Source organism: Oncorhynchus kisutch, linkage group LG20 (assembly GCF_002021735.2).
Source record: "Oncorhynchus kisutch isolate 150728-3 linkage group LG20, Okis_V2, whole genome shotgun sequence".
Lineage (NCBI taxonomy): Eukaryota > Metazoa > Chordata > Actinopteri > Salmoniformes > Salmonidae > Oncorhynchus > Oncorhynchus kisutch.
Window position 1 is genome coordinate 42,099,676 of NC_034193.2, and position 72,089 is coordinate 42,171,764.

The window sequence follows — 72,089 nt, forward strand, 5'->3', positions numbered from 1 at the left end:
GTTTCACAGGAGAACAAAGGAACCTCTTCCACATCACAGAACTTGAGAACTGAACAATGTCCATGTTTTGGAGAATGTGTACATGGTCAGTGGAAAATCTAGCTATGACTGGTCCATTTAGTTTAATGTTTGTGAAACTCATGAGAGACAATACAGCCACATTACCATAACTCTGTTTATACAAGAGTCTCAGTTGTAAGGCTTGCATCTAATTGTTGTATAAAATGAATGAGTAAAGATGAAACTATTTGTGAAATTATGTAATGTGATTTTAAACTGTTTAACCTTTCTGGGATATGTGTAAAATACAAGTATTTTACAACATTTTAAAGATTTCAAATAGGCTTTACGGCGAAAGCACACCAAACGATTATGTTAGGTCAGCACCTAGTCACATAAAGCCATTTTCCAGCCAAGGAGAGCCCTCACAAAAGTCAGAAATAGCGATTAAATTAATCACTAACCTTTGATGATCTTCATCAGATGGCACTCACAGCACTTCATGTTACACAATGAATGTGTGTTTGTTCGATAAAGTTAATCTTTATGTCCAAAAACCTCATTTGAAATTGGTGTGTTATGGTCAGAAATGCATTGTCTCAACAAACATCCAGTGAAAGTGCAGAGAGAAACATCAAATTACAGAAATACTCATAATAAACATCGATAAAAGATACAAGTGTTATGCATGGAAATATAGATAAACTTCTCTTTAATGCAACCGCTGTGTCAGATTTCAAAAAGGTTTTATGGCAAAAGCACACCTTGCAATTATATTAGGTCGGCACCTAGCCACAGAAAAACATACAGCCATTTTCCAAAGAAGGAGAGGTGTCACAAAAGTCAGAAATAGCATTATAAATATTCACTTGTCTTTGATGATCTTCATCAGAATGCACTCCCAGGAATCCCAGTTCCACAATAAATGTTTATTTTTTTTGATAAAGTCCATAATTTATGTCCAAATACCTCCTTTTTGTTCGCGCGTTTAGTTCACAAATCCAAACTCACTTGGCGCGGGCAACTCCAGGCAGAAGTTCAGAAAGTGTTATTACAGTTCGTAGAAACATGTCAAACGATGTATAGAATCAATCTTTAGGATTTTATCATAAATCTTCAATAATGTTTCAACCGGACAATTCCTTTGTCTTTAGAAATGCAATGGAATGCAGCTAACTCTCACGGGCTCGTGCAAGACTGAGCTCATTGCACTCTCCCAGACACCTGGTTGAAACAGCTCTCATTCTCTCCCCCTTCACAGTAGAAGTCTCAAACAAGGTTCTAAAGACTGTTGACATCTAGTGGAAAGCTTAGGAAGTGCAATAGGACCCCATAGACACTGTATATTCGATAGGCAATGACTTGAAAAACTACAAAACTTAGATTTCCCACTTCCTGGTTGGATTTCTTTCTCAGGTTTTTGCCTGCCATTTGAGTTCTGTTGTACTCACAGACATCATTCAAACATTTTAGAAACTTCAGAGTGTTTTCTATCCAAATCTACTAAGTATATGCATATTCTAGCTTTTGGGCCTGAGTAGCAGGCAGTTTACTCTGGGCACCTTATTATCCAAGCTACTCAATACTGCCCCCCCGTCCCAAAGAAGTTAATGAAGGAAACTCCAATTCCCTTTGGAGTTTAACTAAGTCATAGGCCCACCCCATGAGCACAGACATTGATCTGGCGTCATGTGACAACCCTTTCATACTGTTCTGGATATAACCCCCACATTGGGAATTTCCTAGCAGACCAGTACCTCGATCACAGAGAGAGCTATAAGGTTTGAGTAGAGACCATGCGTACTTCGAACATCGACGGAGCTAAGATTGTAATGGTTGCAGAATCTTTTAACCATACCACGTGGTTAAACTCTGAGACTATCGATCCGACAGAATAAGAGCTACTATTTGATACTAATTACTAGTCTGCAGCTAGAAATTATGTACCCGTGAATGCGAGGACCGACAACCACCGAAACATCTAGTCTATAAGAACATTTCTGAATGTAACATCTAACCACGGAAGAGAGAGAGAGGGCGGACAAACTTTCCAACAGAAAGATGGACGATTCCAACAGAGATCAATACGAGACACGTATTGCGTAAATATATATATATATTGATTGCAATTATTCCCGAATGAGTGATCGTTCATGTGCAAAGGATTAGCATTTCAATTAATATAGTTATCAAGTGTGTAGTGACTCATTTGCGTAATTCCTGCCTTTCTCAGTCTACACCCATTTCCCTTTTGTTCACCAAGCCATAATATCGGTTTATCCCTCTAGGGTACCTCCCCTATAATTTCCTTGTAACCATGTGTACTACTGTTTGTTTAAGCATTTCTGGGATTATTTAGTTAGTTAATAAATAAACGATTTAGACAATTGATGTATGGATGATTCATAGTGAAGACTGGGTTCGTGCCAACAATGAATGAGATTAACGTGAGGTAAAGAGTAATTCATTAATTAGAAGACTAATTAATCAGATATTAAAATATCTGCAAGATATATTAGGAAAAATATAACTTTGTAATCTGAATATTTTCCTTGGTGACCCAACTTCCTAGTTAATTACATTTACGTGATTAGGTTAATCATGTAATAATAATTACAGAGAATTGATTTGATAAAATAAGTCTTCAGTTTAATGATGCCAAAGACCCGACAACTGCGACCTGTATGCTCTCGTTAGCTGGCCCTCGCTTCATACTCATCGCCAAACCCACTGGCTCCAGGTCATCTCCAAGTCTCTGCTAGGTAAAGCCCCGCATTATCTCAGCTCACTGATCACCGTAGCACGCGCTCCAGCAGGTATACCTCACTGGTCACCCCCAAAGCCAATTCTTCCTTTGGCCGCCTCTCCTTCCAGTTCTCTGCTGCCAATGACTGGAACAAACTGCAAAAATCACACAAAGCTGGAGACTCTTACCTCCCTCACGAGCTTTAAGCACCAGCTGTCAGAGCAGCTCACAGATCACTGCACCTGTACATAGCTCATCTGTAATTAGCCCATCCAATCTACCTCATCCCCATACTGTATTTATTTATTTATCTTGTGCCTTTGCACCCCAGTATCTCCACTTGCACATTCATCTTCTGCACATTCTACCATTCCAGTGTTTAATTACTATATTGTAATTACTGTCACGACTTCCGCCGGAGTCGGTCCCTCTCCTTGTTCAGGCTACGTTCGGCGGTCGACGTCACCGGCCTTCTAGCCATCGCCGATCCACCTTTCCTTTTTCATTTGTTTTGTCTTTGTCTTACACACCTGGTTTAAATCCCCCAATTACCTGTTCATTATTTAACCCTCTGTTCCCCCATGTTTGTTTGTGAGTGATTGTTTCTATGTAGGAAGGTCCGTTTTTGTGGGCTCTGTTTTTGTATTGCATTTATTATATGTTGAGTAAATACATTTATTTACTCATATCTGCTGTCCTGCGCCTGACTCCTATACACCAGCTACACATAGACCTCCTGACAATTACTTCACCACCATGGCCTATTTATTGCCTTACCTCTCTTATCCTACCTCATTTGCACATTCTGTATATAGATTTTTCTACAATATTATTGATTGTATATTTATTTATTCCATGTGCAACTCTGTGTTGTTGTGTGTGTCAAACTGCTTTGCTTTATCTTGGCCAGGTCGCAGTTGCAAATGAGAACTTGTTCTCAACTAACCTACCTGGTTAAATAAAGGTGAAATATATATTTTTTTAAACTCACACACCCCTATCCACCCACCACCACTGTGCATTTTCTAAAACATCAGTCACATTTGACTGCTGAGCTGAACGTCAACTGTCAATAAAACTCAATAGTGAGCACTGCTGAGATCTCGCTTAAAAAATGCTGAAAGAACAGGTTGTTATTGCTACGATCTTTTGAGTGTGCTCTCCTATCCGATGCCTTTCTCTAATTCAATCTGATTGCTTCAAACTATTTTGAGGAAGAGGAGCGGGGTGCTGATTGATTGATTGTGCCTAAAACGTTTTTGAAGGCGGTTATTGCAACCCAATAACCAGAAAACCCCTCAGCTGTCCTTTAGCTGTCCTTAGCTGTCGCCCAACCTGCAGGCTGAATGTTCCCAATGGCACTGTATGTCCTTATTTGTTCAAATCAATTGGGGCTTGTTGCGTTGAGTCCTTTTAGGACATTGATGGTCCTAAATGGCATCCTATTCCCTATGGGCCCTGGTCAACAGTAGTGCACTATACAGGGAATAGGGTGCCACTTGAAAAACACCCAATGTGTCTAATGCAGGATTAAGCAGTCTTTCATTTTCCTGACTGTGTGCTTACGTTTTAACTTCCAGTACAATGCCCGTTACTGTAGTTCAGATGATTAATTAACAAGCTAAGTTATAGCTACTCAACCCGTGGTACTAATATTATCAACATCCACTATCTATTATATCTGTTTTAATCCAGTTTATGCTCAGCCATCAATTATATATTTTCACACCTTTTGGACAAACATATTTATTGATTTATAAATGGGACTTTTGCTGTACAATGCTTATGCATACTTATTCTCAGTCAGCACATGAGAGAACAAAATAACACTGGAACTGAACAACAGTGGAGACAAAGGCTTGAGATACAGACCGTCAGCTGTTCTCTCAGCTGTTCACTCTTTCCATGGATCAAACGAGGACTCATGACTGATGTTTTTTCACCTTCTCTCTAAAGCCATGTATTATCTCATACCCGGACCAATATTACCTCATGTCAACGTTTGATATTTGATCATGAGGAAGTCGATTTGCATTGACACTGTGCCCGGTCGTGTACATATTTGCAACAGGAGACAACAACCGAAATGATGAATCAATATTTAGATTGGTTCTCAATGGTCCGGTGGGAATATTGATTTAACCAGATTTGGGTTCCTGGCGCCTTGCTGGCTCGTGTTGTCTCTCTTTCCAAACGCATTGTGCGTTTCTAGTCTGTGTTTGCAGACAGTCGGAAGGCTTAATGTGCCTGTGTTTCCACAAATCCAGTGTCAAAAGGAACAGACGGTGTGTCCCTGTTCTGGGTACATAGCAGGCAGTTGCTTCCAATGGGCGCGCAGTAGCCTGAGACTGCCAAGCAACTCTGCACAGAGCACAGAAGAACTATCAGACCACTGAGAGAGTCACGAGATTGAACTTCCCTCAACTTTCTAGAGTTTTCCCTGTTAGTTAACACTAACAACGTTTCCCTTTACTGTGGCAAATGTGATCGAATCAACACAATATTAGCACATTTCAATGCAACGTACCAAAACCAAACATACTAAGAGATTTTGTTGTGGGCAGAACGCATCGGACTACGATTCTATTGTGCATAACTCAGCCCCTACTCTACACAGACCTGTGCTGCAAAACCAATCAGAGCTGCAGTAGGCTTATATGCAAATAGACCACTGCCAGATATGGATCTGTGCCATTTACTTTGAACTGGACTGTGTTTACAGCTGTGGTCTTGAATAGATGCGTGCACATTTTGTTCATATCCTTTGCTAGTTAGTGAGTTATTATCCCAGTTATAGATCATTTGTAGTCAGCAATACGGGAGTGATTGCTTCCTAGACAAATTTGAAAAGTAAGTCAAGTAAAGAGCTTTTTTTGTCTTAAAGGGGCAGTGTTGTATTTTGAGACAGGCTTGAATAAGCTAAGTAGCCAATAGGCAGAGGTTTGCATAATTTGTCAGATTCTCTGTAATAATGGTATGCGAATAATAATGCATTTTATTTTGTAAAGTGTTTTTTTTTTGCATCAAACAACACAAAAACATTTTCAGTCACCTCCTTATCTGAAGGACAAGTGGATAAACAGGTTAATGTCAAGTCCTGCATATTATTTTCAAAATCTCATGGAATTTAGGCCTACATTGAACACCACACATTGACTGCTAGTGTAGGCTATACTACTCAACTAATCTTCAAGCCTTTGATTAATTGAATCATGTGCATTGGTGCTGGACTGGATCAAAATTATGCAACCATTGGAGCACTCAGAGGTTGAGAAACTCTAAGTGACTGTTACTGCCTCTCTGTTACTGCCTCTTACTAAACTGGCTGAAGTCTATCTATCTAGGCCTGTCCCACTTACTCTTTATAATAGTGACTGGCACAGTCCTTTCTCTCTCTCTCTCTCCAATTAAATTCAGGGCTTTATTGTCATGGGATACATATGTTTTACATTTCCAAAGCAAGTGAAATAGATAATTTACCAAAGTGAAGTAAACAATCAAAAATGAACAGTAAACTCTTCATCTCTCTCTATCTCTCTCTCTCTCTCTCTTGCATACCCTATCTCCCCTCAAAGTCCTATGTTGTGCTGCAGCGCACTCAGGCCTAATGGAGGAGAGTCTGGAGTATAAATACAACAATACCAGAGGCATATGCTCTCAGTGCTCGCAAGACAACCTAGAATGTGAGGAGGGGGAGGAGGGCTGGGTTGCCAGGTGTTACATAAAAATCATCCTTCGATGAGGAGGAAATGGCCGAAGCAGTGGTGCATTGGAAAGGTGTGGGGGTCTCCCCTAACGAGATCCATCTGCAGCCCTATTCTCTGTGTACTCTGTGTATACATTGACCACATGTCCCCATTCAAGCCAGCACCGGCAGGACTATTGACTCATCTGCCCACATGAAGAGGACTTTGATTAGAAGGAGCAGAAAGCCACAGACATACATGACTGTAGATTCGTCATAGTTTGCTCAATTATTCTTGGATCCTGGAATTGTTGAGGCAAGATGAATCTAGAAGTTTGCTCTTCAATGGAGCGGTAGAGAGATGCTGTTTGATATGAGCTCATTAATTGTCTATCTTGCTGTGAAGAGCGCGTGCGCCCGTGTTCTCAAGGGTCTGTGTGTTAGTGTGCAGCAACAGTTAGTGTGCAGAGCAGGTGTATCGATTCATACGGGATCAATGCAGCCTAAGTATTGGATTTGGATGGTGCTTGGTTCAGCCTCGGTTAATGCATACGTAGAGATTGTAACCATGAGGCTTGCTGTTTACTGGACTCAGTCATTGCCATGCGCGTTCTGCACAATTACGCAATAAGCTTCATCGTTATTCATATTAAATCGTATATCTGCACCAGTGGAGGCTGCTGAGGGGAGAGCGTCTCATAATGATGGATTTGATAGCCTTCCACTGATTCTTCTCCAGTCACTACCACGAGCCCGTCCTCCCCAGTTTAGGTGCCACCAACCTCCAGTGATCTGTATCACATGGATCAAAACAGTTTGAGAGACAACAGAAAAGACCTGATCGTTCAGTGCATTAGCAGGTGGAGGTACACGTGGAATGCTACAGCTGGACTTGTAAACAAGAGATTTGGATATGATTCGTAGAAGGTTTGAGCATATGACAATTTGGTCTGTATCCAAGGACAACAGATTTCTTTTAGAAATACATATTTCCTTACACAAGATAACTATTTATTTATTTATTGAACTAAAAACAGATTTGAATGATGACTTGCTCCCATTGTCATATGTTTATGACCCAGAATAGCAGAGAGGCATCCACACTGGACAGCTGTCAACCCATCCAATATCAACCCAGTAAACTGCAGTGGATTCTGTGCTTCTGTGTTCCAGTGTGTTACTGTGTAAGTAGGTTAGTGTTAGTGTAACCGTTAGTGATGTTAGTGGTAGTGTCCATGTGGACACTGTGTATACTGGTGTTGCTCTACTTGTTCTCATGGGAGTGTTACTGTGTTGGTGCGCTTGTGTTATTGTGGACACAGTGTTTAGTCTACTTTGTCCGTGTTTTAGTGTGTGGCCAGTGTGGATACTACTGGTGTTGACCTCCTGGTATGATGGGCATCCTTCAGCCTGGCACCATGTGTGCCCAGCTGCTGCAGAAATGAATCATAACATGTTGCAAGGCAGGCTGTGGCGGTGACACGTTAGTCACCGTAGATAAGAAACTCCAATATAATAACACAATCATAGAACTATACTGGAGCTAATGCACTACATTGTCAATAGTCAGACAATTCATTGGCGTTATCTCAATTGCGTCATTCTTAAAGGGGCAATTCAGTTCAAATTTGATTTATCTGGTTAAAAAATATATATATATTTCCACACTATGAGGTCGAAATAACACTCTGAAATTGTGATAATGAGGATAATGTCCTTTTTGCGTGAGAGCTGTCCTCACACCACAAAGTGATCTGATTATAATAGATGAAGGATTGTTCATCTGGGTAAGGGGGTGGGCTCTAGATCATCCTATCAGCCAATCAGGGCTACATATGTAAATATCTTCACATTTGTTTCCTAACACCCACACGATCAGACAAAGCATTTCAATGGCCAAAGGAAGCTCAGGGAAATAAATGATTCAAAATATGTTTTTGCGTAATTTTCATTAAATTAACACACAGTGGTTTATTAGACATACAATGATTTAAAAATACAATTACAAAGACTGCATGGGGGCTTTAAACCCCTCACATGACAAATAATGCTTATAGAAGGATATGCATGTTACATATCAGATGAAAAATGCAGACAGAGCAGTATCATCAACCCTGCATTACAGTTTGGCCAACCGTGTGTTGTCTCCCGTGGCAACAAAGCACACATGTACATGCTGTGCATGTACTGTACTACCTGACAGCTCACTCACACCACGGAACTCCAGTTCTAATTCTATCGCCTAACACTCTGATCCAAATGATGTAGATGGGTTAAAATGGTCGTGGCAACCAGACTAGGACAAACATCTCTGTTCCAATGAGGGAACGAGAAGATGGACAATCTCAGAAAGCTTGGTGTGAATGGGGGTTTGAGGTACATCCACTTATTCTGGGAGTTGAGTTGAGGTGACATTCAGGATTTTGAACAGCTTGTGCCAAATGTTGTCGACAGTCACTCTGGGTGGTATTCATTAGGCAGGCCTCCTGTTTCTGGCCCTATGGTACAGCTTCATGGTGCTCTGACATTGTCGTGCCTGATGGGTCTTCTGTAAAAATGAACCACTGTCCCATCAGAAATAAGGATTTGAAAGAGAATTGCATTCGTGTGCTGCTCATGGGGATTCGAGGACAGAGCACGCCTCTCATCTGTCCTCACTCTGGAAGCTGGGAGATGTAGCCATCTGTGTCTGTTATACAATTGTGTTGCTCTTGTTTCTGTATCTTCAAATGACTTTTGCCTTTGCGATCTTGCTCGTCCTGAATTATGTCAAACGGTACGAAGGAGGATGGTGTCAACAGAGCACGGAGGGTTCAGTACAATGAAGCTTTTTGGTTCGATGGAAGATGTTCTTCCCTATTCTTACACTGCAACCTCCGGTGTCAAGCAGAGCTAGAGTCTCAACGCCTTGCTGTTCACATCAAAGTAGCTCCAGCACGACTCCGTTCTGCGATGTTATTCACATTATTGATTTCCAGAGCTATAGCGTTATACAAGCACAGAATATATGAATTCTCCTTCGGTCTGCATAGAGTACACATAATAAAGTCTATCTATCCCTATGAGGTTCACAACATAAAACCTTCCCCATTTCCATTATGCCCTTTCATTGAACTTATTTTTCTTTGCTCTTTGAAGGCCATAATAATCTGGAGAGAAACTGTGTCATGATAATTGTAGGCCCATTTACAATAACAAATCAATGTCACTTCTCTCTTTTATTTATTCCCAAAGCAATTAGTCCCAAAGCCAACTGCCATTTTAGCGTTAGGTAACCCACTTACCTGTTCTTTACATAAATCCCAGGCCTGTGTTGACAGAATGGCCGTCCTCACCATGTTGATATGGCCAGCTGTGGATAGGACAGCTCACCTGACCATCGGCCAGCAGGCTGTCAAGGCTGTAATGTAAACCACTCTGAGGGGAGATAACAGTGGCTAGACTAATTGGCCAGGGAGAGGAACACACGGGCCCTCTCTGTGTGTGTGTGCGTGTGGCAGAGAGCCATCAGAGGGCTTCTGGTCCCCATGGCAACGGGGCTGCATTCCCCACTGTGTTCCCTGGGTTGGGTGTGTGTGGGATGGAGATAAAGCGCGTGTGTGTTTTGAGACAGAGTTCCTATGGCTAACCACTTCACTTCTGAACTCTCTCACTCCACCTTTTTTTCTGCTGGCTTGGGTTTGTAGCGTTTTCAAGAGAGGGATCCGGAACATCTTCAAACAAACGCTAGTGTGGTGATGTAAGACATTTCAGATAGTGAGGACGGGGGTTATCCAATGTCAAATCACACAGTGAGTGGTTTCCATACGTTTGATGTGTTTGACACCGTTCCAATAATTCCATTCCAGCCATTGCAATGAGCCTGTCCTCCTTTTAGCTCCCCCCACCAGCCACCACTGGTGAGGGGCCCATTATGTGGGTGTGTGACACGCTGCCTGAAATGATTCCTCTGTGGTATGTTCGTTTCCATCTCTCCTTGCACTCCTGAGGCATTTTCTAATCACGGCTAAGAGATGATATGGTGAATATTCACTAGTGCACTACATAGGGAATAGGTGCCATTACGCACACTATATGTAAGAGGATTGCAGCCCTGGTACACTGTGTGGTTGAATTTTCTCCGGCAAACCGATACTCACGATCTCTCATAGTTGGTGTGTCACTCTCCCCCTCTTGTGGTGGAAAGGGGAAGTGGTGGTAATGCTGCTCTTACTCTGAACAGAAATGAACCACAAAGAAACATTTCAGTAGTAGTGGACTGAACTCCACTCCATGGTGAAGGAAGTTTGTGAACATCACCAACGGTGTGGAGCCGAGACCAGGCTTTGTGGAATCTAGCTCTGAATATCGATTCGCACAAGGTCAATACTTAAATGACGCAACGCACATCAAATACAGCCACTGACTGTTTGCACATTGCTTTTGCTCTGAGATGGCAACTCAGGGCAAATGCATGTGCCAATTGAATCTCAACAAGGAAACAGTTGGTGGTATTTGGTAACGTTTATCGAAAAAGTATAGATTTCAGCAACCAAAGAAGACAAACATAGGTGCGAGGTTTTGAAGTATTGACGGAGCTGGATTCCACAAAGCCTGGTCTCAGCTCCACGCCGGAGTTTAGTCAGCAGTAATAAATCATCATTTATCATGATGATGATTGTGATGATGATAGTGTCTTGATTTGAATAGCTTAGTTTTTTTTTTTTGCATGTAGAACATTGAATTCGATAGCACCAAGTCTTTCCGACAGTTGAGAATGAAAACACACAGACATTAAATGTACATTGATAACATCGCTTACTAATGGAATTGGATGATGATTGATGTTATTTATGGGGCTCCCGTGTGGCGCAGGCTAAGGCACTTCCTCTCAGTGCTAGAGGCGTCACGACAGAAACCCTGGTTTGAATCCACAATTGGCCCAGTGTCGCCTGGGTTTGGCCGGTATAGGCCGTCATTGTAAATAATAATTTGTTCTTAACTGACTTGCCTAGTTAAATATTTTTTTTTTAAATGACTGTACATTTTTAAATCAAGTGGACTTTCAAATATTAACCACATACAGGAACCACTTAAGCCTTTAGCATGCAGTGTTAATGTCTATATGAGAATTACACTGACAGCTGACATGTACTTCAGACTGAGTCAGACTGGGCCAAGTGTCGCCCTACGGGACTCCCAATCACGGCCACTCAGGAGCCCCAATTATAACCAAGTACACCTGTCATGAGGAACTATTAGGTTCCTCAGTGACTATAAGGTGTGGTGTGTGTAATATTCCAGTCTTGACAGAGGGCATTTTTAACCTGTCTCACTAAAAGCACAGACCCTGTCTAGCGCTGACTTTAACTGGACCATTTGAGCAAAGTGGGCAGACTGGAAAAGCCTCCCAAAAAACCTTGTTTAAAATGTTTGGCTCCAAAGGTTAGGAGAAACAATGCACTTAGCCCAAGAGGGTGAGATGGGTCACTGTGTGTAGATAACTTTTGGACCCCATACTAATGGCACGTTCACAGACATTTTCAACATGCTAACTGGATGATCGAGGCACTTGTATAAATCCAACCCGTTACCAATTTGACATTTTTTTGTTTCCTAGTTCCGACTAGCACGTGAACGTGGCATAAGGGCCAGATGAGATATGGAGAGAGGTTCTTATTTAGGGGTATATCCCAGACCATCTATTTCCCTTCTTACAGTAAACTCTTATTTGGTCAGCGTATTTTGAGCACACATACTGAGAGTGAGGTTGGCCACAATTGCAGCAGCAGACAAACTCCAGCAGAGGGCAGCATTTGGCAACAAGAGACAGATCAACATTCAACACAGTTGTCTGGTTTGCCCAGGGGTATTCCCTGTATTTCTTTGATTATAAAATATTTTACATTCTGTATCTCCTAAACATTATTGTGTTTTAGATCTAAGATGCAAACAAGGTAATTTATCATATGCACGCACAGCCAGCCTTGCTCAGATATTAGCCGTGCAGTATACTGTGTACAAAACATTAGGAACAGCTTCCTAATATTGAGTAGCACTCCCTTTTCGGCCCTCAGAGCAGTCTCAGTTCATCAGGGCATGGACTCAACAAGGTGTCAGAAACATTCCGCAGTTGTGTCAAGTTGGCTGGATGTCCTGGTGGGTGGTGGACCATTCTTGATACACACGGGAAACTGCTAAGCATGAGAAAACCCTGCAGTGTTGCACTTCTTGACACAAACCGGTGCGACAGGCACCTAACTACCATACCCTATTCAAAGATGCTTAAATATGTTGTCTTGCCCATTCACCCTCTGAATGGCACACATTCCCAATCCATGGGTCAAGGCTTCAACACCCTTTAACCCGTCTCCTTCCCTTCACCTACACTGATTGAAGTGGATGTAACAAGTGACATCGATACATGTGTACAGCTTTCACCTGTTCAGTCCATGGCATGGAAAGAGCAGGTGCTCCTAATGTTTAGTACACCCAGTGTATATTGAACACATGCTGACTAGGGATACCTAAAAATGGCACAACTACCAGACTAAAGTTCCTGTTAATGAGGGGGAATTGTTCAATAGGTGGCCTGTCACAAATGTAATGGACCGTTTGAAGATAGTTTTTGTTTACCAGTATAAATAGCAATAAATACCCGGATGGTGACTTGTGCACTACAAGACAATTATAATACCTAGGTCTACAATCACATTACTGTCTATTTAAGAGCAAGAGGTTACATAATTTCATCCTCATAAAAGGAATCTATCTGGAGAGGGAGTGGCCCTACTAGCAAAAAAAAGATAGCCGACAACAATGAATGCAGGGCAAACTATGTTCAGGATGGACTCCACTGTGAGCTAGCTTCAGACATTGTACTAAAGCGGAATCTTGTACCCTCTGCTCTCCACACTGCCAGACGTGCTTGCCACTGAACACAGGTGCACCACAGGTTATAAAAGGAGGCAAAGGGCGTGAACTGCAATGAAAGAGCCTAGTAAAGGGACGCTCCAATCACAGGAAGGGTGGTTAAAAAGTTGATACAATTAAGTACAGCAAATTCCCAAGTCACAGCACACACACCCAATCAATAAAGGGCAATTAGTAATCCATTAAGGCAAGGTATTTGTGAGAGCATGCAAAGATCAGTGAGAAATCAATTCATAGAAGAGCTAAAATCCCCCCTATGACATCATTGGAGCTCCCGTGACTAATGTTTTAAAAGCAGTAATACCCAAACATTCTAAAATGTCTACTTAACGTGCGATGGTCCTGGTGCACCTTGCCCCCCGTTGGAACCATCTTGGGCTCTTGCACTCCAGCAACGGCTGAGAACCTGGGACCTCCTTGCCAGCAGAACACAGGGGATACACAAAAGAGAAACGGCCCTCTTGCACATTGTAACAGCGCAACCGCTGAACAGGTAGAGCCATGTCCATCGCTGCAGACTATCCGCCGAGATGTAACACCTCCCAAATAGGGATACCGGACTACGCCACATGTAGTGCGGGAGAGTTTACACAAATGTTCAATTCCTGTAGCAGTCCTACATCGCTTTTTTTTTTGTTATTGGCGAGAGGAGGTCCTCAGGACTAAATCTAAAATACACCGGTTCTTTGTATCAAGGAGTGGAGCACGGGACTCAGACAATAATCAGGACGCAGCCATTTATTTACATCCATCCTAAGCAGGAATATCACCTCACAGACATCATTACTAACAATAAGTTTCTCGCACAACTCACATTCAATCAAACGTAGAAAATCAACCCAATTAAACCACCGCTCCTGTCCGCCCAAAGCACGCCGAACAGTAAGGGGATCTCTGATTAACGCAAACAGGAAGGCTTCTACAAAAGGTCACGCCCTTAAAAGGTGCAAACAGTAGTTGTTACATAATTTTTTTAATGTTATATATGTACACATTCATTCTTGAAGAATATAACTTATAAATGCCTCATGAGCTTAGTGCAACTGTCTTACCCCATCAGAAGCTTGTTTAACTCCAATTTAATAAAACACTATATAGCCACAAAACATTGTTAAAACTAATTATTTTGATATCATCGATGGTCAGGCCATGCATCCAAAGCACTGTCTATGAATTTGAGAGTGGTTACATTTCTCCGGCCCCATCCCTCAGCTTTTCACCGAAACGGGAAGGAAGTAAGCTTTGTTATTGTTTCTACTGCCGTTTGCTGTTTTTAATTAACAATCTAATTAACATCTGGCACTGGCAGACCAACAAGGGTGCGTTCACAATAGGTTGATTTGCACCAGGTTACCAGCCTCAGGTTATCATTTCCTTGTTCTACGCAGCCAAGGAAACCTTTGGACCATGAAAGGAACCTCACACAATGGCTCTTCCATATTCTTATTAAATGATCCACTTGCTTGTCAATGTTTGTTTTCAAGACATCACACCAGGAAGAGAGTACTCAGGAGGAATAGAAAAGGCTTCCACAAAGGACCAATGGACCCTGCCCCACTGGCATTGGGCTGCACAACCTTGGCTTTACTATGCTCTGGTACCACTAAGCTGCTGGTCAGGTAGGCTCCGGTACTGGGGATCCACAGGGAGCAGTTGTAGGCCCCTTCCCCAGAGACGGTCTTTCTTTTCAGCGAACTAGTTATAGTCAATGACGTTCCATCTTCCACTTGTTTAGTGTTGATTGTAGAGTCCCCAGTCACGTTGTTGGGTCCCTGGAACCAGTGCACCTCTCCATCAGGGTAGACCCCAGTGAAGGTGCAGGTTGGGCCCTCATCACTGACACTGGGCTGGGCCTTCCTGTAGCACTCTGAATGGGAACAAATTTTTAAAAATGTAAACACAAAGAATATGGCTGAGGTTGGAGAGTTCTTGAAATGGTGCAATACAGTTCCGTAAGCCCCCTGACACCATTAGTCATACATTTTGCTCAGTTGAGGCACAGTAACGTCCCTTGTACTTCCTGGTGGTTAGGCAATGTCCATTAGCTATGTCCACTATAGGAGGACTGGCTCATTGTAACGTAATGGCTGGAATGGAATTAATGGAACAGAATCAAACATGACCACCGTTCCATTTATCCCATTCCAGCCATTACAATGAGCCAGTCTTCCTATAGCTCCTCCCACCATCCTCTGGTCAATGGCATTGGACTACATGCATGAGATGTCTAGGTTATGACAGTATTACACGAGTGAGAATGGGCTAGGACACTCGCCTTTCAGCTCCACCGTTGTAGTGGCCTCCTTTACTCCGTGATTGGAGCGTAGCTTGCACAAGTACTTTCCCCGCTCCAGTGGCTGTACCTGCAGCAGAGTCAGGGTCAGCTGTGTCTGTGGGGTATAACTACACTCCATGGTACTAGGTGTGCTCCCTGAGTGGGTCCCGGTCACTCCAGTTCCGTTAACGTCACACAGGTGCTTGCCGTCCTGGCGGACCCAGGCCAGATGTTTGATCGACAGCCCCTCCTGGAAGGTGGTGATGTCACATCGGAGGGTTACACGCTGGTGACATGGCACAATGACAGAGTCAACAGTGCTTAGCTTCACCAGCTCTGTGGATTAAGGAGATATTGGAGTTAGTTTCTTCACTAAGCTCTCTTGGAATGACTGTGCTCAACTAATGCTCGTTCCTGACTCGAGCCATTCCATTTTGTGTTATGAGCCCACTAGTGTGGGGGCCCAAGCTACATTGTTGTATTGGCAAGTACCAAAGACCCATCCACATGAAATACAAATCATCTACAGTATATAATTTCAGAAACTGTGTAGTTATGGTCAGCTGTGTATTAGTACTGCAAGTCACAAACTTCAGCTTGTAAAGATAACTTGTTGATTGACTGGTTGTGCTGGTCCAGGGCTACAATGAGAATGTGTACTGTTGGGGGTACTCGAGGACCAGGGTGCCTAAAAAAAGTCAAGTTTCAACTTGATTTGCTTACCTGCTGTTGTGAGTGTGCGAGCAACAGAGAGCCAAAGCATCACCGTTTGCTGGGTGAGCAGGTTCATCTTGTTTCTCTTGACTTGATCTCCTATAGACGCACACAAGTTACACATTGGTCATGTTCCACTAGTATGTCACTCTCACTCAGTCTACCTGATTATTCACCTTCACCTGTTGCAAAACACAGTGCACTTATTCATTTAACTGATTGATCCTTACAAGAGACGTACAGATGTAGGATCCTGTTGCAGGATAAATTTCCTGCATTGCAAGAAATGTAAAACATAGTGTATTTGATCATTTCCTGCTGTAGCAAACTGGTTCAAATTAAGATCCAATACCTGTACATTGTATCATTATGCTTCTGTCCTACGGAGTCTTAAATCGTTCTTATAAGTGGAGTGCACTGTGTAATACTTTGCTTCACAGACCGATATTTGTTCCTTAAAAGGTCCAATGCAGCCCATGTTTCTCAGTATCGCTCGGGTCTGTGGGACCCATTTTCAATGTCTACTAAGCTGTCATCAAGGCAAAGGGTGGCTACTTTGAATAATCTCAAATATAAAATCTGTTTTGATTTGTTTAACACTTTTTCTGGCAACTACATGATTCCATGTGTGTTATTTCATTGTTTTAATGTCTTCACTATTATTACAATGTAAAAAATAGCAAAAAAAAGAAACCCTGAAATGAGTAGGTGTGTCCAAACTTTTGACTGGTAGTGTATATTACATATGTGGTGTTTGGGACCACTGGACCCGAGGGTAATAAAAGTGTGTGTAGGTGTGCTGTTTCAACATAGGCAGGGAGAGAGATAGCACCAATAACCTGTCTCCCACTTGTCCCACACTCTTTACCCTTTGTAGCGTGTGCAACTACAATGTCTTGTGGGAACATGCACAGTGCTATTACAATACATTTCATTACATTGTAAAAATTCTGTATTTTCCCACAATCTACCCCAGCCAGGTGCAAATTGGGGAAGGGACACAAATAAATAGCTTTGCATGTGGGGCTCCTTACCACAATCAATCAGTATGGCAGAGGGCCTTAGACCGTCTTCCACTTTGGAAGATGAAGAATTCACTTCGGAATCTGACAGTGAGTTGGAAGAAGAGGATGAGATTGACCCTCAGCCAGCCCCAGGACCAGCCCGTCAGCTACCAGCTCATCAACAGCCTGCAGGAGGAGAAATATGGATGAAGTTGGATGCTCTTCTTGCCCAAGGAATGAGCCACCCCGCACGGCTGCAAATGGATGCGACCAGGGCCGACACGGATGGCTGTTACTCATGTACAGGATATAAAGTCTTCTTTTGAACTGTTCATCCCAGACACCATCCAGGAAATCATTCTGGACTGCACTAATTTGAAGGGAAGGCGTGTTTGTTGAGAGATGGAAGATGAACCAAACTAATTTACATGCATACTTTGGGTTTCTTAACATTGCTGGTGTTTTCAGATCCAATGGAGAAATCCACAGAATCCCTGTGGGATGCAGAAACTGCCGGAGAACTTTTCCGTGCAACAATGTCTCCGGAAAACTTCCACATTAATTCCAGGATTATCTGCTTTGATAACTGAGACACCAGACCAGCTCGGCGGCAGAGAGAAAAGCTAGCTGCAATCAGGTCAGTGTGGGACAAGTGGGTGGACCGCCTTCCCCTGTTTTACAACCCTGGGCCCAACGTTACTGCCCTTCAGGCAATACACACCGCCTAAACCCCCAAAATATGGAATCAAGATCTGGGCTGCCTGTGATGCTGCTTCATCATATGCGTGGAACTTGCAAGTGTACACGGGGAAGCCAGATGGAGAGTGATGTGAGTGATCACTCAGATGTGAGTCACTCAGCATCACTCAGATGTGAGTGATGTTGTTGCATGTGTGTGTGTCTGACTCTGTGTGTCTGACTTGGCCTACTGCAACTATATGTGAGTGAGTGAGATGTTTGTAAAATTCCTGAACTATGTGTTTAACATTCTAGATTGCAGCCTGTAGCAACAAGAAGAAGTGCTGTAATGTGTATGGACCCAAGAAGGACAGAAAGACACAGTACATATGCATCAAGTGCAAGAAATACATTTGCAACACACACACAGTAAAACTCTGTTCCTCATGTGGTGTGTAGACTGGCCTTAATTTGTGCTCAATGGGGCTCATTTATCATTTCCATGAAATACTTTATGTAAAATGTGTCCTTCCAATTTGTTCAGTTCAAAGCAATAAACAAAAATAGCTTCTTAGCAAAGAACAATTTCTCAAGCAAGAATTTTGCTAGGACTGTCTGGGAGTGTTCTGAGTGGGAAACTGAAAACTAGCTGTTATTGGCAGAGAGGTTTGGAACAGTCTTTCTTATTGGTCTATTAACTCATTTACCACATGTTGATGTCACCATGGAAAGGCCAAAACTCCATCCCACTCCATAGTTTTGACAAGTTGGCTGGATGTCCTTTGGGTGGTAGACCGTGAAACTGTTGAGCGTGAAAATCCCAGCAGCATTGCAGTTCTTGACACAAACCGGTGTGCTTGCCACCTACCCTGTTCAAAGGCACTTAAATATTTTGTCTTGGCCATTTACTCTCTGAATGGCACATATACACAATCCATGTCTCAATTGTCTCAAGGCTTAAAAATCCTTATTTAACCTGTCTCCTCCCCTTCATCTACACTGATTTGAAGTGGATTTAATTAACAAGTGACATCAGGAAGGGATCATAGCTTTCACCTGGTCAGTTTGTCATGGAAAGAGCAGGTGTTTCAGACACTCAGTCTATATAAAACACAGGACAATCAAGTTTTTGACTGCACTGGGCCATTAAAAGTACAGCTAGATAAGTTATATTGCTGTTGACATAGGTTTGACAGATACAGTAGCAAACTTGACTCACCCCAATATGAAGGCGTGCTTGTCCCTTGCTTCTTTGAGTAACTCTGTCTGATACCTTCTGAGCCCCTGCTAAAATTAGTCCTCCCATTTCCTTGTAGGTTTCTTTACATACCAAGGTCGTTAATGATTAAGTAAGGAGGCTTTGTGTGGCTGCTGTACTTATCTCTGAGAAGGTGTGTCTCATAACTACCTCTTGCTGCTCTTCTGAAAGAGTGAGAGAACGTGTGTGTAACAGAGAGTGTGATAAGTTAATGCTAAGTCAAGAGAAACTAGCATATGAAGTTGTAATGGGAGCTGTTGCTCTGATTGGGTGCCAACATGAAGGGGTGAGAGTGTTGTTGCAGATATCACTCCCACTCACGTGATCGGCTCATTCATGAGAAGGAAGTGATTTCACTTGATAGGTTTCAGTATTAACTTTTTTTAATGTCATCGCTTAGACGTGGTCAAATGGATCGAATGTTTCTGTATACTTGGTAATAAGTGTCAGGACCCGGTTACGAACTCGGGTCTCCAATGTGAGAAACAGTCACTTAGCAAACTGAGCCACTAATAGTCGGCAGAACCTAGAAGTTGAGGCAGACACAGCAGTACTTGAGACGATGTTTTAATAAAGTAAAAAGGAAAGTTGTTCAGTCAAAAATAAATCCACACCGTAAAAAGTAATTCCAAGAGAACAAAGGTAATCCTCCAAGTCAAAAAGGTAAATCCACAAGGTGGTAGGTACAGCAGAAAAAAAGCCTCAAAAGATATTCAAAAACAAAAACAAACAAACAAACAAACAAACAAACAAACAAACAAACAAACAAACAAACAAACAAACAAACAAACAAACAAACACCACAAGAGAGTCCAACTGGAGCAACAAATGTTCACAGCATCACCGGGGCTGGGTGCTAACATTTAAACACAGAGCAAAGAACTGAGGAAAACTAAGGGTTTAAATACAATCAAGGGAAACGAGGCACAGGTGCAAATAATAACTGGGAACAAGGGGAAAAAAAGGGTCAAAAAGCACAATGGGGGTATCTGTTGACCAAAACCGGAACAACCCTGTCCAAATCCTGGCAAAAAGTTTATGATGGTGTTTTGACTGAATCTTTACAGCCAGCATATTCAAGTAACTCATACATTTATTAATGTTGTAGAACAAGGGTGAAAACACAGATGTTCTGCAAATGATCCTGCAGTAACAGGACCTTTTGAGATTGTGTGTTCTAAAAGTTTTTCGAGAGTTTGCGAAGTTCAAAAACACATTTGAACCCTTTTAGCTTGAATCATCTTTTATCACACAGGCTAGACAGATGAGATTTCATTAGTGAGTGTTCATGCCACTTTGTTTCCTGAGTAAAAAAAAAACGATCATCCTCTCCGTTAGCGTGACACACACCTACGCTCATCACTCCAAAGTGCCCGTCAGACTGTCCATGGGCGTTTTGCACTCTGTAAACTGAGTAAATCACTAACCACTGTACATGACAAGCCTTTCTCCTGCTCCGAGCTTGTATTTAAGCTGTAACCGTTCTACTCTGAGGAAACAGGTCAGGTCCCCCAAACTGTTCCTTGAGTGTTGTGGGTGTGAGGCAACTCAATATGCATGTAGAATTCTGACTATACCTTGACCCTTCAGTGGTGGATGACCTCTAGTGGAACACCCCCCCAGGGTGGGAAACAACGGCAAAGAGAGAGGAGCCTGGCAGGGTCTCACTGATGTCTGACCCACAGGGCTGACCTCTCTGTTGGACTTGTGTGTGTGGCAGTTCTTCTGTCTGTGTATGTACTGCGTATGGTGTACTCTTGCGCGCGCGTGTGTGTGTGTTTGGATGTATGTCTACTTTGTATATGTGTGTGTGTGTGTGTGTGTGTGTGTGTGTGTGTGTGTGTGTGTGTGTGTGTGTGTGTGTGTGTGTGGCAGTTCTTCTGTCTGTGTATGTACTGCGTATGGTGTACTCTCGCACGTGTGTGTTTGGATGTGTCTACTGTGTGTGTGTGTGTGTGTGGGTGTTCAGGCTTACTGTCTCCGCTCTAGGGGCATCAGTTCTCCTCCCACATCAGCACTGCAGTAGCTGCCAACAACGAAGATATAGAACACGCTGCAGGCTTTAATAACATGGAGGCTACATCTCCACCAAAACAATACAATATACCGCTACAGAACAGAGAGCCTCTTCTCTGCTTCATCACCAGCCCACTACCACGCTTACATTTGAGATTGAACACGGTGGTAGCGTGAGACGAAGAGATTTTCTGCCGTGCTCTGACCTTTTGTGCTTTACCACACACTAGGCCTTTTTGATATAGCAATGTGCTGCTTGGATGCCTCTCCTCTGATAAGTGTGTATATTCCTCAGTGCATCTTCATTTTAATGCTCCATTGTTTGGTCTGCCACCAGCATGGCAACCTTATGTGATAGGAAACAAGCAATGTGCTAAGAGCAACTTTGAATAAAACAGGAAGTCTAATAATAAGTGTTGTTGCCACCGACAACGGGAAACCTTTGCCAACAACGCCACACTGCATTTCACACTTTCAGACAACCGTTTCCCTGCAAGTGACAGAATGTGGTGACTCTTTCTATCTCTGTCTCTCGCCCTGGCACGACACACTGAGTTACAGTTTATTTTCACAGCTTGTCGACACTCATTCCGATACTTAATTTCTGTTGGGCCAGATTACCCCCAAAACGCAGAGTTTTTGTCCCCATAATGGTGTCTAAAATGATCCAGCTCTAATGTGGGTGACTCATGCGACTTTGCCGAGGTAGTTCATAAAGTCATTAAGTAAACTTTTTCGAAAGTTGACACTAATTCCACACTGGGAGAGAGGCTGTGGATTGAGCTCCTGCACTCTGGGTCGTCGTCATGGTGATTAGTCAGGTGGATTTACGATCGCATTTCCGTGGTAATCCTAGACCAGAGGCGACAGCGGCCTATCGGTACCAAGCGCGTACTTTATGCCCTTCCGCCTCATCCTTCTCCCCTTTTGGCATTTTGGACATATCCCTGTCTGGCTGTTTTAAGCTTGTACTAGGTCAGCTTACTGTATGAATCACACTTCTCCCATATATCATGAGCCAGAGTGCTGAGGGACAAAGTCAAAAGTACACTCCAAAGTACCAATCGTCATTCAACTCCTTAGGCCCTGACTATTACGACTAAAGCCAAAGCTATACAAATCTTCTGCAAAGTTCAGCTAACTTGGTTTGAGATGTACAATTCTGATGGGCACCAAGTTGGCACCAATAGTTTGGAGGACAGTTTTGTGTAACTACAGTTTTGTTCTTAAACCAGACCAACTCAGCTCCTCTGAGCAGTGACAGGTCAATGAATGAGCTTTTGGTCATTTTTACTGGCTGAATTTCTTAAGTGGTCTTCTAATGTCTGTCCCCTCCCTCCCCTCTCTCTCTCTCTCTCTCTCTCTCTTAGGACTGGACAAAGCAATAATAAAATAGGATGGTTAGCTTACACAGCCAGAGTGCTGTTACATGGGACCTGCATGGCTGCCTGACCTCTGTACTCTGGCTGCCTCTGAGCGGCTGAAAGGAGAAGGAGCTTTTAGGCCTGGTCCATTAACTAAAAGGCAAGCGAGTAACTGTTCTCCCTCTCCATTCCATCTGTCCATTCCTCCATCTGTCCATGGAGCTTTTCTCTGCATTTTGTCCACTTCAGGGGCACTGGGGCATCTTTGAAATGAGATGGAACGTTGACCAACTCCCACCACATTTCCTACCCCCTCAAGCCTGGAAAGCTTCAAGAAAAGAACGTGGACTTTTTGTTTTTGTTTCATGGAGAAGTGACGGAGTGAGTGGTAGGTCAAGAAAGAGTTGGTTGTACCTCTCACCATTTGTCCTTGATATGCATTTTGTCCTGTATGTCCCTTTCCAAAGTAGTTCCTCAGCAGGTTACTGTACTCAGGATTGTTTTTAGACCTTTTTTTATCACAAAAGAGTTGATTTCAAACATCTAAGAACTCAAACAAAAGTGTGAAAACAACCCTTCAAAGAAGAAAGCTAATTTAAAGGAAATGAGTTGTACTGTATTCAAATGAAAGAAGGAGGGGACATTTGGCGGGACGCCCCCACCTACCGTCAACCAATCATGTCAATGCGGAGCTATACAGAGCCCTCTGCATTGTTACAAAAGTTGAGAGGCTCACCGCCATGCGGTATGAAGCTTGATTGGCCCTATGCCCCTTCTCATTGACGCCATGAAAATTCAAGGGTGACCGTGGTACTGCAGGCATTGTTTGCAGAAAACAGGATCCCCCATTATAGTGAATGGAAAAATGCCAATTTTCATGATAAACCTTTGTGTAAATAAAATACAAAATCAAAGACAATCGTGGCACCAAAAACTGCTTCTAATATACCAGATGTATGTCATTGAACTGATTATTTTAAAAACAAAAGAAGTTATAAGAATAATTTAGTAACTAATGGCAGCCTGCAGTGCCCCTGTCGGCCTTCAACTTCAGTTACGCAATGAGGGGGCAGCACTGAGCTAGCCTGATACGTCACTTCCTGGACTAGCTCAAATTGCGCATGTCCATGAGACGCCATCTTAATAAAGGGGAACTTCCTCCTATAACAAACTTCACTGGTTATAAATGGCCTGTGCAGCGTCGATATGAGTCAGAAAAATTAATTATAGTGTCAAAATTGACTACAAAATGTAAATAAGATAATTTTGGTCATAAAGTCAGCCTCATCCAAAACGAGATTTGGAAATGAGGGCGTCATGAGTAGTATGGGTTGGGTATGGATTATTTACATATACATGCCCACTTTTGCTAATGATGTCCAATTTGCAAAGAGACAACAAGGTGTGGTCCACCCCCAGCTGCCATGTGTTGTGAACATGTTGGCTTCCATAAAGTTGGTGCAAACTTCTAACACGTTCAACAATGTTTCGCAAGATGGCAAGGAATGTATTACAAACAACAAACGTATGACACTGTGGCTGTGTGTGGTGAGTAGCTAGCTAGATAGCTATGATACTGTGATCTAGCTAAATACATAGTCCCTCCCTAATGTGTAATGTGATGTAATGTCATAGAGAGGAAGATTTGCATTGCTAACGTTGCGCCTGACAATAAGGTTTGATAGGATGTAACATTAGCCAGCTTGCTATCGATAATGTTTCAACTCAAACGGGCTAGCTAAGAAGATCCCTGCTAGCTATCTAGCTAGCCAATTAATTTCAACTCGGACAAAGATATTGATAACTAACCCGGATTTGCAAGTTAGGTAGGTAGCTATTTTTATGAGAACAGGCATGTTGTTTGGGTTAGCACTTGTTCTCGATAACTCAGACCCTGTCGGCATTCTGCCTTTACTGTAATTGAACTGGGAGTCATGATCAAGGGCTAGGTTAGAACTAGCTAGCCAGCATTCAGGGGCTTCGTTTGCTACTAGTGCTAAAACAACATGCCTGTTCTCAGGAAATTCTATTGTGTATTTTCTAGCGCAAAGAAGGATGGTACCTGCCACAGCTGGTTGCATAGTAACGGCATCAGCGTCACTGGCCTGAATCTATTCTGTGCTTACAGTCACTCTATTAATATTATTACTTCCAAACTAGAGAAAATGTGTTTTTCTCGCTTTATGTCTATTGACTGATATTTAATTTAATTCAGTCTACTTACAAAACCTGGTGAATTTGTTGTTCAGCAGTGTCGTGGGAACCCCCCTACCATATCAGGAGCAGAATGCTGAGGCAGTACGTGGCCAGTCACCAGTCCCACTTCAGGTTGATCACATTTGATCTCGCTATACATCACAATAAAATCACTTGTCTGTCTTGGAATTCGCCAAACAGCCATTGATAATGTAGTGCTGTGTGTATCAAACTTACCTTGCTTTGCTACCGATGGAGGACAAGAGATGGTTTGTCATGGAGGCCCCTGACTTAAAGACAGATTGATACAGATGTCTGAACTGGGAGAGACCTTGCACTCAGCATTACAATTATACAAGACACATCTATTACTTTTCATCGTATTTTGTTATTATTGAATATAATGGGGTGGGGTGGAACTGTCTTATATGGGACACTATACAAAGGGATGATGACTAACATGGACCACCAGACAAAATGCTGATAAGTACAGTATCTGTATTGTCTGTGAATGACATTAGAAGATGAAAGACAAGTGTCAAATTTGCACATTGTTATATTAGCAGGACACTGCTTCTACAGTATTAGGCGGTTTATTCTACACTTGAACTTGAAAGTTATCAGAACACTTTGTTTAGAATATCGACAGAAGTTCAGTAATTGGACTTTTCTCATATTCCTCTGTATCTACTGACCGATTCAAAGCTTCCTCCTGGAGGAAGCTAGGTCAGTAGATACAGGCGGGTTATTGAACTCTGCCTGCTGAACCCATGCGTTGTGGCAAACTATGTCATATCAAGAATGTAGTCTCGGGCACTCCACCCCCCCTGTCACCTGGCTGCACCTGTCCGTAACCTGAAATACATCGCATAGATGAAAGGGACTTCTTCACCCGCTGGAGACTTCAAGACAGAACCTCACCCAGAGAGCAGTGCATGTAAGTGTGTGGTTAGACAGACAAATCCTTAGAGTAGACTATAGACATAGAATGCTATGCTAGTTCTGGAACCGCTGAAGCTCTACCAAATATTTGTATGCTCCTTGTTCTATCTGTGTACTCTACACACAACTCATTTTCCTTTGTTAGGTAAAGTGTAGGCATACTGTCTTTATAAGCAAATCAATATGATGAAACATTTTCTGCTGTAAATAGGCTGTCTTTGTAACACAAACACACCCATCGATTTTGGTTGTTGTTGATAAATGTAGTTGCATTCAAGCTAGCCATGTTTGTGCAATGTCCACATGAAGCCTAGACCTTTAGGGATATGAGTTCAAGATGAGACAAAACTAGCCAGTTATGTTGAAAGCTGTGCTGACTGAAGACTGGGTATTCAACTCGCAGCTGTTGATATAATTTCCATGGTAACATGTCTTTACATTACGTAATATATCTTCAAGTTACTTCCGTAGTAAGGTGTTGTATAATGAGGGTCTCATGAAACACATTCCAGACACTTGTACTTCTTGCCATCTGGGCATAACTGTGATTTGACAGAAATATCAGCTAGCTAGATAGGCTAGCCAGCTTCAGCTATCCCCAAGCTATGCTAGCTAGCTAGCTGCTGTCAGGTTGGTTAAGCACAAGGTCTGCGAAGGCTTTGGCCTACATACTGTATATAACTGAATTAGCAGATCATCTTGAGATGGTGAGCCAGTCAGGGGGGAACACGTCCTCAACTTCAAAACTTCTCTCCATAGGAAAGCTAGCTTTGCTTACCTCGCTGTCACTACGTTTCTCACTACTGCCTTTGTTTGTTTGTTGTGATTGAATGGACAATAAATAAATACAATAAACGCCCACATTAAACTACACCCTAAAGACAACTCTCTTTTGGGCTTCAGTAATGGCCACTGCATTTCTTAATGAGGAAGAAACACATTCATAATAGGTACGTGCAGTTCACCTGTAACCGACTTAATTTGTCTTCAGTGCGTTATTGAATCTTCACATATGAATGAATGGTATCACGTGACCGATGGCTTTGTCCATTCATATACAGGGCCTTCAAAAGGATTCATACCCCTTGACTTATTCCACATTTTGTTGTTTTACAGCCTGAATTCTAAATCGTTTTTTTTTTATCGTACACATCTACACACAATGCCCCATAATGACACACTGAAAACATGTTTTTATAAATATTCTCAAATTTATTGGCAATGAAATATCTCATTTCCATAAGTATTCACACCCCTGAGTCAACAAATGTTGACAACAAATGTAGAATCAACTTTGACAGTGACTACAGCTGTGAGTCTTTCTGGGTGAGTCTGTAAGAGCTTTGCACACCTGGATTGTATGTTTGCACATTATTGTAAAAAAATACATAATAATATAATAAGCTCTGTCAGGTTGGTTGTTGATCATTGCTAGATAGCCATTTTCAAGTCGATTCAACCCAATTTAAGTCAAAACAGGTTATTGTCCTGCTGAAAGTGAATTTCTCTCACAGTGTCTGTTGTAAAACAGACTGAGCCAGGGATTCCTTTATTTTTCCCTTAAAATACTCCCTAGCAGTTTCCTTCCTCTCCGGTAACTAAGTTAGGAAGGACGCATGTGTCTTTGTTGTGACCAGGTGTATTGAGACACCATCCAAAGTGTAATTAGTAACTTCACCATGCTACCATCTACCAATAGGCGCTCTTCTTTGCAAGGCATTGGAAAACTTCCCCGGTCTTTGTGGTTGAATCTGTTTGAAATTCACAGCTCGACTGAGGGATATTACAGATAATTGCATGTGTGGGGTACAAAGATTAGGTAGTCATTCAAAAATCATGTTAAACACCATTATTGCACACAGAGGGAGTCAATGCAGTTTATAATGTGACTTGTTAAGCACATTTTTACTACAGAACTTATTTATGCTTGCCATAACAAAGGGGTTGAATACTTTTTAAAAATAAAAAACAACTCCGCTTTGACATTATGGGGTTTTGTGTGTGGGGCAGTAACACAACATCTTCAATTGAATCAATTTTCAATTCAGGCTGTAACACAACAACATGTGAAATAAGTCAAAGTGTGTGAATACTTTCTGCAAGCACTGTTCACCTTCATTGAGAGAATAATCATCTCTGAAGTAAACCTAATGAATAATATAAATCTCCATGGCCCATATCTTATTCCCTAGAGAATAGGGACCGTGGTTGTGGAGACAAGTGTGTGTGTGTGTGCGCACATGCATGCAAACACAGAGACACACACTGTACGTAGAAGCACATACTGTACATTTTGTGCATGCACGCACGCACCCTTCACTGAGATGACAGATTTGGCATTTGTTAACTCCAGCTTGGGACACAAATACATTAGCGACACAGGTCTAATGGACTAGGCCTCTAGGGCTTGTATGGATCACTAATGCGTTTGCCGACCACATAAGACCCCAAGGGACAATCGGCCCTAACTTTAGGCCCCTCCGTCTTTAAGCCCCTAAACTTTGAGGACACGTTAACCTCTGATTGCGACGGTCATGAATCCGCTTTACGAGCCATCCTGCCGCTCCTTATCGTAATGGCAGCGCCTGTACCACAGTGCATAAAGACAGAGATCACACGGAGACTGCGGACAGGCACCTCCAATCAGATCAGACATAGAGGGGTGTTGAGTAGAAGAGGGAATAGTGTGATTTAGCCTGAGCTCCCTCTCATTTGACTGTCACTTGATGGCCATGCTAGAATGGACATAATCTCATTAAACGTATAGGACTTGTGTTATTTCTGTCATGTCAGATAGAAATGCCACAATCATTCTGTACTGTATAACAGCAGGACTATCTGTCCCTTGTTATTAAAGTGGAGTGGTAAAATGGTAGTATGGGTCGATGTACTTCTGCATTATGCAATCTTTGTCAGAAGTTGTAAAGGCTTTGTGAGGTTGTTTGGACCATAAACCCTCTCGAAGTTGTTTCTCTTTTGATGTCACTGCCAAATGTCCATAGGTTAAGATTGGGCTCTTTGTTTTGATCTGTTTTCAAGACCTAGTGAAGTTTTCTTATTTCATCTAAAATGCCATCTACTCAACATTCCATCAGGAGGGGGGAGGGGGGGGGGCTGAATGGGTGTAAAAGAGATATTTATGATATCGGTCTCTCCTGACAGAGGAGAAGGGGACACGTCCCACTAAGAGTTGGTGTTAACCTGAACAGTGAAAGCCCAGTGAAGACAATTAGACAGGAGAGGCCAACTGGCAAACGGGGCAGCCTTAACTTTCTATCCATGTCACTTGTTATTGAACTTACACTTACATCCGTCTTTCGATGATATGAATTAGTATCATAATCATGTCTATCCCTGTCATTTACAGTTGACCTGAGACTTCATTAAATATTATACTGAACAAAAATATCAAAGCAACATGTGAAATGTTGGTCTCATGTTTCATAAGCTGAAATGTTCCATACACACACAAAGCATATTTCTCTAAAAATGTGTGCACAAATTTGTTTACGTCCCTGTAAGTGAACATTTCTCCTTTGCCAAGATAATCCTTCCACCTGACAAGCGTGGCATATCAAATAAAATGTTTATTAGTCACATGCATTAACATCTGCTAACCATATGTGAGTGTAGCGAAATGCGTGTGATTCTAGTTCTAACAGTGCAGTAATATCTAACAAGTAATCTCACAATTTCCCAACAACTACCTAATATACACTAAAGAGGTGAATGAGAATATGTACATATAAGTATATGGATGAGCGATGGCCGAGCGGCATAGGCAAGGTGCAGTAGATGGTATAAAATACAATATATATATATATATATATATGATAGGAGTAATGTAAGATATGTAGACATTATTAAAGTGGTGGGTGCCGTCTTTCGGATGGGACGTTAAACGGGTGTCCTGACTCTCTGAGGTCATTAAAGATCCCATGGCACTTATCATAAGAGAAGGGGTGTTAACCCCGGTGTCCTGGCTAAATTCCCAGTCTGGCCCTCAAACCATCACGGTCACCTAATAATCCCCAGTTTACAATTGGCTCATTCATCCCCCTCCTCTCTCCTGTAACTATCCCCCAGGTCATTGCTGCAAATGAGAACGTGTTCTCAGTCAACTTACCTGGTAAAATAACGGATAAATAAAATAAATTTAAAAAAGAGGCGCTGTTGCACCTTCATCACACTGTCTGTGTGGGTGGACCATTTCAGTTTGTCTGTGATGTGTAGGCACAGGAACTTAACTTTCTCACCTTCTCCACTGCTGCCCCTTCGATGTGGATAGACGGCTGCTGCCTCTGCTGTTTCCTGAAGTCAATGATCATCTCCTTAGTTTTTTTTATGTTGAGTGAGAGGTTGTTTTCCTGACACCACACTTCGGGTGCCCTCACCTCCTCCCTGTAGGCTGTCTCGTCATCGTTGGTGATCAAGCCCACTACTGTTGTGTCGTCTGCAAACTTGATGATTGAGTTGGAGGCGTGCATGGCCACACAGTCGTGGGTGAATAGGGAGTACAGGTGTGGGCTTAGCACACACCCGTGTGGGGCCCCAGTGTTGAAGGTCAGCGAAGTGGACGTCCTCTGATACACAACCCAACCAAGCCGCACTGCTTCTTAACACAGCGAGCATCCAACCCGGAAGCCATACGCACCAATGTGTCGGAGGAAACACCGTGCACCTGGCAACCTTGATTAGAGCGCACTGCGCCCGGCCCGCCACAAGAGTCGCTGGTGCGCGATGAGACAAGGATATCCCTACCGGCCAAACCCTCCCTAACCCGGACGACGCTGGGCCAATTGTGCGTCGCCCCACGGAACTCCCGGTCGTGGCCGGTTGCGACAGAGCCTAGGCGCAAACCCAGAGTCTCTGGTGGCACAGCTGGCGCTGCAGTACCACGCCCTTAACCACTGTGCCACCCGGGAGGCCGTTTGATTGCCTTGCGGAGGGAATAACTACACTGTTTATATTCAGCCATATCACCAGACCTCTTTTCATGGTTAAATGCGGTGGATCGCTCTTTCAGTTTTTCGTGAATGCCGCTATCCATGTCATAGATGTCTCAGGTTTTGAGGGAGCGTGCAATTGGCATGCTGATTGCAGGAATGTCCACCAGAGCTGTTGCCAGAGAATTGAATGTTAATTTCTCTACCATAAGCTGCCTCCAACATCGTTTTAAAGAATTTGGCAGTACGTCCAACCAGCCTCACAACCGCAGACCACGTGTAACCACACCAGCCCAGGACCTCTATATCCTGCTTCTTCACCTGCGGGATCATCTTAAACCAGCCACCTGGGCCGAGGATGAAATTTAGGAGCATTTATGTCTGTAATAAAGCCCTTTTGGGGGGAAAAACTCATTTTGATTGACTGGGCCTGACTCCCAAGACCCACCAATGGCTGTGTCCCTGCCCAGTCCATAGATCAGGGCCTAATTATTTTTTTTCAATTGACGGATTTCATTATATGAACTGTAACTCAGTAAAATAATTGCATTTCTATTTTTGTTCAGTATACATTTGATTCTTCTGTGGATATACAATGCATAGAGATTCATAATCATTGTCAAATTCCCATTGTTATCTGTCCATGGGACCATTGATCCATCCAGTCTCTAGCTGTCATTGAAGGTTATATCGCTCCACTTAATACATTTTTGATTGGAATTAACACCGTTGTCATAAACTGGATGGCGATATATAGATTGATATAAAAGCCGCATTGTCACAGTAGTTAGCCTAGGGCCGTTAGCGACGCTACAGACGCTGTACGGCCATAAAGAGACTGAATGGCGCTCGATTAAGTTAACGCCGCCATCTGTGGCCTCATCGTTATGGTTTCATCAAACCATTTACAACTGACCATCACTGGAATAACAAAGCCCTAAGTCGCACACAATGATGATTAGCTGGACCATAGCCAACACAGCAGCCAAGAGACGTATCTGCCTATACGGATTGCCTATATAGCTTTGAAATGATCGTTGCCAAGAAAAATGGCCTAATAAATGTTGCTAGGACCAGGTGACCGGCTCAAATTGCTGTCTCTCTTTCATCAGCTGACTAATTGCTAAGGGTATCAGGCCTCATATTTGAAATGCCACTGTATTGATTTTCTAATCATGACAGTTCATGGAAATCTAGATGGCTCTCACCTAGAGGTGGCTGGCATTTTGTGCCTTTGATGCACTGATGTGTCGTTCCGCACAATTTTGTCCGCATGGAGATCAAAGTTTGCGAGATTCTTTCAGACCTCAGAAGCAGTCCAACGTTGATATTGGTGCACATCCCCTGGCATCTGGTGTGTAGAACGAGCTACATGCCTCAACCTTCATGTGATTTTAAGGCGACTCCGATCTTTCACCACTCATTTGGAATTGAAAAACATAGCTGGAACCAACACAACAGACGGTCCGGGATGTGGGCTGAACTCGACATTTGACCACATTTTGAGGGCTTACGTTGGAGTGAACTATCACTTCAAAGTTTTGCCACTAGACTTGAGAAATCCAAGTGCGATATTATTAGCGTCATCGTGACCACTTCACTTTGGCTCTCCAGCCTCGAAGTGATATGAGGAGGACTCATCGATTCTAACCAGGCTGTACTCGTCCCACTGAAGTCATCCCGCTTTCTCTCTAATCAGAGTTAGCTCCGTCGTTGTAATCCCCTCTAATCTATGGAGGAGAGGCCAAATCAGAGACGTTCGTTTTCCTTTGTCTCCTCTCTAGATTGTAAACGGCTTCTATGTTTGCCCACATATTATCCCAGACGCATACACACACACACACACACACACACACACACACACACACACACACACACACACACACACACACACACACACACACACACAGTGAAGCTTTGATGTGAAGCAAACACACACAGTGAAGCTTTGATGTAGGATCCCAGTGTTAAACTCGTGTTTGAAGGAGGGTTATCCCTTGGAAAATTAGCTAGCCGGAGATCAGGGACACGTTCCGTTGGAATCAGGGACGCTAATCTGGCTCAAAAACAACATTAGCTACCTGCTACGATGCACAGCCATGCCCAAACCCAGGGACAGTGTTTGCTGAAGTAGAGGATTATAGCCCATAGTGTTTGCCTGCACTTTGTTTAATCTACCTGCTGGCTTGATATGTTGGTCCCTCTGGTCTGCGTCAAACATAGGTGTGTTGGAAATAGCACCCAATTCCCTATTTGACTATAGGGCTCTCAAAAGTAGTGCGCTATTTTAGTAATTTAGCAGAAGTTCTTCTCCAGAGCGACTTAAAGTAGTGAGTTCATAAATGTTCATAATTTTTTCATACTGGTCCACTGTGGGAATCAAACCGACAACCCTGATGTTGCAAGCTCCATGCTCTACCAACTGAGCCACACAGGACAAACCTATATAGGAAACCTATACAGGTGCCATATTGGTCACAGCCATAGCCCTAGTTCTGGCTTCGTTCCTGGATATAAATGCTGTTCAGATGACGCTGGAGGTGGTTTTATGATATTATGATTTATTGCAGCGCAAATTCCCACGGCTAAAATACTGACCCGGGGGCGATGAGCAACACTCAATGTCCACTTCACGTAATCAGAGCTAATAGAAGAAAGTGGTAGTTTTATTGCCCAAGTTCTAAAGTGGATATTTCTCCTCAATTATAAGATTATGATAATTATAACAAGTCGGCAAGAGAATCCTTGGCCATGAAATGTATTTTCCTCTAAAATGCTTTAGTTCACACCCCCTCATCAGCTGTTAGCACTACACAAAACTTTAGTCACAGCTAGGAGACATGTCCATAGTCAAAACAGCCAATTTCAAACGGATGTTTTCTAATTGATAATTGTATTACTTTACATACAGTATGTTGTGAAGGATCATGGACTCCAATTGCTTCCAATTACCCCAGGCCACGCACCTTCCCTACACACCTGTTCGCACTCCCTTAATCACCTCTCCTCTCCCTTTTTCACTCCTCTGTTCCCTCATATTAGCAGCATGTCTCTACCTGAGCACGACTAATGGGTCATTTGAAGTAAGTGCCTAGTTATTGTTGGAGATACTATGGGCATATGCTGCCTTAACTTTGCCCTATGTTATCTCTTTTATATAGCCATGTGCTCAGTTTGATAATGCTAATGCCCTTTTTATGTTTAGTCCTGGCAGCCTCCTTAGTTTGTCCCGTTTCCTGTAATCGTCATCTGGCACTACTTTGTCATGCCTGCACCTTTTATGTTGTGTTCCTAATGTTTCCCTTTTGTGTCCTTCTTCCAGACCACCACATCCTTGTTATCCACCTCCAATCTCCAAGGGCTTACAAGCCACAACTCCTAACCCATCCATCAGACCTGCCTACTTACAAGTCCCCCCCCCCCCCCCCCCCCCCGTGTGTGTGTGTGTGTGTGTGACCCCCTAAACCTGGATTCCTTCTCCACTTCATTTGCATTCTGACCGGTGTGCCATGGTAGCAACAACAGTCCTGAACCTATCTTACAGTCCGTCCAAGTCCATTTCTTCAATATACATCCAATACGTTATGTATCCTCTCGGGTTCATAAGCCATCTTCTTATGGTATAGTAAACATTTGGCAGGAAGGAGAGCTTTTGACATAAACATTACTCCCAATTACAAATGTCATTTGAATCAGTGCCCGCATTCTGTTTCGACCCTTGTTTGCTGGCATCGCACACAATCTACAAATTACTAACCTGGGAAGATGACTGCCATTTCACCCATAAATCTCACCCATAAAATATGGCCTAATGGTGCAGTAAAGAGAACACTCTTCCATGATACTCCTCGGGGCGTTCTGTTCGCTACACTCTGATTTCACCCCTACAGATGTTGTTAGGGAGGAGAAAGGGCGACTGGGAGGGAACGGGAACGTGTTCAGAGCTGGAGGAGTCTACACTACAGAGGGAGGAGTGAGTGCAGAAGACGTTCATTTTTACTTTCAAATAAGAAAGAAACGTCTAGACTTAACCGTTCATTCAGCTTCAGTATTCTGATTAGAGTTCTGATTATTGCATTCCGAATGCGTCTACATCTAAACGTGTCGACTGTCCGGATTCCCTTTTCCCGCACTATATTCAAATGCCAGTATGCATTCTACAAACTCTGGAATAGGCTAAATAGGCTGTAGCTAACTAGCCAGCTAACTACTGTAGCTAACTAGCCAGCTAACCTCTGTATCAAGCTAGCAAGCAACGCTAAAGGGATTGCAAACGGGTTAGCATAACTCTATTTTTTCTTAATATTAGCTTATCGGCTAGCATTTCAGGCCAGCAAACATGTTCCTCACAGGCTAAGAATGTATTTCCTCCAACGTAATGATGAAAAGGTGTGTCTCGGGCCCCAAAACACATTTTCTGAGATTTGTGGGAGGAGTGCTAATGATGTTTGCCCACTGTATGTGCTTTTGGTAGCCTTATTGCATACAAACAGAGGAGAAATCCATACACAATGCATCCCAGATTACAATCAGACAACAAAGCGACTTTTGTGCATTTAGACCAGTCTTTTCAATGCGAACTTCGTATTCTGAGAGCAGAAGTCACATGTAAGTGTCAAGTGTAGACATGACCAAGGACTAGTGAGACAGACGGTTCCTCTTTTGATGACAGCAGACAGGAGCAGATATGCCTCTCTTCTCTGTATCAAAGTACTGTATTACCACAGGAAACACCGCTTTTTTGTAACACAGCTTTTTTTTCTTTGCCAAGAAAAGCAAACAGTCCAATTAGGTGTTGGTGTTTGGTCAATGTGTGTGTCTGTAGTGGGTCTACACTTTCTTATTTCTTTGATATACAGTTGAGTCTAATTTTGTTAAAGAACAATGGTTTCAACTTTTTCTGGAAATCTGGATACCAACTTTGAATAGTGACCACGTGTCGCCTCTCTCAAAGACTCCCCAAGCCAGCCACCCGCAAATGACTTTCACCACTACTCACTCCACCAACACGCCGCTCTGATCATCTCCACCAGTCACCACTGGAAAGTAGCTCGTTACGGCGGCGAGACACACAAGATTCCTTTTAACAAAGCGTCGGTCAGATCGTTAGCCCCTTTCATAGCACCTCATACAAGTATTACCCTTCAGGATTGATGAACATCCTATTATGATGAGCTGTTTCCTCCCAGGGATGCTGCTGATGAGAAAATGGCCGCCCTGCTCCATCAATGTTCCCACACCATTTGTGGGCCTGAGACTGAAGCCATCTCCCAGGAGAGCGGCTGGCTGCTCGCATCAGCAGTGTCATTTATTATCTACGAATATCTCCCTGACGTAGGCAACCAAAACAAAAACGCCAGGACAAAATATCAAGTATGCCCTAATCGATGACAACGGCACTCCACTGGGGTTTAAACGTATTTTTTTAAGCTTAGATTGGTTCCTGAAGGAGGCAAGTAAAAAGCGCGACAGGTTGATGAGTGGTGAAACTTGTTGGCTGTGGTCTGATTTGTTACCATTCTCAACAAAGTATGTACTCCTTCACTCTAATGGATTGGACTGTTCAGTCAAACTGTTGAAAAGCCATCACTTGCCCGGTAGTCAGCCCTGCACCTTTAGACTGTCCCAAGTATATATTCATTGAACGCGGGTCACCTCACGTTCTGTTTATATACTGTTGTTTACTCACTGTGTATGCACATGTACTATATTCTTGACATAGCTCATCTTAATATACCTAGTACTGTACATAGGGGAGAGTGGGGTAAGTGTTTTGTTTTTACATACACCATTTTTACATTAAGCATCATTCCATCAAGGAAAACAAAGATTTCTACATATATTTCAAGGTGTTGTGTATCCATGGAAATAATCCAAATTCATATAAACATTCGTTTTGAAAACAGCTTGGCCCCAAAAAATTGTCTCTTGGCACAAATACTTCCTTTTTAAAACCATGTCTATCTTTATTTCCCAAACACAATTCAACACAATTACAATTGATATTTTTGTCTTTTAAGCATCTTTTAACAGAGGCTTAACACCTCTAATAACACCAACGTTACATAGGCCCTGTTGTTACCTTCTATCCCAGTGATAATGTCTTGCACTGGGAAGAAAACTCTTAACTCCTCTTGCCGTTGGCTCGACCATTGGCTCAACTTACCCCAAGGAAAACATTTTGCTACCTTACATTAACAGTTACAAGGATGCACTTTCATGCTAGGTTAGAACCTCATGTTGAAGCTTATCTATAAAAGTATCTACTTTGGTTTAGATACAAGCATCATGAAATGTCTTACACAAATTAATCTGTTTTAAAAAAAACCTCATTTGCTTACCACGTTTTCCATGTGATTTCTTACTTCACACCCACTGGGGCGCCATGCCCAGGCAATCAGAATTATTATTTTTTCCACAAAAGGCTTTATTACAGACACAAATACTCCTCATCCCTGAGGCCGGTTGGACGTACTGCCAAATTCTCTAAAATGATGTTGGTGTCGGCTTATGGTAGAGAAATTAGCATTAAATTCTATGGCACAGCTCTGGTGGACATTCCTGCAGTCAGCATGCCAATTGCACGCTCCCTCAAAACTTGAGACATCTGTGGCATTGTGTTGTGAATAAACTGCACATTTTAGAGTGGCCTTCTATTGCCCCCAGCACAAGGTGCACCTGTGTAATTATCATGCTGTTTAATCAGCTCCTTGACATGCCACACCTGTCAGATGGATGGATTATCTTGGCAAAGGAGAAATGCTCACTAAAAGAGATGTAAATGAATTTGTGCACAACTTTTTAGAGAAGCTTTTTGTGCGTATGAAACATTTCTGGGATCTTTTCTTCCAGCTCATGAAACATGGGACCAACATTTCACACATTGTTTTATATTTTTGTTCCGTGTACTCTGAATGATCTCTCTATTGCTTGTTTCGATTAGTTTGATTATTTGTGTATTTATATTGTATTTGCAAGAAACTCTACTGCATTATTGGAGCTAGCAACATAAGAATTTCACTGCACCTGCTAAAACATCTGCAAATCTGAGTATGTGATCAATAAACTTAGATTTGAACACACAAACATCTACCAAAAACTTTCCAGTAGGACCATAAGCACCGTGTCAGTTGACCTGGCAATGACCCTTAGTCAAAGTCCATTACATTGGTGTAAGTAAACGGCAAAGAGGAAGTTTTCACTCCATTCCTACCCAAAGCAAACACACTTTATCCGGCAACTGTTCCACTATTGTCTTAGCTGTAGTTCTTTAGGAAGTAGATGGAGTTCACTAAACATCCCTTTCAACAGGCATCGAGAGTCACGCTGCTAAAATGAAACCTGAAACATTCTGTCACTCTGTCGTTCCATGCGGCACACGCGTCAGCTCAACTTATCTTTCTGGACGGCGCTGCTTTGAACAACTTCAAAGTGTGTGTATCTGAAAAGTAAACTAACATGCTGTTATTGACTTTCACAACCTGTCAGAAACTGGTTTCAACAAGCTCAACAGCAGCCAGCAGGGCTTGACTCCCTGTCAGAACGAGGTTTGTTGCTGAACAGAGCTCTAGGTGACAGGCTGAGATACACTTATCAACAGAGAGAGCTTTGTGGTGGGCGGCACAGCTGTTAATTCCAGGTGACTACCTCATGAAGCTGGTTGAGAGAATGCCAAGAATGTGCAAAGCTGTCATCAAGGTAAAGGTTGGCTACTTTGAAGAATCTAAATCTAAAATATATTTTGATTTGTTTAACACTGTTTTGGGGTTACTACATGATTCCATACGTGTTATTTCATAGTTTTGATGTCTTCACTATTATTCTACAATGTAGAAAATAGTAAAAAATAAAGACAAACCCTGGAATGAGTAGGTGTGCCCAAACCTTTGACTGGTACTGTATGTGGAACTGCATAATTATATATTTTTTTACTTTGAAACCATTTTAAAATGTTAATCTCAATTATTTATAAAGACACGTATGAAAAACTTAAGTTTCTCTTGTAAAAATACATGTATAATAGCAACAACTTAATTGTGTTTCTGATACAGACATTTAATTAAATTGTAATAAATAATTAAAATAAATTCCTATTAAATAGAAAAAGTGCATTAACCCAATGTTGGCAGCCTACGTGTGGCCAATATTTTAGCCCGCATTAGGCCCACATCGTGTCAATGTGGACATGTTTTCTGGGGTGCTGAGGCAGCCGTTTTGTAATGGCATTACTTACATGGCCTGAGGGCTCAATCACTGTTGGGCAACCAGGGAAAGTTATTATGGGGAAAGTTTACCTCAAAAGATGAAGACAACAAAGTAACCCCTCCATCTTTGACAGTTTTGCTCAGTATGATGGCCTGAAGCTACACAACATGTAAACATACACCACCAACACAGCAAAGGCAAAGACGCAGCAAAGACACAACTTGAACCTTGCAGGAGATGGAGTGGGGATTTTCATATGGTGGTTAGCAGTGGCAATTTTAGCATGTAACTCTTTGTGGGATTGCATGCCATCAAAGCCACAACACAACACTAAATAATAAATTAATTGCACTATAACGGTAACAAACTATGCCCACAAACTGTTAGGGCCTCCATAAAGCTGTCCCAACACCTTACCACTGCTATACCTGCCTTTCAGCAGAGCCTTGTCTGGCAGCAAAACAGTTCATTCAGCCTCATTTACTGCCTTTAAAAAAAACATAGCTGATATGGCTTGCTTAAACAAATGTGGTTTCTACTGACAATTGAAATGTACTGTACAGACTACGGCATAAGAGGCAATCCGTCATTTCGATTAAGACATTAATGAGCGAGCGACGATGGACGTAACGTTAGTCAATATAAATATTTGTTCAGCACTTTTGAAATGTACAGCGACGGAATTCAGAACATGGGCCGTTCTTACAGTGTACTCTGTACAACAAGTCAGAACCGTAGGATAAGTAAATGGGGCGTATAAATCAATCAATCAAATGTATTTATAAAGCCCGTCTACATCAGCTGATGTCACAAGGTGCTGTACAGAAACCCAGCCTAAAACCCCAAACAGCAAGCAATGCAGGTGTAGAAGCACGGTGGCTAGGAAAAACTCCCTAGAAAGGCCGGAACCTAGGAAGAAACCTAGAGAGGAACCAGGCTATGAGGGGTGGCCAGTCCTCTTCTGGATGGAGATTATAACAGAACATGGCCAAGATGTTCAAATGTTCATAGATGACCAGCAGGGTTAAATAATAATCACAGTGGTTGTCGAGGGTGCAACATTTCCAACTTGTTGTGAAATCTTTATGTCCAATGGCCGATGAGCACCGATATGTTTTATCTAGAATTTCTCTTCATATGACAAGGATTAAAAAGGATTTGCCAGTAGATTGTCGACTTGATTCATAATGATGACTGCTAACTAAGACTTTGAAAAAGAGATGTTGAGTCCAATCAAAGCTACTGTAGATATAACGTGATTTGACATCATGTTATCTGTGGCCGATGACCAGGACCCAAAAGGCTGAAATTCTGGATGTCTACCCTTACTAAGAACATAAACTTGGCGATGACGTACTGTGCCCATGAGTGACAGAACACTGAGCCAATCACGGCGCAACGCTCCTATTTTCTGCCGGCTCGCCCCACCACCACAGAAAGCACTGAGCTTGGCTGAAACACCTGCATTTTGGAGCTGCCTTACTCAAGAAAACAAAAGAGACCATGTGTGTATGCAGCTTTATTAACTGAATGATCTTTTTTTTTTTACATTGTTTACAAACTGAAATGTGACACGTATTAATGCCAAAATAACATGCAAACAGGCAAGCCCCCCAAGAAAAAAATAAAATAATATATATATATATTATTTTTGTTGCTAAAAATGTGGAGCTAAAAACACCTGCCCTGAATAACGGGTCACCACTGGTGGTTAGGGTTGCTTAGAGTTTGCCAAATTTTTGTAGCTTTCCCAAAAGGATATCTGGAAAACCTCAGAATTTTGGGAAAGTGGAGTTTTGCAACCATGCTCTCGCTTTGCTACAGTGCAGACATACAAGTAACTATAACTGTAGTAAAACAGTATCATAACAATGCTTATTCTCCTCATCGCAACAGAGCACTCACCCAAGCACTCAGACATGAATCCACAGAGGATTATCGGTTCTCGCTAGCAATCAGACATCCAGCTATTAAGTGCAGCAACTATAAATGTCATCTTACTGTTGATAAACTTGACAGTTAGAACCGTTCAGAAATCATCATCACCCTTTAATATTGAAAGTAGCCATCCACATACATACCTTGTCTTGCCTGGATCCTGGAATATGAACTGATTGCTTCTGTTTCACTTTTGTTATTTAACAAACTGTCAATACGGTATTTCCTGTAAACCCTTTGTAACAATGTCTTAACATGAAGTCACTTCTCTATTGGAAAGTGGACTTTCCCTGTTGTTACGTCACCCTCTTTATATATTCTGTATATACAGTTGACGTCAGAAGTTCACATACACTTAGGTTGGAGTCATTAAAACTCGTTTTTCAACCACTCCACAAATTTCTTGTTAACAGCCTATAGTTTTGGAAAGTCGGTTAGGACATCTACTTTGTGCATGACACAAATCATTTTTCCAGCAATTGTTTACAGACAGATTATTTCACTTATAATTCACTGTATCACAATTTCAGTGGGTCATACACATACACTAAGTTGACTGTGCCTTTAAACAGCTTGGAACATTCCAGAAAATGATGTCATGGCTTTAGAAGCTTCTGAGTCAATTGGAGGTGTACCTGTGGATGTATTTCAAGGCTTAAAAGAAATCAGCCAAGACCTCAGAAATAGAATTCTAGACCTCCACATGTCTGGTTCATCCTAGGGAGCAATTTCCAAACGCCTGAAGGTACCACGTTCATCTGTACAAACAATAGTATGCAAGTATAAACACCATGGGACCATGGAAGGAGACGCTGAAGGAAGGAGACGCATTCTGTCTCCTAGAGATGAACATACTTCGGTGCGAAAAGTGCAAATCAATCCCAAAACAACAGCAAAGGACCTTGTGAAGATGCTGGAGGAAACAGGTACAAAAGTATCTATATCCACAGTAAAACGAGTCCTCTATTGGCATAACCTGAAAGGTCGCTTAGCAAGGAAGAAGCCACTGCTCCAAAACCGCCATGAAAAAGCCAGACTACGGTTTGCAACTGCACATGGGGACAAAGATCATACTTTTTGGAGAAATGTCCTCTGGTCTGATGAAACAAAAATAGAACTGTTTGGCCATAATGACCATCTTTATGTTTGGAGGAAAAAGGGGGAGGCTTGCAAGCTGAAGAACACCATCCCAACCGTGAAGCACGGGGGTGGCAGCATCATGTTGTGGGGGTGCTTTGCTGCAGGAGGGACTGGCGCATTTCACAAAATAGATGGCATCATGAGGATGGAAAATGATGTGGATATATTGTAGCAACATCTCAAGACATCAGTCAGGAAGTTAAAGCTTGGTCGCAAATGGATCTTCCTAATGAACAATGACCCCAAGCATACTTCCAAAGTTGTGGCAAAATGGCTTAACATCTGATCAAAATCAAAAGTAACAGTCAGTATCTGGTGTGGCCACCAGCTGCATTAAGTACTGCAGTGCATCTCCTCCTCATGGACTGCACCAGATTCGTTCTTGCTGTGAGATGTTACCCTACTCTTCCACCAAGGCACCTGCAAGTTCACTGACATTCCTGTCTTGCAGGAAATTACGCACAAAACGAGCAGTATGGCTGGTGGCATTGTCATGCTGGAGGGGCAGGATGAGCTTGGAAGAAGGGTACCACATGAGGGAGGAGGATGTCTTCCCTGTAATGCACAGTGTTGAGATTGCCTGCAACGACAACAAGCTCAGTCCGATGATGCTGTGGCACACCGCCCCAGACCATGATGGACCCTCCACCTCCAAATTGATCCCGAGTACAGGCCTCTGTGTAATGCTCATTCCTTCGATGATAAACGCGAATCCGACCATCACCCCTGGTGAGACAAAACCATGACTCGTCAGAGAAGAGCACTTTTTGTCAGTCCTGTCTGGTCCAGCAATGGTGGGTTTGTGCCCATAGGCAACGTTGTTTCCGACAATGTCTGGTAAGGACATGCCTTACAACAGGCCTACAAGCCCCCAGTACAGCCTCTCTCAGCCTATTGCTGACAGTCTGAGCACTGATGGAGGGATTGTGCGTACCTGGTGTAACTCGGGCAGTTGTTGTTGCCATCCTGTACCTGTCCCGTAGGTGTGATGTTCGGATATACCAATCCTGTGCAGGTGTTGTTACACGTGGTCTGCCACTGCGAGGATGATCAGCTGTCCATCCTGTCTCCCTGTAGCGCTGTCTTAGGCGTCTCACACTACGAACATTGCAATTTATTGCCCTGGCCACATCTGCAGTCCTCATGCCTCCTTGCAGCATGCCTAAGGCACATTCGTGCAGATGAGCAGGGACCCTGGGCATCTTTCTTTTGGTGTTTTTTAGAGTCAGTAGAAAGGCCTCTTTAGTGTCCTAAGTTTTCATAACTGTGACCTTAATTGCCTACCGTCTGTAAGCTGTTAGTGTCTTAACGACCGTTCCACAGGTGCATATTCATTCATTGTTTATGGTTCAATGAACTATAGCATGGGAAACAGTGTTTAAACCCTTTACAATGAAGATCTGTGAAGTTATTTGGATTTTTACGAATTATCTTTGAGAGACTGAAAAAGCGACGTTACTTTTTTTGCTGAGTTTAGTAGGGATCTGAATCCATAGGGTTCCGGTCAAAAGTAGTGCACTACATAGTGAATAGGGTGCCATTTGGGGCACCGCCATGCTTTAGTGGAGTAGTTGTTATAGAGTGCTGTGCAGCTGCTTGAAATATGAGAAACCTTGTAAGCCCTGTGTAAAGAATGCCGTAGTATGTCATGCTTCAACGAGGACAATTTGTTGATGCCACTACCCGGCTCAAATCAATCAGTCAGTCATACAGCATTTCTATAGAGCTGAATTTCTATACTGCTTTACAAAGCTATTAGTCACAGATGAACGCTTAGCATTCAACGCTGCACGTAGATCTAAAGCACGTTAGATAGGAACCCTAGAATGAGCATACAGTGACAAACCAGCATTTCATCAGTGCTCTGTGTGGAGGTGGAAGTGACAGAGCCTCAGGGACACTGGTACCAGAGACAGTTCTCTCTGAAAACCTCTTCTCTAATCTGTATTCCTCTCTCCTCCTCCTCTCCACATCTCTGCTGTTGTTCCGCTTTTCCCTCCGGCACCCACAGGACTGCCCGACTGAAATAAGGGGATTTCTCGGTGGCCGCGTTTTGTTATCAATCCTTTTAGCCATGCTCCTCTGTCCCTGTCTCACTCCCTCTCCACTTCTCTCTCTCTCCCCCCCCTCCACTTCTCTCTCTCTCTCCCCTCTCCCTTTATCTCCCTCTCTCTCCCTTCCTTACTCCTGCTCTCCTTCCCCATCTTGGTGCATTGATCGGCGGGCCTCAGACATTGTGAAAGACTCCAGCCACCCTAGTCATAGACTGTTCTCTCTGCTACCGCATGGCAAGCGGTACCGATGCACCAAATCTGGAACCAACAGGACCCTGAACAGCTTCTACCCCCAAGCCATAAGACTGCTAAATAGTTAACCAAATAGCTTCCCGGACTATCTGCATGTGCACACATCTACCTCAATTACCTCGTACCCCTGCACATTGACTCTGTACTGGTACCTCGTGTATATAGCCACGTTATCGTCACTCATTGTGTATTTTTTACGACTTTTATTATTACGTGTTTTACTTTTCTAGTTTTTCTCTATTTCTGTGTTGCGGGGAAGGGGCCCGTAAGTAAGCATGTCACTGTTAGTCTACTCCTGTTTTTACCAAGCATGTGACAAATAACACTTGATTTGTCTGAGCCAAGCTCCCTTAGGCACCTAGCCACGTGGATATACTGGCCTGCTACAGGGCCTCCTGTTTTAATGAGAGAAAGAGAGAGAAAGAGAGAGAGCAGAGAGAGAGAGAGAGAGAGCATAGAGAGAGAGAGAGCGAGAGAGAGAGAGAATAGAGAGACAATAGAGAGAGAGACAATAGAGAGAGAGAATAGAGAGAGAGAGAGAGACAATAGAGAGAGACAATAAAGAGAGAGAGACAATAGAGAGAGAGAGAGAAAGAGAATAGATCCAGATAAATAATTACCTGTGCTGTGGTGGAATCCCTTTGGCATTTAACATGAGGCCCATGTCTCACAGCTGAATGGGAGATTTATGTGTGAAAGTCAGGGGCCGTGGCTCATACCCATGCTGGTGGCAGGTGTGTGTGTGTTTGCAGGGGCTAGTTCTGTAGTGAGAGATGGGTAATGCAACTGACAGGCAGGAGAAATGGGAAAAACAGTAGGAATCCTAATGTCTTACAAGCTGGCGGGTGAGACGGAATCAATGTAGGAAGGGTGGAAAGTGAATAGAAGGGGATAAGACAACGAAAGAGGTGGGGGGGGGGGGTCTCTAGGTAGAGTAGAGAGAGTCGGCTGTGGAGCTGTGATGATGGATCAGTAGAGACACTGCAGTGAAAACCTCCCCTCCTGCCTGTACAGACAGAGACCAGGTGTATTGATCTATCATACCTACCACTTGTAAAAATAAACAGAACCCCAAATCAATAGATTCGCTGTTCCTTTCATATGGTAGTTGGTGAAAACGAAAATCACATAAATCGATGAGCGCTTCCTGCTTTCTGCACTCTGGATCATTTGTTGTGAATAGAGACGTTTTAAGAGTGTGGCAGTTCATCCGTTTGTTGAACAACAAGGGGCTGAGCCTGCAAATTACTCCCTTCAGCCCCCAACTTTCCACCCCTTGAAACCTAATGTCTACACTGACCCTCATATGTGTTCAGCGTTTGTAGTGTCCTGAGAATTCCTGTCTGGGTCAGTACACAGCGCCATCTCTGCAGCCAAGCATATTAGGGCACAATGGACTTGTCTCATAGCCCCGAGTAGTCAGTTGGAGTGTGTGTGTGTGTGTAAATACTGGAAAGACTGTGTGTGCGCATGTTTGTGCGAGTATCTAAGTGTGTAAACGTGTGTGTGTGTGTGTGATACTGTGTGTGTGTCTGCGTGTGTCTCTGTGCGGGCCTTGGCCTTGATAGAAGCAGTGCAGGCTGATGAGCTGTGTACTGTAGAATCTTTTCTCTTTGTTTTGCATCCCATTGCCTCCTGGCCCATCAGCCGATCAATAATGTAATTCTTAACCAGTCAGTGCTGTGCCGGGTTGAGACTGCAGTAATTACCTTCTCCATTGTCGGACCACATCTCCCATTATACTGTAAGCAGCTTTCATTAGCCTCCTCTCTACTGCCACTGCCAGGCCCTGCCAAGGGCCAAAATACATACTCAGGAAGTCATCATGTGCGCGCACACACCAACTCAATCTTATACTTGCAAATACATTCACATACACACACACACACACACACACACACACACACACACACTCAATTTGGCAGCCAGTGTACCCATCACAGAACACTGACTTGGTAATGTCCAATGTAGTAATTATATTTCTATGTGGCTGACCACCCAGTGGTCAGAGTATATTAGCCTGGAGTCAGAGACAAAGAGCTAACAAATCTCTGTATATATAGTAAGTCCATCTTTACTCAAAGACCTTTGAGCCTGATTCATCTCTTTGACCAACGCTGTCTTTTGACCAATAGGTTTATTCTTGCTATTTGACCAATCAAATTGATTGCCAAATATGGTTTTGACACTGCAGTTATCTGGCTAGATTTCAAGGAGACAATAATGTATTCTCTATAGGCTTGTAGAATTTGTGAAAAGAGCACAACCACAATCCAAAGACCCATTTCATTATATTCTCCCTGAGCTTCTAATAAATGAGTCCTTTTCTTTGTGCTTAGGGATGCGTGGCCCGGCCCGTGAAAAGGAAGTGTGTTAAAAAAGAAAACGTCATCCATCTGCATTCTCTCTGGCACCACACGGTCCACTATCCCCCTGAATCAATGGCAGTGTGCTAATGGTGTCAGGAGACTTCAATTAGCTCTCTGCCACGCTCCGTCGCTCGCTCTGTCCTTTCTCCGGGAGAGGGCCTTAAAATCGTCTGATATACCACAGCCATTAAGTGTTATTGCCCTAATGTCTGTTTAAACAGGATACAGAAAGAGGCAGACAAGGCAAAGACCCTCGGTGCACTCTTCATCATGATGCTGATCCCTTTGGAGTCAATCGGTTCACCCCACAGGAGGTTTGTGGTACCTTAATTGGGAAGACCAGGCTCATGGTAATGACTAGATCAGAATTAGTGGAATGGTATGAAACTCATCAAATACGTGGTTTCCAGGTGTTTGAATCACTCCATTACTTCTGTTCCGGCCATTATTATGAGCCATTCTCCCCTCAGCACAGTAGGTTTTTCTCATGATCTGCCTAAAGCTTGGCAAATTCCTTTGAAAGACCAAGGAATATTATACAGGCTAGACTGTCACTAGCTAGTGTCTGTAACTGTTGTCACCACATCAGGTCAAGGTCAAGTATTGACTTATTCTGTTGTATCCAGACTGTCTAGCCTGTCTGAAAACAGAATGTCATCCTCTCCTGTCTCTGGCAAACCCCTTTGTCTTCAACATGCTGATGCATTGAACTGCGGCAGAAGCTAAATGAACCCACTAAACTGTATTTAACACGGATACCACAGCCACTGTAAGAGAAAACGACCACTGACTCTCATTCCCAAGGTCCATAGAAGTAAGAAACTTCCAAATGGTCGACATACACATGATAATCCATGCAGCACCTGGGATAATACAAAGTAAGCGAAAGGTTTTTGACGTCCTCTCCCCTGACAACTGATGGAATGGGTGTTTAATGGAGGGGGCCCGTGGCTGTTGGCAGTGGAGTTGTGAAAGGTGAGGGCCCGCCAGCCATAACTGGCACAGCTACCACTAACGCCAGCCATTGTGCAACTCACAGGTTGACCACACGTCAGAACCCACCGCTCTCACCAAGCTGAATTCATTTAAGGCAAACTGCCCCTTAAAACCAACTTCTCTGAATTTAAACTGCCCATGTGGCATCGATATGAGTAAGAAACGCTAATTCTAGTGTCAAAATTGGCTACAAATGTAAATAGGATAATTTTGGTCATAAAATCAGTCTCTTCCAAAATAGAGTTTAGTCAGACTTACTTGAGGGTTTGGTTTGGATTACAATTATGACAACAATTCCATTTTGGACCCGTTAACACGTTATGGAACCGTGTTTTCTGTGGAAAGACTGGGCGAGTTCGCTTTGCATGGCTCGGTGCCCTGGGTGGGCAGAGACCTCTCCTTAGGAGGACCAATGGAATGGTCGAACATGAGCAAACCCTGCCCACCTGGGGCACCGGGTCACACAAAATGAATTTGCCCACTGGAACCTCTTCCCCAGACAACGTGTGGTTAGTACTTGCCCTTGTATCAGGAAATAGCTACTCTAGTGATAATGGGCTTCCATGAAGTTGTTCAACAAACGTCGGGAGATGGCCTGGACGTCAAACCTGAGACTAGTGTGTTGGTAAGTCGCTAAGTTTTGTTTATAGCTAGCTAGCTATGTAGCTGCGTTAGCTAGCTAGCGGCATGTCATTATTTGATAGGCTATGCTATGAGAAGCTTTATGAATATAAGCATAAGTATTATGCTCCCATTCATCTATACCGTTATTTTCATGCGTCGCTTAAGTTTATTAACTAACATGCCCATCCATCCATTTTGTGAATTTTACTGCATTTCTGCAAGTGTGTGTTTACGATATATTCATTTGAAGTCGTTATGTTTAGTTTGACTTTGAGCTCCATGCTTGCCAATGTGACACCCCAAATTGAAATGGACAAATTGAAATGGACGTGGCTTCGATTCAGGAGATGTTCCTCTGCTTGGATATCCCCTCCTACCAGGCTGATCATTACGACCAATCGAAGCGTTTGGAGACAAATGTAAGAAACGCCCTTTCAATGGTGTCACCCTGACAACCTGTTTAAGGCTGTTTCCTGACATGTCGATTAAAAGTCACATCTTATTTCTGATATTTCTGCCACCCTTCTTTTAAAGACCCACTCCTCAATGGGTAGGCCTATATACCATTCATTTAAATCAGAGGTGTCAAACTCATTCCATGGTGGGCCGGGTGTTTGCAGGTTTTGGGTTTTTCCTTTCAATTAAGACCTAGACAACCAGGTGAGGGGAGTTCCTTACTAATTAGTGACCTTAAATTCATCAATCAAGTACAAGGGCGGCGCATAAACCCACAGACACTTTGCCCTCAATGGAATGAGCTTAACGTCGTTTAAATGATCAAAACCAGCTGGAAATATCAGAGAGCGGGTCTTTAATACAGACTTTGATTCAACCAGACTCACAGATACCCCGCTGCTTTAAAGGTTGTTGATCTTCTTCTAGGGTCATGTGTCGTCATCTCACTTGTCCGTCTTCCCGATTCACCTACCGCTGGCATGAGATCACGCGTTCCCAGCATGAGCGACCTCGGGATCAGGGAACACCGCTGACAACAACTTTCTCAGATGAGGGGAACTCCATGGCATTCTGTTATTTTGAGTTTTCCCCTGGTCCCCTCCCCTCCCCCCACACCCCCATCTGTGTTGTTACAGGCAATTAAGGGGGGACATAAGTATTCAGCTGGCATGGTGGCATGGCAGCCTGTGCGTGTCATAGCCAATCACATTCAAAGTGACTAAATAAATGATGGAGTGTGGAGTTGAGGGAGAAGAGGGCTTGGTGTTTCTATCATTTTTATGGGCAATATACAGGCCACACACCCCCCTCTGTCTCTTTGACTCTCCCCCTCTGTCTCTTTGACTCTCCCCCTGTCTCTCTCTGACTCTCCCCCCTCTCTCTCTCTGACTCTCTCCCCCCTCTCTCTCTCTGACTCTCCCCCCTCTCTCTCTGACCCCCCCCCCCCCTCTCTCTCTGACCCCTCCCCCTCTCTCTCTCTCTAAAACACCCGCCCATTACTCCGTCATGGAGCATATCTATATATTTCACCACCCTGTATGGATCTGCTTGAATGTGACACATTAAGTCATTTCACACCACTACATCGTGAATGTGAATCCTAACCGGAGAGAGCTGTTTATGGCTATGGAGATTCCTGAGTGTCCTTCTGACTGCGTGGCTAAGGAGCCAGGATGAAATTGTCCCATTTATACACTGTAGTACAAACAAACAGAGGTGTGACTCCGAGAGAGAGAGAGAGTCCAGGATCACACTCACATTTAGTGCACGGGTTGTGATGGGCCCTGGTCAAAAGTATTGCCCTATATAGGGAACAGGGTGCCATTTGGAACATAGACTAGATCTCCCCAATGATGATTCACGGGTTTAATCCAGTCTGCCCCACACCCTCCCACCAACAATGCCTGAGCTTAACACATCACTGCCTCCGCGGGACCCACCACCATTTGTCCTATTTAGGACACCGTCATCCCTCTGATATTCCTAGACAATTCAGGCACAGGGTCTCGCTCTGCCGGCAGGCAGAATTGGGCGGCAAGCCACCATCGAAGACATAGAGCATAACATGGGACACTACCAACTCCAGTTCTTTTTAAAACAAGGTTGAATAGTGTCGTTTAAGTATATTGTTATTCAACAACTTACATCGTCACAAATGAAAGATGAGTAGAAAATGAAAGAAACGTTGTGTTTCTGCCTATCTGACCCGGAAGTAAACCGCGTCTCTGTCTCTGTCTATTGCCGTGTAAAGAGTAGGATTCCATCGTCCCTCTTTGACCTTAAGTACACCACCGGCCTCAATAAACCTCAATTGATTTTGCTATGGCGTTTTATTGCTACATTGAAAACAAGATAGCATCAGTCCTCCTGTTCGCATTTCCACCTCCGGGCTAGCTATGGTTTGTCCAATCCCAGATACTTTGTGCTGTATTGCCCATAGAAATATAATCTATAGAACAGGGGTGCCTATTAAAGTCAATTAGGCTGTAAGCCATTGTGAGTGTACCAGTCAAATTGCCAGGGTTATGGGTTCCAAGACCCTTCTATAGATTCTATTTCTATGGTATTGCCAACTCCTATGGTAGCACAAACGGACCTGTAACCAGGCTAGAGCTATGCTAAATAAGCTATTTAACATGTCTTAAATATGACTTTAATGTCCCAGCAGGGAACGAAGAAAAACTCAGAGGGGGCATGAGGATACCGTTTTGCAGGAAGAAGAGCAGAGGAAGGACCCAGAGTTTTCCAAGCTGGAGTTTTGAAGCTGAAAGATAAGGATGTTTGTGCCCAGCATGAGAAAGCAGGAATCTTCTCAATGAGGTAAAATGCTCATTTTCAGCTCAGATTGCTCTGGCTCCAAACGCTGTTACTTCATCTCTCCGTCCATATTTCTCTCTCCCCCCCCGTCTCTTTCTCTCTCTCTCTCCCCCATATCCCTCTCCTCTTCCGCCCTTTGATATTAGCACTGAGCCCCCACGCAACAGCAGGCAAGACTTTTATTAGGTGTGGTACGGTGTCAGGGAATGGTCACAGCATCAGAACAGGGATGGACAGAGTACAGGCACTCAGAGGAGTACTCACCAAATAAACAACATGCACTGCAGACACCAAACAAAAAACTTCTTTGCTTTCCATAAGTAATACAACTCTTTGATTGACACGGGAAATCCCCCTGCTTCCACCCCGTGGGCCTCACTGCAGCGTAGCCCGGGCATGAATCTCATTATGAATCTGACTGTGCGTGGGACTGGAAGGGAGCCGGAGCTCTGAATAAACAGTGGGGTTGTGAGAGGCTGTCCACCTGGTGATGCTACTCCTCCTTCTAGACTGGATGTCTCAGGCTGTCCGGCTGGCCCACTGTTGGACTGCAGTGAATGAGCAATTGCTATTACAGAGGGAGATCGGATTTGACCACTGTTGGAAAAGGGCTGTCTGTGTATGTTTCTGTGAGGGAGAGTGTGAAGGTCGGTTAGTTACTTTATTTCTTCTTCTGTGATCTCTAGATCACATTGTGTATTAGATAGATTTGGTCTTTCCAATGGGACTTGCCCTCGATATGTTTCCCTTTTCACCCTCTGTTACGCTGTGGGCCTGCGGACCCATCAGTCACAGTCTCATCCTGGGGCCTGTGGACCCATCAGTCACAGTCTTATCCTGGGGCCTGCGGACCCATCAGTCACAGTCTCATCCTGGGGCCTGTGGACCCATCAGTCACAGTCTCATCCTGGGGCCTGTGGTCCCATCAGTCACAGTCTCATCCTGGGGCCTGTGGACCCATCCGTCACAGTCTCATCCAGGGGCCTGTGGTCCCATCAGTCACAGTCTCATCCTGGGGCCTGTGGTCCCATCAGTCACAGTCTCATCCTGGGGCCTGTGGACCCATCCGTCACAGTCTCATCCTGGGGCCTGTGGACCCATCAGTCACAGTCTCATCCTGGGGCCTGTGGACCCATCAGTCACAGTCTCATCCTGGGGCCTGTGGACCCATCAGTCACAGTCTCATCCTGGGGCCTGTGGACCCATCAGTCACAGTCTCATCCTGGGGCCTGTGGTCCCATCAGTCACAGTCTCATCCTGGGGCCTGTGGACCCATCCGTCACAGTCTCATCCTGGGGCCTGTGGACCCATCAGTCACAGTCTCATCCTGGGGCCTGTGGACCCATCAGTCACAGTCTCATCCTGGGGCCTGTGGACCCATCCGTCACAGTCTCATCCAGGGGCCTGCGGTCCCATCAGTCACAGTCTCATCCTGGGGCCTGCGGACCCGTCAGTCACAGTCTCATCCTGGGGCCTGCGGACCAGTCAGTCACAGTCTCATCCTGGGGCCTGCGGACCCGTCAGTCACAGTCTCATCCTGGGGCCTGTGGACCCGTCAGTCACAGTCTCATCCTGGGGCCTGTGGACCCGTCAGTCACAGTCTCATCCTGGGGCCTGTGGTCCCGTCAGTCACAGTCTCATCCTGGGGCCTGTGGACCCGTCAGTCACAGTCTCATCCTGGGGCCTGTGGACCCGTCAGTCACAGTCTCATCCTGGGGCCTGTGGACCCATCAGTCACAGTCTCATCCTGGGGCCTGTGGTCCCATCAGTCACAGTCTCATCCTGGGGCCTGTGGACCCATCCGTCACAGTCTCATCCTGGGGCCTGTGGTCCCATCAGTCACAGTCTCATCCTGGGGCCTGTGGACCCGTCCGTCACAGTCTCATCCTGGGGCCTCTGGACCCGTCAGTCACAGTCTCATCCTGGGGCCTCTGGACCCGTCAGTCACAGTCTCATCCTGGGGCCTGCGGACCCATCAGTCACAGTCTCATCCTGGGGCCTGAGGACCCATCAGTCACAGTCTCATCCTGGGGCCTGTGGACCCATCAGTCACAGTCTCATCCTGGGGCCTGTGGACCCATCAGTCACAGTCTCATCCTGGGGCCTCTGGACCCATCAGTCACAGTCTCATCCTGGGGCCTCTGGACCCATCAGTCACAGTCTCATCCTGGGGCCTGTGTGGCACCTCTGGTCCCCTCAGCCCTCCAGTCAACACACTGACTACACCGTCGCGGTACCCTGTCGATTTACAGCACCGCAGCAGTTAGTTTGTGTTCATAAAAACAGATTTTGGAAATGTAGAAAAACTGACTATTTCGGAGATCGATGGTTTTATTAAAGATTCCTTGAAGCAAGATTATTCAACAGATGGAGATAGTGATATATTATACTGTATATAATTACGGACTGAGGTGGTGTCAACTTCAACTGCGTCGTTCCACTGTTACAGAGGTCTTCACTGGTAGGCTCTTTAGCTTGCTGTATGTATGAAATACTGGAACGAGCGGCTCAGTGAAAACGAGAGGCATTGTAAGTACGTGTGTGTTATTATCAGGGTCAGAGAATGTCAGCTCTCCTCTGCTCCTGTACTGTGATCCTCCGGGGGTCCTGACTCACTATATGATGAGACTCATTGTCATACTCATCTGGGGATATTACTACGTATATATATCAAAAGTATGAAAAACACCCCATATATACCCATATCCCCATCCCATGTATCATGATACTGACATTGTTAAAGAGTGAGTGGGATCATTTAGAATGAAAATTCCATGGTGGATCTGTTGCGGCACTCATCATTCTCCCCTTGTTATGCTGTGCTGTTTTATCACAGGCGAGCTTGACTTCTTTAAAGATCTTCAGTTTCTCCTGCAATGGCTTCAGTTCACTCTGGACTTCCTTCTATAATTGAGGTAAAACATGCCAGTGTACCCAAGAGTACAGATTAGACAAAAGGCTGTATTCAATCCGTATCGAGGAAGTTCAGCGTTACAGCGTGGTTGTAATTTAAATGCGTTAGAGGACACGCAAACGGAAATAACCTTTAAATGTCTATTGCGCAATCTGTAACACTTCAGCAATACAGATTGAATAGATCCCTACATTCGTAGTTTAATAAGTATTTCCCTCTTCCAAATATCTAAATGTTGGGGAGACTTTTAAAATGACCACATGTTGCCTACCTCATGATCTTTTGCAGCTTCATCTATGGCGATGCAGTCATGACCTTTGTGTTCCCTTGAATCATGACACACCGAACAGAAAGCCTGGTTCATCCTTCCGACAGAAGAGCTTGAGTTGCTCACAGTGCAGACTGCAGAACACCTCAGACCCCGCTAAAGCTCTCTGTCTCCTCTTCCTTTCAGAAGGCTTCACACAGGTTCTTTACAGACAGGTTATTAGGAGGCTCATACTTTGAGGATCTTCTCCTGCAGACGGGACACTCTTGAGATCCGCTCTCTTTCCAGAATCCCCGCAGACAGGTTTTTACAGAAGCTGTGGCAACACGACATGACGACAGGATCTCTGAAGATGTCCCAGCACACAGGACAGGAGAAATCCTCAATGGGGAGAGACACTTTTGCAAGCCACTTTTCACACTTCGCTCTTCTGGAACGTCAAGCAGAGTTTGCTTTCACTTTTAAAGACTCACCCTGTTCGTTCTCAGAGCTACAGTTTAGTGGAATGGCAATCATCTATTCCAGTATCTGCGCTAAGACGTTGAGATTCATTCAAATTCCTGTGTCATGAACCTTGTTCTGGTTTTGGACTACAGGCAAATAAACAGCAATTACAGAGTGCCCGATGTTACCGCGCTGCACTAAGTTTAACTTAACCTGTTAAAAGACTTCCTGCACCACATGAAATAAGAATCTTTGAGATTCTGGTTGTAATGAAAAGCACTACGTAAAACACATCTGTTATTAGGTGTGTGAGGGCAGAGCAATGCCAGTACCTGAGAAAGATTTAGATTTGATGTGTGAGAGAGTGAGTGACATAAAGAGTTTCCAGGGTGTGTGTGCTGTAGCTAGAGAGCTGGGCAATCATCACACTATTTGGACACACTCCCAGCAGGAGGTGTTGAAACAGGCCTACCTCAGTGTCATATCCCAGCCTTTTTGTATTATTCCAACCCTCAACCTGTGTAGGGAAATCTGAATTACGGAAGAGATTGGTTGGTTGGTTGGTTAATTTGAGGAGACGTAGAGGTGTCATCCCCTTGCTTTCCAGCTGCCATCATTGTCACACTAAGCATGGAGAGACAACAGGACGCCCGTGTGTGACTGTCACTCATAAAACATACTACTGCTCAGCCACTGAGAGAACTGAACTCTACTATGCTGGGACCAACGTGTGTGTGGTGTGTATGCGTGCCGTTGTAGCAGCAGCCTACTCCTTTGTGTAAAAGTGTCAGATTGAGATGAGAGGGAAGTATTTGCATGTTTATTACACCTGAGATTGAGAACGCCTCTTGAATGTTTATGTACACACACACACACACACACACACACACACACACACACACACACACACACACACACACACACACACACACACACACACGCAATAAAATCAAACCTCCGACACAGAAAAAATGTAAATAAAAATGTGCTCCTCCCACTGATTTCCCTCATTCATTACAGATGGGTCAATGTCCGTCATTGTTACGCCTGATCTCTCTTCTCCACTCCTCCATCGATTCCCTTCATCCCTCCATTTGTCTGCATCGCTCCCCCCTCTTTTAAAAATATTTTTACATCCATTAGTCCAAAGAAAGGGATTGCTAATTGGATTAAAAAGCTGTTGCAATGAGAAACGATAGAACGGTCAGTTAGGAAGGAACAGAGGGTGTGTCCCAAATAGCACCCTATTCACTCTTTAGTGCACTACTGCTGACCAGAGCCCTATGGGTCCAGGTCAAAATAGTGCAACGTATACGGAATAGGATGCCATTTGGGACACAGACAGAATGATGAACGATTATTCATTAGCTTCTTTTTTTCAGTTACAGCTCAGCCTTTAATGAATTGTTTTTGGTTTGTTTATCTCGACTCTCGGACACCCAATTAGCCAAGGAGAAGAGGAGGGCGAGGAAAGTGAAACTGATCGTTTAAATAGGCTTACTTGTGGCTCTTCCTGTCTAAACTTTACTCCATCACAAAGGACTGACAAGGTGACAGTACTCACCTGATAGGATCCACATTGCTTTCATCCTCTGTTCAGATTCGCGCCGGTAAATGTGAAGGACACAAGTAGAAGACGATCGAGATGCAGCCTGAATCGTATTGGTGTACTCTGTTGGCTGAGGAGTCCTAAACCTGGGTGAGCTGGGCTGAGTTGGGCTAGGTTTGGCTTGGCACTGAGCCCAGAATCAAAGCTACCGTTTGTCAACTAGCTAGCTCCCAAGCCAAACATGGACATATGGATCATGTGTGTACTCTGTCTACAAAAGCTACACTCGATTATAATCTGTTTCTCATAATTCCCCTCTCCTGTATGGTTTCTATTTACATGGTTAACATACCATGGCAAAAGCCTTTCAGTAGTGACAGTACATTCCGACCTGTAGTGTTCCTTAAGGCGCCATTGTGAATTCAATTAGATCTGTAGCATTGGCAGTGTCACACCCTGATCTGTTTCACCTGCCTTTGTGATTGTCTCCACCCCCTCCAGGTGTCGCCCATCTTCCCCATTATCTCCTGTGTTTTTATACCTGTGTTCTCTGTTTGTCTGTTGCCAGTTCGTCTTGTTTGTCAAGTCAACCAGTGTTCTTTGTGTTCAGCGCCTGCTTTTCCCCAGTCTCTCTTTTCTCGCAACTCCTGGTTCTGACCCTTGCCTGTCTTGACCCCGAGCCCGCCCGCCTGACCACTCTGCCCGTGCCTGCCTGCCTGCCGTCCTGTACCTTTGCCCCGTCTCTGGATGACCGACCTCTGCCTGACCCTGAGCCTGCCTGCCGTCCTGTACCCTTGCCCCGTCTCTGGATGACCGACCTCTGCCTGACCCTGAGCCTGCCTGCCGTCCTGTACCTTTGCCCCGTCTCTGGATGACCGACCTCTGCCTGACCCTGAGCCTGACTGCCGTCCTGTACCTTTTCCCCTGTTGCTGTAATAAACATTGTTACTTCGACACGGTCTGCATCTGGGTCCTACCTTTATCCTGATAGGCAGTAGAGTATGTGATCATAGTGTATTACTCAAAACAGAGGAAGTATCCCCAGCCAACATCATTGACCTCACCTCAACTGTCCTCGTTGGCTGGCAAAACAACGGATTTAAAATGACGTTCTGCATGGCCTGTGTTCTTGCTCTCTGTTCAAATATAAACCTAACGAGAAGCGAGGAAGCCTTTGACACAAATCAATTCACTCTCCTTTTTTCAACACATGGTTCTGTTATCAGCCGTGTCCAGAAGCCTACAATCTAGCCAACTGCACGTTAGTGATTTACCATCCTCCACCAGACTAACATTATTTCATAGGCTTTGTTCCCCTTGGTAATAGAACACAGACGACTTGTGTCATCAGAAATCAGATCACATTTTTTTTTGAAGCTCGAGAAATTAAATGGCTTCTTTCTCTCTGTTACTGATGCTGGCGCCATACCCCCTCCTGTCTGTCTACCTGCTGTTACAGTCCGTTGGTATGGCATATAGAGGACACCAGTTACGCTGATTTCACAATGTCATACATCCCTCATGTATAACACTCGGACAAGGACCAGGGCTTTATACACAGTCTGCGGCCATAAGGAGGGATTCCATTGTGCGTTGAGTACCAGAAGGAGTGGGACATTGACTGTAGTTGGATCACTGCAACATCCATAAACCACAAGTGATGCTGACAGCAGGTACGGAACATTGGGCTGGATCCACTATGGTGCAGAGCTGTACATGGAGCAAGTTTAGCCATAACACTACGTGCCTCAGTAAACCGCCAATGGTGTTAAAGGGTTATTTGTGCCCACTGTGAAGAGTGGAGCCCTGTGCCACTGCAGAGCAAATGAGTATGTCTGTGACAGAATGATCTTTAGACTGCGTTGATCTCTCTTCTCGTTGGTGTGTGTGTGTGTGTGTGCATGTGCCTACATTTCTTTGTGTGTGTGTGTGTGCGCAAGCATCCACAAGAATTTGCAGGGGACATGGAAAGAATAGAATATAATTAAGTTTTGTTATCCATTTCTGACAGGCTGGAAGCAACACATGCTCAGCCACAGGAGGCTGCCGCCTAATATGGAAAGTGAATTCCCTTCCTGTGCGTTTCGGTAGAGAGTGTAAAATCTTGTGAATTAGGGAAACCTGTTATTATGATTTTTACACCTTCTACCGAAACGCACAGGAATTCACAATAGTGTTTTCTTCACAACAGACTGAGAACCGACCAAGACAGAGAGTCCCTGAGCCAGTGATACTGTCCCTTCATTTGGAGGGCCAATGCGCTGCCTGTCAGTCAGAATGACACATCAGTGTCTCTCTCTCATGCACGACTGGGCTGGAGATTTCTATTTTCTGTCATCTCCATTTGGGCCCCTACAGATCTGCTCTCATACTGACTCGCTCTGTGCTGATTTTTGCTCCACCGCACCAGTGATTCAGAGAGCTGGAAAGTGTGATGGGACTTGTGATGTGTCTGAATATGATTTTCTCTCCTTTTTGGTTCTTTTTTGATACCTCGGCTCATTCCGGGCCCACGGGTAATGTGCAGAGTAGTCTTATAGCTTATTGTGTGTCAGATTCAATTCTGATGATAGTTTCACATTCAGCGATTTGAGCAGCTCAATGACTTACTTTATCTTCCCTAGATGAAATGCCACAAATTCAGTTTCAGTTTATAGTTAATCAAACCACTAACTTCTTACCTTAATAGAGGCCAGCTCAGTGTGTTCTGGATGCAGATATAAACTATAAACAATGACTAATAAAGCAACATTGCAGTATAGTATAAGGGAATGTCGTTATTACGAAGCGAATCCATGTTCACCGTTCAACAAGTGACCGCTGGGTGTCACTGTTGCATCCGAATCGATGTACAGTTTGGTTGCTGTCCTTGGTCCTGAAATAGACACCGACAGCTGAACTCAGCAAAAAAAGAAACGTCCGTTTTTCAGGACCCTGTCTTTCAAAGATAATTCGTAAAAATGCAAATGACTTCACAGATCTTCATTGTAAAGGGTTTAAACACTTTTCCCCATGCTTGTTCAATGAACCATAGACAATTAATGAACATGCACCTGTGGACGATCGTTAAGACACTAACAGCTTACAGATGGTAGGCAATTAAGGTCACAGTTATGAAAACTTAGTACACGAAAGAGGCCTTTCTTCTAACTCTGAAAAACACCTAAGGAAAGATGCACAGGGTCCCTGCTCTTCTGCGTGAATGTGCCTTAGGCATGCTGCAAGGAGGCATGAGGACTGCAGATGTGGCCAGGGCAATAAATTGCAATGTTCGTACTGTGAGATGCCTAAGACGGCGTTACAGGGAGACGGGACGGACAGCTGATCGCCCTCGCTGTGGCAGACCACGTGTAACAACACCTGCACAGGATTGGTACATCCGAACATCACACCTGCGGGACAGGTACAGGATGGCAACAACAACTGCCCGAGTTACACCGGGACACACTGGCAAAAAGTGCTCATCACTGACGAGCCGCGGTTTTGTCTCACAAGGAAGGATGGTCTGATTCGCATTTAATGTTGGAGGAATGAGCATTACACTGAGGCCTGTACTCTGGAGCGGGATCGATTTGGAGGTGGAGGGTCCGTTATATGGTCTGGGGCTGTGTGTCGCAGCATCATCGGACTGCGCTTGTTGTCATTGCAGGCAATCTCAATGCTATACGTTACAGGGAAGACGTCCTCCTCCCTCATGTGGTATCCTTTCTGCAGGCTCATCCTGACATGACCCTCCAGCATGACAATGCCACCGGCCATACTGCTCATTTTGTGTGTGATTTCCTGCAAGACAGGAATGTCCGTTTTCTGCCATGTGGGGAAACATCTCACAGCAAGAACTGGCAAATCTGGTGCAGTCCATGAGGAGGAGATGCACTGCAGTACTAATGCAGCTGGTGACCACACCAGATACTGACTGTTACTTTTGATTTTGCCCCCCCCCCCCCTTTATTCAGGGACACATTTTTCCATTTATGTTAGTCTCATGTCTGTGGAACTTGTTCAGTTTATGTCTCAGTTGTTGAATTTTATGTTCATACAAATATTTACACATGTTAACTTTGCTGAAAATAAACGCAGTGGAGAGTGAGAGGACGTTTCTTTTTTTGTTTAGTTTATAACAAAGATACATTGGAATATGAGTAGCTTACAAAAATAGTTGTTTTAAATAGCTACCGGATATATAATTTTTACAATATGCAATATTATAAATTGACTAATGATAATGCAAGGCATGGTAACTAAATTGTCTATTTTTCCACAAGGATTATCTATTTCAGCATAACTTTAATTAATATAAATGTCACTGGTTGCAAAATGTGGCTTGAACAAAAACCGTAGATGGCGCTATAACGAAATGCGTGCGCAAGGTAGCAGCCTAACTAACAAACGCACTGCAATTTCTCATCCCTCCCGCGCCAGACACCCAAAAACACTCATGGCAAAAGGAGATTGAGTAGAGCCCCCAAAGCATACGAGAGGACAAAGCTCTAACGCGCATTAGTTCGTTGCTTTCTTCAGAGAAGAAAGGCACCCAATAGACTTCGTTCTCCGAGAGTCCACAGTACATATTGGGGACAGGGATTTTTGAGACCAAGTTGCATTGGAAATCAACTGATTCGGTCAATATTTTCTTCCACATCTGCTTTGAGGAATGCTACTCTAATACGCGACAAACGGGACAATACTGTCTCGTTCCAGTTATCTGGACAACCTGCAACGATTAAATGGAGATCATTTATCTAATTTGCAAAGTGACATAATGAAATCTAAATATTAGGATAAGAACAGATTTCGCTCAAATTTCAAAAAGTCACAACTCTGGTTCAAGCGAATGTTCGTGGATTCAATTAAACGAAAACTCATGGATACAGTCTTACATTTGACTATTTTCTCGGAGTATTATCAGTGGTCTGTCGCACGTTGAAGCCCCAAGACGCAAGCGGCATGCAGCAGTTTCAGCACCCAGTCGAGTCCCAGGTTGCGAGGTTAACGATGTCGGGGGTCGCTTGTTTGGTTGAGTGTTTTGGGAAATGATGACAGGCAACATCGACGGTAAAATAATGATTAGAAGATGGCTTGTGACGTTCAAACCGTTCAGGTAAGAGACAAAGAACGTGTGGCTTAATATTTCCACTCTAGGCTTTGGTATTCATTTATAAACACCCGGCACGTGTGTTACAAATGAATAGAATGGAATAGCACATTTATTTTTAAAAGCACAGCCTATAATTGTTATTTAATGTACAGGTTATTTGTCATTTGACCTAATCAATGACGATAATTAATGTATTGAATGGCCAGCATGTCTATAGGCTACACCTAATCCCTGACCATCATTATATTGCAATAAACGGATAAACTGGCAGCAGTACGTGTGCCTGCATGGGTGTTTTCATCCACCATCCTGCATACGCGTGAGTGTGTTTGGTAATCTGTGACGGAGTCTCCCGACAACACCAGATGTTCTCTTCCGCTCCTCTAACAGAGAAACGAGATTAAGTTAGAGATTACATTCCCGTGTTCACAACTGGATCCGTATGTCAACAGTAAATAAGTAACGCGCATTATCAACCCAGCGAGCTAACAAGCGGTGATGAGCTGCTTATCCCCCAAGCTTCATTAGCATGGCACCCTATTCGCTATATAGTGGATTACTTTTGACCAGGGCCTACACACAATACCCCATAATGTCAAAGTTGAGTAATGTTTTTCGATACACCTAGTCACCACAAAGATACAAGCGTCTTTCATAACTCAGTTGCCGTAGAAAGGAAATAAACCGTTCAAGGATTTCACTATGAGGCCAATGGTGACTTTAAAACAGTTACAGAGTTGAATGGCTGTGACAGGAAAAACATTTGGATGTATCAACATCATTGTTGCTACTCCACAATTACTAACCTAATTAACAGAGTGAAAAGAATGCATCCTGTTTACAACACGGCACTGAAGTAACACTGCAAACATTTGGCAAAGCAATTCACTTTATTTCCTGAAAACTAAGTGTTGTGTTTGGGGCAAATCCAATACAACACATTAATGAGTACCACTCTCCATATTTCCAAGCATAGTGGTGGCTGTATAATGTTATGGGTATGCTTGTAGTGGTTAAGGACTGGGGAGTTTCTCAGGATAAAAAAGAAACGGAGCTAAGCACAGGTAAAACCCTAGAGGAAAACCTAGTTCAGTCTGCTTTCCACCAGGCACTGGGAGATGAATTCACCTTTCAGCAGGACAATAACCTAAAACACAAGGCTAAATCTATACAGAACTGGTTAAAAAGAAGACCGTGAATGTTACAGTTTAGACTTACATCTACTTGAAAATATATGGCAAAACCTGAAAACTGTTATCTAGAAATGATCAACAAAACAATTTAACAGAGCTTGAAGAATTATAAAAAGAATAATGGGCAAACGTTGCACAACCCAGGTGTGGAAGCTCTTAGAGACTCACCCAGAAACACTCCCAGCTGTCATCGCTGATAATGGTGCTTCTACAAGGTATTGACAGAGGGATGTGAATACTTTTATGTAAATCAGCCATTTCTGAATTTAATTAGTAAAAATGATCTTTTCACTTTGTCATTATGGACTATTGTGTGTAGATGAGTGAAAAGTATATTTAATCCATGTTCAATTCAGGCTGTAACACAACAAAATGTGGAACAAGTCAAGGGGTGTGAATACTTTCTGAAAGCCCTGTAGATATGAATGGGGATTTTATACACGTTAACCATTGGAAGAACAAGTCAATCTGTCACGGTCCCTGTAGTGCATCCAGATGATTTTCTCCCATTGTCTCAGACTGTCCCCCAAGGGGTTAACATTGATATAAATTCTACATTCTGTAAAAAAAAATATATATATTTTTATAAGCCCCTATAATTTTCTCTGGTTCAAAGGCATTGACCTCAATTCAGAGGGGGCAGATTTGAGGTTCAATCAGGCTGCATTTGGATAAGGCAGCCCAATTCTGTTGTTTTTTTCCACTAAATTGGTCTTTTGACCAATCAGATCAGCTCTGAAAAAGACCTGATGTGAAAAGATTTGATGTTAGGGACAGATCGAGATTTACTGAGGGGGAGGGGCTGTTCCAACTCAAGGTGTCACAAAAAAATGTGCCCCCCTCACCAAATGCTCCTCACATGACCCTCCCCTTGTACTGTAAGTAAAATGAACCCCCCCCCCCCCCCCCCCATTTTGAGAATGAACTCAAAATGTATGTTTATGACCACAAATAACAATAACTATAGTGACCCCGTGTTCATCAACGTGGATATCGACTTTGCCAATTCAGCATGCTTTTGTGGCACAGTCAATGCCACGCAGGGCTACTGGCCAGAAGGTTGAGGGTTTGCCGACCACCACAGACAAGCTCACTCTCCCTGCCTGTCTCATTAGACTACAGTCAGAGCCGGCTGCAGACAGTGATCAGCTAGAGGGCAATCATATGTTCAACATTTATAATTATATAAAATATATGCAACTCATTTTCCACCAACAGGTTTTTGTGCCAATGCACCACACAACCAATAAACAAAGCGTATCCTGACTTCGGCACTTCAATATCACTTCAACACCACACTAAATAAACTATGTCAATATCAACAAACACAAAATACATCCCTCCCTACCTTGTAGGCTTACCCAGTATTGAAGGCTTGGCAATCTCCAAATGTCATTCAACTTATTATTGTTTTGTAGCAGATTTCTCTTTCCATTCAACAATTTGGCCATTGCACAGTTTGGATTGATTTATTTTATTTGTCATTAAAAAAAGTAATACACAAATATTTTGGGATCGCAAGGTAAAGACTTATTTCCATTGTGCTCCCTATTTTTTTTAAAACATAAATACATAGACAATTACACAGATACAGACACATTACATAGATAGAGACAAAATAATGCTCAACCTCCAGATGAGTATGAGGGGGAGTTTAATTAAGTACAATTCTTGCAAGCTTGTTTGGCTGGTAGCTTATTCTTTAGATGTTTGGGGCTGCTGGTGGATCAGGCATAATCAAAGTGACACTGGACTAGCGCACTTGACAGAGTCTTTAGGGTGTCTATAGCTAGGTGTCCATCCAATTGGCATCAGATTTTTATGTGAATATTCTCAAATCTTGGCCCCGGAAAACATGACGGAAGATTTGAATTTACCAGACATTAGAGACCTTTTATGGACATCCATATGCATTCAGATCCAACCTGGCGCAGCCAGCAGCATCAATAAATGAGGGATGTTGGCCAAATGAGACACATTTGGGGGCCTTAAGGAGTGGCCCCTTTTAATTACGCCTAAAACGACATACCCAAATGTAACTGCCTGTAGCTCAGAACCTGAAGCAAGGATATGCATATTATTGATACCGTTTGAAAGGAAACACTTTGAAGTTTGTGGAAATGTTAAATTGATGTAGGAGAATATAACACATTAGATCTGGGAAAAGATAATACATAGAAAAAAACATGCGTTTTTTTGTTTGTTGTACCATCCTCTTTGAAATGCAAGAGAAAAGGCCATACTGAATTATTCTAGCTCAGGCGCAATTTAGACTTTGGGCACTAGATGGCAGAAGTGCATGTGCGAAGTTTTAGACTGATCCAATGTACTGTTGCATATCTATTCAAAATGTTGTATCAAGACTGCCCAAATGTGCCTAATTAGTTTGTTCATGCATTTTCAAGTTCATAATTGTGCACTCTTCTCAAACAAACTGATATGGTATTATTTCACTGTAACAACAACTATACACTGGACCATGCAGTTAGATGAACAAGAATTGAAGCTTTCTGCCCATATCAGATATGTTTATGTCCTGGGATTTTTTTTGTTTCTTACAACCTCATGCTAATCACATTAGCCTACGTTAGCTCAATCTTCCCGAGGATGGGACACCGATCCTGTAGAGATAACAAATGACAAAAACACCTTTCCTTGTGTTTTGATATGCAAAAACTTTTAGGGTAATTTGAAATATGAAAACTTTAGGGTCATTTTTCAATTTTTCGATCCGAATATTTTGTATAGAGATAGGCATTATGTTGTTTGATTATAGGATTAACTCTGGTAGTCTTCCTCACATAGGCTTCCTCACCTCAAGTTCAACTGTCGAGTCAGTTGGAGCGCCGGGCGCCATGCCTTCATATCGTAGGCCTGAAGGAGCTAAAGCTTAATAATAGCCACACCATACCTTCACACGGTTTGATCTCTAAACTTTACTAGTGTAATATCAAAAGTAAGTAAAGCCATTGTTTCTAGGGAAAATCCGAGCAGAAGAGCGAATGTAAAACAGGGAAAGGTCAACTACCCTCAAAAGACCAATTAGTGGAAAAAAATATCAGAATTGGTCTGCCTGTGTGAACTAGCCTACATTCAAAACAAGTCATTAGAAAATCATTATACAGAGGGCAATCCTAATTGTCCCATTAACTTCAGTATCAATGAGCGTAAAAGCGGAAGACTGCAGAAAAAAACAGCCTACCGAATTATTAGAAAACATTCCGCTGAGCACCGAACAACCCAGCCGCCTGCAGGTTCACTTCAATCAACATGGGTAGCGAGATCTGATAAGCGCCGGTACGTGGGACAAGCCAATTAGGAGATAGCGGATCTGTGGGTCTGATCCAATTACCCGACCCAAGCATTTACTTTAAGCGTTTTAATTAGAGAGTCAGGCAGGCCCTGTGTCTAATCCTCATTTATTATCACCCCTCTATCACTTCCAGGTCCTCTATCACCCTCATGGAGGGGCTTTGAAATAGGGATAGACGATAAGGGAGGAAAGGTGGAAACGATCGCCCTGAGACTGGACCCGGGGCGCGGAGCTTTGGCGCGCATGCACTCCCAAAGCACGCATAATTGAAAAGAACACCGCATCTCTGTGCAGAAAGCATTAGGGACACGTACGCACGCGCATGCAAACCATACGTAAATGCATATACACACACACACACATACACGCGCACACACGTGCACACACATACACGAAGACACACGTTACACGCACAAACACACACACACACACACTCCGTATGACCTTGTTCAGGATTATAGAGCCCGAAGAAGCCCAAAGGTCACAGGGAGAAGTTTGGGAAATGAGGGATTAGAAAGAGAAATTGACTTCAGCCCTTTTGCTTTTTCCTGTTTAATCAGCTCCTGTTCCCTCGGAGTTGGACAGGGTCCACATAGTCTCACATGGCTGTCCTTGTCCCCTTGTTTCCCTTAGTTTACTCACTGAGCTGAACAAAATGAATTTGGTATCAGATCAAGCACATGGTTTCCGGGTGTCTGCTGCCGTTCCATTTGCTCCGCTCCTGCCATTATTATGAGCCGTTCGCCCCTCAGCAGCCTCCACTGTTAACTACTGTACCTACCGGTGGTCAGTGGCCCAAAGGAAAGGGAACGGAAAAGGAATCCATTCAACAGTACTAGGATGCACCCCTCAAGCCTCTGACTTTATCAACTAGCTTTGTGAGCAGATGGTCATAGCCCAGGTAAATAATCCCAATCCCAGTTAGGACTACTGGACGATAATCCAAGATACACCCTGCTGTAATCAAACCCCCCCCCCCCCCCCGCCAGATACAAATATGTTATAGGATTCAAATCCGTTACAGGATTCGGCTCTGTGCTCCCCCAGACAGAGATTGAATCATCCAGACGTACTGCACAGTATGCTGGAGCAGATGGACGTAATATTTCAAAAATGTTCCAGTTTCCTGGGGGAAAAAAACATAGCTACGTCTGTAATGAATGTCTCCATGCTGTTACTTCTAGATAGGCTGATATTTTTATGGTTTCCCTACCTCAGGTTCCTTTCCTGTCATTATGCTCTCTTGTCTAAATCAGGGGTTTCTAAACCTTTTCCGCTCAGCCCCCCCCCCGTCTATTTCTATATGCACCTGCACTTTACATGACACAAACTGTTCATAACCCTCTTGTTGGAGAGAATATTTTGCAGGTTTTAAAGCTGAGAAAATATAGCTACTTTTTCTACAATTCTATATATCTTGTCATGTCTAATGTGTAGTCATGTGATATTTGACTGACTCGAACATTACAAAAAAATCTATGGGCTAAAAAACCCAGCTTAAAGAAAACGTTAGCTGCCGTGGGCTAGTTGATCTGGACAATTCTGACAAGTTATAAATAGCTCTCTCAGGTATGCGATGACGGACACGACAAGAGGAAAACGGATGACGCAATAGCCAATTTCAAAATTGCACCTTCTGCAAAATTCAACAATTCCAACTTTCAAGAGTAAGTTGAAAGCCGGACTGAGTCGTCCCCCCCCGCCCACCACTCTCGCCCCACAGTTTAGGGACCCTCTGGTCAAAATGACTGAAGAAGATCTCAGAAGCCAGGCCATCACATACACTATCCTATCTCTGTAGATACATCTCAGACTATCACACAACTCACTTGTTTTCAAAAGGGATATCTTTTCTCGGTGTTGTCCCCCAAAGGGCTGAGCATTCCGATGACTAACTCTAAAATCAATCCATACAAATGCGTGTTTGTAAAACGTGTTTTATGTCATGTTACAGAGGTTATCGTCTGCAACTCAAATCATGTTGGTGAACGTGCTGTCAACTCACCTCCTACAGTAAAATGAATGAAGCATCCGCTACTGCCACTAGTAATGACTACAGACCCATTTTATTGTCTCTGTGTTGGGATATAGAGTCTCCTTGGTTGCCTGCCGAACCACCGTGCTCTGTCCTTATGAGACCTCTATGAGCACCGTCCCTATCGCTAACGTCAGTCACTGTTCTATCTATAACCGGCTGTTCCCTATCACTCTTGGCAGCATAGTTCAATAACTTGCACTTATCCCAGTATGTTAAATCTGAACTCGTATGACAATGCTGTTTACTGTTCACGGAGTGTCAAAACACAGAATCCAGCATGCCAGCGAATTCCACTCGCTCGGCTTCAGAGTCAAGCTGCAGTTTGAATTATTCAGTCATTTGTATCTGTGGTGGGTCCTAGCTTTCCACTGCTGGCACAGTAACAAAGGCATATGTGGTTAGCATTGCATAAGTTGCTACTGTACATAGTGTACCGGTCCAATGCACTTGCTCTGAGAATACGTAGGTATAGAAGCACACTGTATCTGGCTGTGTAAACATGCACATTTTAAAAGTAGTGCTGGGTAGAGACGGTTGTTTATCTACTGTAGCGTACCCTACATACAAGGATGTCAAGGTAGAATGAAGCGTGGGTAAAGTATACTCCTCCTCCTCTCCTCTCCTCTCCTCTCCTCTCCTCTCCTCTCCTCTCCTCTCCTCTCCTCTCCTCTCCTCTCCTCTCCTCTCCTCTCCTCTCCTCTCCTCTCCTCTCCTCTCCTCTCCTCTCCTCTCCTCTCCTCTCCTCTCCTCTCCTCTCCTCTCCTCTCCTCTCATCTCCTCACTGTCAGAGACCGTTATAGAATTAGCCAGCAGCAGTCGTTTAGCCCCGTGGGGAATGAAGGAGGAAGCCTCCTCTTTATCTCTGGTGTGCGTGACACAATACATCAATTATAGGCATTTTGGAAGGAGCTGCTTGTCCCTAATTGGGGAACCTGAGGATGCCTGGATGGGGTGCGAGTTAGCAGGGGGATGGAGACGGGAGCTAAAATGGCCCCTGACATTTTGACTTTAATTTCCTCGGCTGGGCCGGTCTAATTGCCTGTGTTTCCTAATGCATGTTCTTGACTGTGCTGCTGTACTTGATCTGTTTTCTGACGGTTCCTTTCTCCTCTTCCTCCCTTCGTCCTATCTCTTCATACTTCTCTCCTCTCGTCAACAAATCTTTCACTTCCCTCCCTCCCGCACTCTTTCATCAATTCTCCCCCACTGCCACTCCTTCTCCTTCCTCTTCTCGTCCATGCCTTCTCTCTCTCCTCTCCCCCTCTCTTCTCTTCCCTCCCATCCCTCCATCCAGGATATTCGTGGTGGGGATCGGCTTCTTCAGCCTGTGTTTTCTAATGACCTCCCTGGGGGGCCAGTTCTCAGCCAAGAGGCTTGGGGACTCCCCCTTCACCATCCGGACAGAAGGTAGAGAAAATACACTATTTGTGTGTGTGAGTGCCTGTGGGTCGCTGGCCCTATCTAAGTAGAGCTGTGGGGGTTTGTCTATTGGGGGTTGTCTAGTCAGAGGGAGCTATGGGTGTGGTGTTACAGTAGGTCACACAGATACACCATTACCCTGTGGCACTGCACAGAAAAGAGACATATCCCCGTATGAGTGCAGTGCAGTATACTGCATCGCTTCTAAGGGAGCATTGGTCTGCATGCACACTGCAGCAGCATCGAAGGCAGACTCGCTCTGTCTGGTTTGACTCCATCAACACTTGCTGTATGTACAGTAACCCTGGCGACTCATCGGGGGTCTGGTAAGAGTCTTCTGAAGGCTGTTGTGAGGGGCTGAGTCTCTGATGGCTGCTTACTGCCGCTTAATATCTCACCACAGAAATCTCATTATTACATTGGCCGACTGCAGGCGTCACATGACCTCGACTGAGGCCGCAGGCCAATGACGGGACGGGAAAGAGCTGTGTCTAATCCCCCCCTGTCTCCTACTCTACGAGGTGTGAACTGTGAAGTCAGAGATGGGTCCTCTCTGGCGAGCAGCTGTCCCTGCCACTGCCTGAGTAAAAAAAATAAGAGGCGATTTAGATCCTTTAGCCGAGGATGAACAACTCATAAGGGAGGATAATCTGATGTAAAGCCCTTCTAACTCTGAGAGAGCATGTTGTAGGGTTGAGGTGTGTTGTGTGTGTGTGTGTGTGAGCGCACTTGATTAATTAACCACTCATGCACTGTTGCCTGGGGAGACATCTGGACTGAGCTCATTAAGAGCTGCCGAGGGTCCAACCTAGAAGTTTACCACAGGAGTGTGTGTGTGTGTGTGCGTGCGTGTGAAAACCCTGTCTCTGTGTGTGTGTGTGTCAGATGAATTGGCAGAAAATGAATGGGGCGACAGCAGCAATGTGGGACAAGATTGAGAAGAGAGAGATGGAGAACTGGTTCCATCTGCTCTCTCTAAGTCTGCCCTGGAAACAAGGGGCCCTTTCATTCTGCCGGCGAGCACCACCTGCAGAACCACGGGTCTAGCTAAGACACACACACACACATGCGCTCACACACACGTTGTGTCAGTGGTCTCTGTAATGTTATTTTTGTCGAAGGACCTCAACAGTTTATTTTGACTGAGTACACTTCCATCCTCAGCTCTGGTGTCGAGAGAATAACGCCTAGTGCCTGCTCTTCCTGAGGGGACTCAAGGTGACAGCATAATGCTCGTCCAAAATATCGGAGCTTCCACATCATTCTACAAAAACACCATTACAGAGTGTGACTAGCATTAGTCTGTCACCTTGAATCCCCTCAGGAAGAGCGGTAACAAGGCGCTATTCTCTCGACACCAGAGCTGAGGATGGAAGTGTACTCAGTCCAAAATAAGCTACACAATAAGTACATAGAGAAACCTCGGGTATATCCTCATAGATGTTGATCGTCCATTGTTGTACACAGACATTTATCCACTCAAACGACAGGTGGATTACTTGTGTTTAGGAGAGCTTTGTTACCAGAGCTAGCGGCAATGATGTCAGATGTTCTCCATGTGGGGGTGTTAGTAGAAGTCCTATTCCCTTGTTACAGCGACCGGGTCTCCTCTTCTCCTCTCGCTTCCATGGATTGTCAGCCTTCACTGTGGGCCTTGCCTCACTGGGCTCTGCTGGAATCCGCTCTCTCTCCAGCCCTACGTGTCACAGACACACGGAGTCAACCAGCCCTGCGTGTTACAGACACACGGAGTCAACCAGCCCTGCGTGTTACAGACACACTGAGTCAACCAACCCTGTGTGTTACAGACACACTGAGTCAACCAGCCCTGCGTGTTACAGACACACTGAGTCAACCAGCCCTGCGTGTTACAGACACACTAAGTCAACCAGCCCTGCGTGTCACAGACACACTAAGTCAACCAGCCCTGCGTGTTACAGACACACTGAGTCAACCAGCCCTGCGTGTTACAGACACACTGAGTCAACCAGCCCTGCGTGTTACAGACACACTGAGTCAACCAGCCCTGCGTGTTACAGACACACTGAGTCAACCAGCCCTGCGTGTTACAGACACACTGAGTCAACCAGCCCTGCGTGTTACAGACACACTGAGTCAACCAGCCCTGCGTGTTACAGACACACTAAGTCAACCAGCCCTGCGTGTCACAGACACACTAAGTCAACCAGCCCTGCATGTTACAGACACACTGAGTCAACCAGCCCTGCATGTTACAGACACACTGAGTCAACCAGCCCTGCGTGTTACAGACACACTGAGTCAACCAGCCCTGCGTGTTACAGACACACTGAGTCAACCAGCCCTGCGTGTTACAGACACACTGAGTCAACCAGCCCTGCGTGTTACAGACACACTGAGTCAACCAGCCCTGCATGTTACAGACACACTGAGTCAACCAGCCCTGCGTGTTACAGACACACTGAGTCAACCAGCCCTGCGTGTTACAGACACACTGAGTCAACCAGCCCTGCGTGTTACAGACACATTGAGTCAACCAGCCCTACGTGTTAGACACACTGAGTCAACCAGCCCTGCGTGTTACAGACACACTGAGTCAACCAGCCCTGCGTGTTACAGACACAGTGAGTCAACCAGCCCTGCGTGTTACAGACACATTGAGTCAACCAGCCCTGCGTGTTACAGACACACTGAGTCAACCAGCCCTGCGTGTTACAGACACACTGAGTCAACCAGCCCTGCGTGTTACAGACACACTGAGTCAACCAGCCCTGCGTGTTACAGACAC

General features: G+C 44.0%; 2 protein-coding genes and 1 long non-coding RNA gene across 6 annotated transcripts in view; 2 read left to right on the forward strand and 1 right to left on the reverse strand.

Moving 5' to 3' along the window:
• Positions 1-14,061: 14,061 nt before the first annotated feature.
• On the reverse strand, positions 14,062-19,468 carry LOC109865897 (uncharacterized). Of its 3 annotated transcripts, none has more exons than XM_020454394.2 (5): positions 19,234-19,466; positions 17,367-17,522; positions 16,342-16,431; positions 15,619-15,954; positions 14,062-15,210 (listed from the first exon to the last, which is right to left on the reverse strand). In XM_020454394.2, the coding sequence occupies exons 3-5, from the start codon at positions 16,406-16,408 to the stop codon at positions 14,831-14,833; spliced, it is 783 nt and encodes a 260-aa protein (XP_020309983.1). In that variant the 5' UTR covers positions 16,409-16,431; positions 17,367-17,522; positions 19,234-19,466; the 3' UTR covers positions 14,062-14,830. The 3 variants fall into 3 exon arrangements, with proteins under 3 accessions (XP_020309983.1, XP_031655758.1, XP_020309984.1); XM_031799898.1 differs by lacking the exon at positions 19,234-19,466 and adding an exon at positions 18,722-18,958; XM_020454395.2 differs by lacking the exon at positions 17,367-17,522 and having other exon boundaries at positions 19,234-19,468.
• A 4,307-nt stretch (positions 19,469-23,775) lies between these two features.
• LOC116355527 (uncharacterized) lies at positions 23,776-56,480 on the forward strand. Its single transcript, XR_004204562.1, has 3 exons — positions 23,776-24,200; positions 50,938-51,089; positions 56,313-56,480. It is a non-coding gene; the product is annotated as an uncharacterized LOC116355527 (long non-coding RNA).
• Positions 56,481-60,684: 4,204 nt separating this feature from the next.
• The window catches only part of LOC109865918 (alpha-1,6-mannosylglycoprotein 6-beta-N-acetylglucosaminyltransferase B), a 164,021-nt gene continuing 152,616 nt past the window's right edge, over positions 60,685-72,089 (forward strand). For both annotated transcript variants that reach the window (XM_031799884.1, XM_031799883.1), the window contains exons 1-2: positions 60,685-61,362; positions 69,198-69,310. In XM_031799884.1, coding sequence (XP_031655744.1) covers positions 61,295-61,362; positions 69,198-69,310 — 181 coding nt within the window. In that variant the 5' untranslated portion in view covers positions 60,685-61,294. The remainder of the gene's footprint in view (positions 61,363-69,197; positions 69,311-72,089) is intronic.

Excerpts from the sequence above, each read along its gene's own strand:
- LOC109865897 (XM_020454395.2), bottom strand. The coding sequence starts at position 16,408 with ATGAACCTGCTCACCCAGCAAACGGTGATGCTTTGGCTCTCTGTTGCT. Across the intron at positions 15,955-16,341 it reads TCGCACACTCACAACAGCAG|AGCTGGTGAAGCTAAGCACT; the intron begins GTAAGCAAATCA and ends CTTAATCCACAG. Across the intron at positions 15,211-15,618 it reads TACAACGGTGGAGCTGAAAG|AGTGCTACAGGAAGGCCCAG; the intron begins GCGAGTGTCCTA and ends GTTCCCATTCAG.